We start from the raw sequence: 70,796 nt of genomic DNA, 5'->3' as shown, positions 1-70,796 counted from the left end.
TAAATATAAAGAGTGTGGAAAAGTGGTGGTAGGAGTTGTGGAATTGTCCCTAGGCAATTGACTATGTTACTAGACCGGTAATCACTATTGCAATTCTATTTGAGGGAGAGGCATAAGCTAACATACTTTCTCTACTTGGATCATATGCACTTATGATTGAAACTCTAGCAAGCAGCCGCAAATACTAAAGATTCATTAAGGTAAAACCCAAGCATAGCATTAAAGCATCAAGTCCCCTTTATCCCATACGCAAACAACCTACTTACTCGGGTCTGTGCTTCTGTCACTCACGCCACCCACCATAAGCAAATCATAAACATATTGCAAACCCTAAAGTGGGGATCCCTCACGCTTGCGCGACACGGAGAGCACTATAGGACAACACCAATAATAAAACATGCAACTCAAACCAATCATAGCAATTCATCAATCACCGATAGGACAACGGAAGTCTACTCAGACATCATAGGATGGCAACACATCATTGGATAATAATATGAAGCATAAAGCACCATGTTCAAGTAGAGGGTACAGCGGGATGCGGGAGAGTGGACCACTGAATATAGATGGGGGAAGGTGATGGAGACGTTGGTGAAGATGATGGAGGTGTTGGTGAAGATCGCGGTGATGATGATGGCACCCGGCAGTGCTCCGACGCCATCGGAAGCAAGGGGGAGAGAGGTCCCCTTCTTCTTCTTCTTCCTTGACCTCCTCCCTAGATGGGACAAGGGCTTCCCCTCTGGTCCTTGGCTCCCATGGCTTGGGAGGGGCGAGAGCCCCTCCGATATTTGATCTATCTCTCTATTTCTTCTTTCTTAGATTCTACCCCTTCACCGTTTCTTTAATATCCGGAGATCCGTAACTCCGATTGGGGTGAATCTTTCGCCCAGATTTTTCTCATAAAATTAGCTTTCTTGCGGCAAAAGAAGGGCATCAGCCGCCTTACGGGTGGCCCACGAGAGTGCCAGGCGCGCCCAGGGGGTGTGGGCGCGCCCCCCTGTCTCGTGGCCACCTCGGACACCGTTTCGCATTGATTCTTCCTCCAGAAAATCCCAAATATTCCAAAATAATTCTCCGACCATTTTTATCCCATTTGTACTCCGTTTGATATTGGTTTTTTGCGAAACATAAAACATGCAACAAACAGGAACTGGCACTAGGCACTGGATCAATATGTTAGTCCCAAAAATAGTATAAAAAGTTTCCAAAAGTATATGAAAGTTGAAGAATATTGGCATGGAACAATCAAAAATTATAGATACAATGGAGTCGTATCAGAGCACTGATGTCATGCTGATGCATTGTGTATAGGTAATGTTGGGTGCATCATGACTGGATCTTTTCTACCATGAATTACAATGTTTAGTCACTGCTTGAAGTTTGGGGGTGCTCTGCATTTATGTTTTGCGGTCTCAGAAAGGGCTAGTGAGATACCATTATTGCCATATTATATCATGGTTGTTTTGACAACGTGTTGCTATTTGAGATATCTTATTATTGCTCTCTAGTTGTTTATGTCATTGATATGAGTTAATATAATTTTTACGAGTTATTGTTCACATGGTTAGTTATAATCTTTGCTGAGAACCTGGGCTCTATTTAAGCTTATTTATGAAACAAGAGCAAAAGAGTTTGTAAAAGTTTTTATTTTTCACTTTCGGTTTATCAACTGAATTGCTTGAGGACAAGCAAAGGTTTAAGCTTGGGGGAGTTGATATGTATCCAATATATCTACTTTTCCTAACGCTTTTCCTCTTGTTTTGGACTCAAATTTGCATTATTTGAATGAAACTAACCCCGGACTAACGTTGTTTCCAGCAGAACTACCATGTTGTGGTTTTTGTGCAGAAATAAAAGTTATCGGAATGGAACGGAACTTTGTGAGGATTTTTTATATCAAATAAGAGAATTTCTAGAGCCTGGAGGTACCTGAGGGGGGCACCTGGGTGGGCACAACACACCAGGGCGCCCCCCCCCCCCCCATGCGCTGCCCACCTGGTGGCCCTGCTGACACTCAAACCGATGCTATAAAATCCCATATTTCTAGAAAAAATCAGGGAGAAAGAATTATCGCATTTCACGAGACGGAGCCGCCGCCGTCTCCTGTTCTTCATCAGGAGGCCAAATCTGGAGTCCGTTTGGGGCTCCGGAGAGGGGGATCTTCAATCTTCGTCATCACTAACGCATCTCCATCACCAATTCCATGATGCTCCCCACCGGGAGTGAGTAATTCATTTGTTGGCTCGCTGGTCGGTGAGGAGTTGGATGAGATTCATCATGTAATCGAGTTAGTTTTGTTAGGGCCTGATCCCTAGTATCCAGTATGTTCTGAGATTGATGTTGCTATGACTTTGCCATGCTTAATGCTTGTCACTTTGGGCCCGGCTGTCATGATTTCAGATTTGTACCATTTATGTTATCACCATTATATCCATGTTCTAGATCCAATCTTGCAAGTTATAGTCACCTACTACGTGTTATGATCCGGCAACCCCGGAGTGACAATAGTCGGGACCACTCCCGGTGATGACAGTAGTTTCAGGAGTTCATGTATTCACCATGTGTTAATGCATTGTTCCGGTTCTCTATTAAAAGGAGGCCTCAATATCCCTTAGTTTCCAATAGGACCCCGCTGCCATGGGAGGGTAGGACAAAATATGCCATGCAAGTTCTTTCGATAAGCACGTATGACTATTTACGGAATACATGCCTACATTATATTTATGAAGTGGAGCTAGTGACATATGCCCTAGGTTATAACTGTCTCATGATGAATATCATCCAACGAGTCACCAATCCAATGCCTACAAATTTATCTTATGTTGTTCTTGCTAAGTTACTACTGTCGCTACTGTTATCGTTACTACTACTTCTATCATTAAAACTATTATACTATTGTGCTATTAATCACTTTGTTGCAGATAATTAATCTCCAGGTGTGGTTGAATTGACAACTCAACTGCTAATACCTTAAAATATTCTTTGGCTCCCCTTGTGTCGAATCTATAAATTTGGGTTGAATAGTCTACCCTCGAAAACTATTGATATCCCCTATACTTGTGGGTTATCATCTCTATACATTCAAATACGATCATGGTGACTGTCGTCTACGGAAGATAGCAATTTGTCGAGTTCCCAACCGCTCTTGGGATTACAAGAACTATGAATTTGTTGCTATCTTCGACAAGCTTGTTGTCGTCCTTACTTCAACGCCTCGATGGATAATGCTAAAAAATAATTGCTATTTTTTTGATATTTTGAAAGACATGATTGTTTGTTGGGATGCCTGAGTATTGATGTCTTTATGTCAAATTATAGACTATTGCTTTGAATCACTCGTGTCTTAATATTCATGCCATGATTAGATATATGATCAAGATTATGCTAGGTAGCATTCCACATCAAAAACTATCTTTTTTATCATTTACCTACTCGAGGACGAGCAGGAATTAAGCTTGGTTGATACGTCTTCGTCGTATCTATAATTTTTTATTGTTTCATGCAGATATTATACAACTTTCACATATTTTTGGCAATATTTTATATGATTTATCGGACTAACATATTGATCCAGTGCCCAGTGCCAGCTCCTGTTTGTCGCTTGTTTTTTGTTTTGCAGAATATCCATACCAAATGAAGCCCAGACGTGATTAAAATTTACGTAGAATTATTTTGGAATATATGTGATTTTTGGGAGGTAGAATCAACGCAAACGGAGGCCCACCTCCACTACCCACTAGGGCGCGCGATGGTGCCTTGTGGGTACCCATAAGTCGTTTGGGGCTCTACTTCGGGCGTAAATAATCTTATATCCGGGAAAATCATGTTAAAGTTTCAGCGCAATTGGAGTTACGGATCTCCGGATATTTAAGAAACGATTTTCGACCAGAAAACAGGAACGCAAAACAGAAGAGAACAGAGAGATAGATCCAATCTAGGAGGGGCTACTGCCCCTCCGCCGCCATGGAGGCCATGGAGTAGAGGGGGAACCCTCCTCCCATCTAGGGGGAGGCCAAGGAAGAAGAAGAAGAAGGAGGGGCTCTCTCCCCCTCTCTCCTAGTGGCGCCGGAGTGCCGCCGGGGCAAGGATCATGACGGCGATCTACATCAACAACCTTGCTACTGTCAACACCAACTTTCTCCCCTTCTATGCAACGGTGTAACCTCTCTATTCCCGCTACAACTCTCTACTTAAACATGGTGCTCAACACTATATATTATTATCCAATGATATGTGGTTATCCTATGATGTTTGACTAGATCCATTTTGTCCTATGGGTAGATTGATGATCGTGATTCGTTTGAGTTGTATATTTTATTTTAGTTTTGTCCTACGGTGCCCTCTGTGTCGCGCAATGTCGGTGGGAAACGACACCTATGGGATCACAAGAATCCCTACTATGGTTGCGGGGCGCGGGATCGTGAGAAGAGCGGGACTAGCAATCAGCACAAGGATGATTCACCCAGGTTCGGGCCGCAAAGATGCGTAAAACCCTACAGTCCTGCTTTGGTGGATGTATTCAATGAACTTGAGCTCTCGAACTAGCTATGGTCCTGTCTGGTTCCAAAGAGCCGAATCCTTTTCAAGTGCACCATGGGCCTCCTTTTATAGGCGAAGGGGCTGCCACAGTGGCACACAGGAGGTGGAAAGTTCTACAGTGCTACGAGCTTATCGCTGGTATTACAGGACAAGGTGCATTTAATGCGAGGCTTAGGTGTCCCTTCACTTTATCGGGGACAGGGGCGAGGCCGGTCCCGTCCGTCACCGCTCCTCCTTGCTTCGACACGCGCCCTGGCCAGCGATGCATGCCGTGCCATGTAGGCAGGCAAGCAGCTGAGGTGGTGCAGTGGTGGAGCCTCCACGAAGGGCTGCATGCTGCCACGCAGGTGCCTGCCCAGCTGGTTGGGTCGGTAGTTGCATGTGAACGACGGCGGAGGCTTGGCTGGTGTGGGCCTGGCAGTGGCCCCGCTGGCGCCCTTGGCGAGGGCCTTGTCGGGTGGCCCGGCAAGGGTCTTGCCGTGGCACGCTGTTGTCTCTGGCAAGAACCTTGCCGGGGGTCTTGTGGGCTTCCTCGGCAAGAACCCTGCCGAGGATCTTTGCTTTCCAATCGTCATTTGATCTTGAATATTCTTTGTCTTCACAAAGATCTGTATGCCACCACGGAGGTGCCTCCCGAGCCCTGCCCCAACGCGTTTGTTAGCATTGGCGGGCTCGAAGGTGGCTTGCTCCGTTGGTGTGGGCGAGCTGCCCAGGTAAGGGTCTTGCCGGGGCTGCTGAGGCTGCCCCGGCAAGGGTCCTTGCCGGGGAAACCTGCTTCGTCCATCCGATCTCCGTGGCCTTGGTCCTTGTCATTGCTTTGTTTGTCTTGTGCCTTCAGCTTCTCTCTGGCTTCCCTCCCTTGCCCTACTATGTGTGGCCGTGGCGGGTGGCTCCGATTGCCCGTGCACAAATAAAGGGGTCAAAAGCAAAGCCCCTACTTTTGTACACCGACATGAGCCCCCGGGCCTGGGCCATACATAAGTGCGACACGTTGTTGGGCCAGGCCCAGAATGGTGCGCGGGCAGGCGGGGCAGATCTTACCGTGGTAACTACTCTGTCTGCTGCGCTTCCCCACGTCATGTGTTGGATGCGCGTCGTGGGGGAGCGTGCGTGACGTGCGAGGCATGCGTGGGACGGTTCCTGCACGCATGCGTCGTATCGTAGTTAATGGGAAAGGAGGCAGCCCGCGCCTTCCCCATAAAAAGGAATAACCGCGGGCGCGCTGCTCACTTTACCCCTTCTCTGCGTCTTCTCCAATCTTGGAACCACCGCCCCCTTTCTTACTTCTCGAGCCCCCTGCTCTCGTCCATCGTCGACGTGCTTCCGCCATTCCCCGCCCTCTTGCTTCTCGCAGCCGCCATGGCGCCCAAATCCACCAAAGGCAAGGGAGTGGCCAAAGACGTTGGGGCGACGGAGCCATCGGAGAGCGAGCTGGTGGCGCGACGGGCGCAGTTCGCCCTCTTCTCCTCGACGGTCGATGTGTCCATGCTCTGAAAGTTCTACAAGCTTTTGTGGGGGGTGAAGACGGGGGGACAAACGACGGGGCATCCAGCCACACGCGTCGTCCCTGCCTGCGCCGGGCATGCCCCAAATCGGTACCCCTTCTTCGTCGACTACTTCTCCTTCTCTAATTTTTTTCAAGGACATTATGCACACCTTTGGCTTCCACCTTCTGGATTTCACTCCGAATGTCGTGGCGTGCATGGCTCTTTTCGTGCATCTCTGTGAGGGCTTTGCCAGAGTGCACCCCAACACGGTGCTCTTTCGCCACTACTTCTCCCCTCGGATCCAAAAGGAGGGCGCCATCACCGGCAGCGTCGCCTGGATCCCGAGGGCCAAGGGGGCATACCCGGAGGGTGCCATGAAGGAGAGGTGGGAAGAGTGGCGGGGCCGGTGTTGGATCAAGGAGGAGAACCCGCCAGCATTCTGCAAGGTTCGCCGGGTGGCGCCGGTCCGTGGAAAGGACTGGGGCAACGTCGACACTGACGACGAGAAGCTCACGATTACCACCACCAGGATCCTTAGGCTCACCCAGGCCGGGCTCACCCTCGAAATGATCGGGGCGGACTTCATCCGCCATCAAATCACTCCTCTGCATGACAAGGGGAGGTCGGCCTGGCTCTTCGTGAATGCTGCTGAAATCATGAGGCTCCGCCCCGGCCTTGACCAAAATCTAACGATGCTGAGGCACGCCCATCTCTGCCAACGGATCTTCTAGCTCGAGGTTAATGAAGAAGGCGAGGTTGAGCGGTCCGGCAAGGTCATGAGAGTTGCCGCGAAGGCCGGCAAGGTGGACAAGGAGCCCGTTTTCAAGTTGTCGGCGGGGGTGGTCCCGTTTTGCAACAATTCTCGCCGGTTGAAGATTATTGCCATGATGCCGCTCTTTAACGCACATGGCCTTGACCCGAGCTGGGTTGAGCCGGACGAGCTTAAGGTGCACGCATTCTTCGACACTTTGCACGAGGGGTACGTCACCGCCGAGTTGCGGCTTGTCCAGGACACCTCTCAGGAGGAGTTGGACTACATCACCGCCAGGGTGAGGGAGGCGAGGCTTGTCACGGAGGAGGCAAAGCTTGCCGAGGAGGTCGGCAGCGCCGGCAGCGTGAAGGACACAGCCGCGGCGGAGGCAGAGGAAGAAGAGCTTGCCAAGTGGGCGGCGGCCGCTGGGTAGGCTAGCGGCACTGGCGCCGGGGCCCCCCTCATCAAGGATGTGGTCGACGGGTCGTCGTTGGAGGAGGATGAGGGGGAGGAGACCGTGGCTGCCAACCCTCCAGTCTCTGGAAGGGGGCGAGTCCTGCGGCGGGCCGCCTGCGGTGAGCCGGTTCGTCCTGGCCGGGCCGCGCAGCTGCGATTGGCCCAGGGGGCGTCGGTGTGCCAGACGAGGGCTGCAATGACGAAGAAGGTAGTGGAGGCCGTGGCGGCAAAGAAAAGGGCGTCCGCTTCCTCGTCTTCCAAGCGTGCCTAGACGCCACCGCCTCCCCCTTTGTCGGTAGGTGCTGGCGCGGGGATTGCCTTTGACCTGGGGCCCCTCAGCCCGAAGAGGAAGAAGAAGGGAGCAGAGGAGGAGGAGGAGGATGAAGAGTAAGCTCTGCTTCCCCCGCCCCCCCCCCTTTTTTTTTGTTTTGTTTTCTCCATTTCCTCGAATGGTGCGGCTCACTCTGAGTCATCTTCATCCCGCAGGGATGTGGAGACGCTGGCCCAAAGGGTAAAGAGGGCCAGGATTTCGATGAGCGGCCAGCCCCCGGCAGGCACCTCCGGCACGCCACTGGTGGTATCGAGCAGCCCGGACAGCAGCCCACAGCCCAGCCCCTAGCGTGAGTTCATTACCCGTCCTTCATCAAACATGCGCCATGCGCAGTGCATCGGTACTGACCATGCCATGGGTGTAGGAAGGGAGCAGCACCAAGGGGATCTGCAGAGGGCTTCCCCAAATGCGCCATCCCCGTCAACCACGCCGCCTCGAGGGGCATCCCCGACAAGGGCACCGAGCACCGAGGACATGCACACGGAGGAGGCGGAAGAGAACACAGGCGCCGGTGGCTTTGCCTCGACGCCAAACCTTGGCGGGGAAGGGACTTCCGCCTCTCATCCTGGCACGGGTAAGCCGCTCGCCTTCTATTTCCGCTTGCGTTCTTCTCTCCTTTTTCTTTACTCGCTTTGGTCTTGGCTCCGTCCTGTCCTCTTCTTGGCATTCAGACCCCTCCTTGATGGATCCAGAGGATGTTGATACCATCATCAAGGACGTTGCCGAGGATGCCGCAGCGCAGGCCGAGAAGATTGCCTCCGACGAGAGTGCCGAGGGTGCTTCCGAGGACGCCGCCAAGGGGCCCGCCGAGGAGCCCGGCAAGGGGCCTGCCGAGGAGGCTGGCAAGGCCGCTGCCGAGGAGGTGGTGGTCGACAACTAGCCCTCCTCCTCCGCTGCCTCCGGCTCCGGCAGGTACCTGAGGGTGAGTGAGGACCTCTTTGTCCATCTCCCAGGCGCGTCGAGCTCCAGGGCTCCCATCGAGGGGGAGGTGTTCGACGGCGAGGTGCTTGTCGCCACCGGGCTCGCGGTCATCGACGAGCCGAGCATTGGTGGCCATGGCTCCCAGGAGGAGCGGCTGCTCCAAGCCATGGGCGCCAGCTTCCGGGAGCTCCGGGCTCTCCACCGCGCTCGTCTGGACAAAGCCAAGTCTAGGGCAGCGGTGGTGGAGAAAGCGGAGGCGGACTTCGAGGGGGTGCGTCGTCAAGGCGCAAGATTGGTTCCGCCAGGCTTAGTACGAGCTGAAGGCCGCCCAGAGCGAGCTAGCCAGGTGCGACGTAGAGCTCACCATGAAGCTGGCCGACATCGAGAAAGCCCAAGAAACAGCGAAGAACTTGGCCGCCGAAGCCGAAGCCGCCCGGACCCAGCGCGAGGCTGCACTGAACTCCCAGGAGGAGGATCTTGCCGCGCGCGAGGAGAAGCTTGACGCCACGCTCCATCGCAAGGATGAAGAAGTGTACAAACTTGTCGTGCAGCGGACCCAAGAGCTGGAGCATAGGCATCAGGAGGCACTCAATGCCCAGGCTCAGGTCTACGCCAGCAAGGTGAAGGAGCTAGAGGAGCAAGCTTTGAAGCTGTCCAAGGAGAAGGACACGCTTAACGGTGCCCTGGTGGAGGCACAGGGCGCGGTCGTCAGCAAGGCTGGAGAACTCTCCGAAGCCAACGACTCCATCAGAGACCTCAAGCTGAAGCTGGGGGATCTCGAGAAGGTGTTGTCGGAGGCTAGGGCCCGAGAAGGGATCCTGACCAAGGACCTCGCGACCGAGAAGCAGTTGCGGATGAACGAGACCGCCAACCTCAACAACCAAGTGGAGGGCGAGAAGCGTTGGCTCGAACACCTTGCTGCCGTCGCGAATTCGACCGCCATGCAGCTAGGCACCATGGGGATGCCGGACATGAGTTATGCCCCGGAGACGAGCCTGAGCCCCAACGCCAACCTGACCCTGTACTTTGAAAGGGTCGTTCGCGCCCTGGAGCGGCTCCACTCCAACCGGGCGGTCTCCCTGGTCGAGGAGTCCCGGATGCTCTGCCGGGACGTCATGACCAAGGTGCTTGCCAAGATAGTGCATTGGCACCCCGACCTCGACTTCGAAGTTGTGCTGAGGAGCTTGCTAGAGGATGCTGACATTGCGGCGCTCAATGAGCGTATCAAGCCCATCCTCAGCCGCATCGACAGAATCAAGAGGTTGGAAGGCTAGCGCTGGGACTAGGCACCCTTTTCCTTATCGCCGCTGCAGGTTCATGACCAAGATAATTGCTATCTTTAGTTAGAACCGTGGCAACAATTTATGTAATAGAACTCTGCAGTATTCCAGAAATTATGCATATTATCTTCCTGTTCGATTTTCCTTTGTATGTCCACCCTACATCGACTGGATAGGCTTGCCGACGCGTAAACCCAAGGCGGCATCTTGAAGACGGATCCCCATTAGCCTGCCGGGTGCGCTTGCTACTGGGCGAAGCACCTTGCCGCCCTTAGCGCGGCCGCTCGATCTGTCGAGCTTGACTCGAGTCAGAGCCGAGAGTGTTGCTGATGGCGAAAGGCTACCCTGCCGCTCTCGACGCGGCCGCTCAAACTATTGAGTGGACTTGAAACAGAACAAGGGCATTGCCAATCGCAGGAGGGCCCCTCTGCGTACAGGTTTTCCATACATAGCCAGAACCGTCGAGGATAATAACCTTATATTTAAGGACAAAAATTTAAAGTTCAGCATGACTTAGCTCTCTCGTCGCCGCCCCGGCGTCCTTCGTGCTAACAGGTAGTGCCATTCTCTTGGCCGCCTTCTCCGCAGGAGTTGTGGCGATGATGAATTGCTGGGCTAGCTACTAGACCAGATTCTCACAATTTGCGCCCCTACCTGGCGTGCCAAAGATGTCGGTGGGAAACGACACCTATGGGATCACAAGAATCCTTACTACGGTTGTGGGGCGTGGGATCGTGAGAAGAGCAGGACTAGCAATCAGCACAAGGAGGATTTACCCAGGTTCGGGCTGCAAAGATGCGTAAAACCCTACAATCCTGCTTTGGTGGATGTATTTAGTGTTCTTGAGCTCTCGAACTAGCTATGGTCCTGTCTGGTTCCAAAGAGCCGAATCCTTTTCCAGTGCACCATGGGCCTCCTTTCATAGGCGAAAGGGGCTGCCACAGTGGCACACAGGAGGTGGAAAGTTCTACAGTGTTGCGAGCTTATCGCTGGTATTACAGGACAAGGTGCATTTAATGCGAGGCTTAGGTGTCCCTTCGCTTTATCGGGGACGGGGGCGAGGCCGGTCCCGTCCGTCGCCGATCCTCCTCGCTTCGACACGCGCCCTGGCCAGCGATGCATGCGGTTCCATGTAGGCAGGCAAGCAGTTGAAGTGGCGCAGTGGTGGAGCCTCCACGAAGGGTTGCATGCTGACACGCAGGTGCCTGCCTAGCTGGTTGGGTCGGCAGCTGCATGTGAACGGCAGCGGAGGCTTGGCTGGTGTGGGCCTGGCAGTGGCCCCGTTGGCGCCCTTGGCGAGGGCCTTGCCGGGTGGCCCGGCAAGGGTCTTGCCGTGGCGCGCTATTGTCCCCGACAAGAACCTTGCCAGGGGTCTTGTGGGCTTCCTCGGCAAGAACCCTGCCGAGGATTGTTGCTTTCCAATCCTCATCGGATCTTGAATATTCTTTGTCTTCACAAAGATCTGTATGCCACCACGGAGGTGCCTCCCGAGCCCTGCCCCAACGCATTTGTTAGCATTGGCGGGCTCGAAGGTGGCTCGCTTCGTTGGTGTGGGTGAGTTGCCCCGGCAAGGGTCCTTGCCAGGGAAACTTGCTTCGTCCATCTGATCTCTGTGGCCTTGGTCCTTGTCGTTGCTTTGTTTGTCTTGTGCCTTCGGCTTCTCTCCATCTTCCCTCCCTTGCCCAACTATGCGTGGCCGTGGCGGGTGGCTCCGACTGCCCGTGCACAAGTGAAGGGGTCAAAAGCAGAGCCCCTACTTTTGTACACCAACACGCAAACGTGAGGGATCCCTGCTATAGGGTGTTGTAATACGTTCATGATTCTTTTATGGTGGGTGGCGTGAGTGACAGAAGCACAGACCCGAGTAAGGGGGTTGTTGCGTATGGGATAAAGAGGACTTGATACTTAATGTTATGGTTAGTTTTACCTTAATGATCTTTGGTAATTGTGGATGCTTGCTAGAGTTTCAATCATAAGTGCATATGATCCAAGTACGGAAAGTATGTTAGCTCATGCTTCTCCCTCATATAAAAAATTCAATAATGATCACTGGTCTAGTTATCGATCACCTAGGGACAAATAACTTTCTTATGTGACAAAGAGCTATTTACTAAACAACTAAATTTTGTTATCTCGCAAAGTACTCCTAGTTTTATTCTTGCGAAGTAGGTCTAGCATCACACCTACAAAATAGTTGCATACTTGTTTTAGGTAAAGCAAATGTCAAGTGTGCGTAGAGTCGTGTCGGTGGTCGATAGAACTTGAGGGAATATTTGTTCTACCTTTAGCTCCTCATTGGGTTCGACACTCTTATTTATCGAGAAAGGCTACAAACGATCCCCCATACTTGTGGGTTATCAAGATACATCAAGATTCGTGTGCTTTTTTGCTGTGTAATGGCGCGAAGCGTTTTTATGTGGGAATATATTGCAATGCGGACTAACAGGACATTGGCATGTACCTTTATACAAAAGGGTAGGACCAGTTGTTATTCAGACATGGGTGACATATAAATATCTTTTCTCCTCTTCCTACCTCTCTGTCCTTCACTGGTGTCTTCTTCCCCGTGAGATTTTGTCGGTCGAGCCGCCATTGTTATTTCTTAAGAGCTCGATTCTTCCATTGTTCCTCTAAGCAATTCTTATATATCATCTTCAATCTACGCACCCACCTAGAAAAATTCGACCTAGACCCCTCAGTCATTCAAATCTTAGTCATGAATCTCAATTCATAGAAATGGGGCACTATCTTTGATGATGCGGTACGACCATCGGTACAGGTATCACCACTCATACCATACGTCATCTTCTCCTCTGACTCCCAAACGCTTTTCTTGTGCGTAAAAAAATCTTTCTCACGGGTGTTGGAACCCTAGTATGACCACCGGCACGAGCACCTTCTCTTGTACTAGAGGTCACCTTCCCCTCTGGAGAGGTGATTGTCTTCGTCGAAACCTAGTACGATCATGGGTATGAGCACTGGCGCTCATGTCCAACCCCGTCTTCTTCTCTAGTTCCGTGATACCTTGTAGATTCCATCCAAAATTGTCTGGTTTGTATCCTAATCCTTTTCAATTATCTTTATCTTGTGAAACTTGTGCCCATACCTCTTTATATACTTCTCAAAGGCTATCTTTCTTTGCACAATAACAAAATCAATCTCTCCTAGATGTGAACCAAGTTTGTTTGCAGAAGAAGAAACCTGAGGATCATGTCATGCTCATGGGGTGAGAGGCAAACATCCTCTTAGGAGGTGGAAGATCATCTCGCTGAAGGTGGAAGCCCTTATCATGGGTCAAGTCCATAAAATGAGGAAGACTTTGAGCTTGAAGATGAGTCTCTTCCCCGCGAGGTGAGGCGTAATCGAGAGGATCCATCATCTGAGGAGGAGGACCCCGAGGAGAAGATCATGGAGGATAAAGGAGGATGAAGAGGAAGCTGATAAGTATTCAGTTATTCCAATTGAATCAATTAAAATTATAAGCATTGGTGATCAAATATTTCTTGTTGATGGTACTTCAACTGTCACAGATGGTTGCACCATCTATGGACCACTAAAGGAAATAGATTAAGAGAACCTCACGAGACACGATGCAGTGAACAAATTCACCATGGGTGCCCGTATCACTGTACAACCACAAACAAGGATGAAGAAAAAGTTTCGTGTGGATGCCAACTACACTCCAAACCCACATCCTCTCATCCTTGAGGAACGCATCTGCCAATTTGAGGTATATGCTAACGGTTTACTAGAACATCGTGAAATTTTATGTGAATGTGTGAGGGATATGGAAAAGAAGATTGTTTGGAGTACCTCGAGGGCCCTTGCTTCTGCTCTTCAAATAATCGCCCAGCTTGAGGAGAAGGTGGACGTGCTCCAAACTCGCATCATCGTGTTGGGGGCAACCAACGAACAACTCTGCCAATCACATGCTCATCATCTTGCACCTGTTAAAGAAGAAAACCTTAGTACCACCAACTAGAGCGATGAACAAATCTAGTCGAGTTAGAGTGTTAAGCTTGGAGATATTTTGAATCCCTTGTATCTTTATTATTGTCTTTGTTGTCTACTTTCTAGTTGAACTTAAACTCATTTGCATAATAAGTTGAACAGTTGAGTTCCTTTTTGAATAAAGGGGGAATCTTTCCCCGATGATTATCAAATATTTATGATGAGTAGTTTTCATTGCATTCTTGATATAACCGTACTAGGTGCAAGATTTATTTTGAGCATTATATATCTTCACCTCCAGATAGTTATAAGTCTTCCACCTTGGGTGTCGATTACTAGCAGAAGTTATCATCTACAGTGATAGATTATTTTTCACTTTGGTTGTCTTATGAAATTATTGAGCAAATAAAAATAGTTCTAGGGTACTTGTCCAAGAAAAGTAAATTAGTAGAGTAAGGAGCGGGAAAAGGCAAGGTCTCCAAGTGTTGATGATAACAATAAACGATTAACATGGAAAAAATAAGTCTGCTACCCAAGAGAACGTAAAAGGGATAAAACATCAAGTCTCAAAATGAGTCAAGACGCTTAAAATAGTAATGAGAGCCCCTCGCAACTTGGTTGACCAAAGCAAAGATGACTTATTACATAGAGTTGTTATACCTTTGCTAATGATAGGTGACGATATGATAGGCCTCATTATTATCATGTATCTTATACGACCATTTGGTTCAATGCAATAGACTCATTCATTTATGTTCACACGCGCTTCATGAACCAGATGGCTTTGTTCTTGCAAGCTATGGTATTTTCTCGGGGACGAGAAAGACTCTAAGCTTGGGGGTGACGAGTCCAAAATTGCATCATGTTTTACTTGTAGTTTTGTGTTGTAGGTGTAGGTTACTCGAATGTGGAGGGGTTTTTGAAGCATAAGGAAGGAAGCAAAAGAAATATGGGATGAAAATCATGTTAATTTACGTTATATGAATCTATCATGAAAAGCACAAGTCAAAAGGGTCAGAAACCAGCCACACCAGGGGTTCCAGAGGATAAGACAACATCTGGTATGAGCGTGACCGCTCCTACCAACCGTCGTTGCCGCCTGGTCAATTATATCAGTTCCCTACCTTCGGATATGAAAACAAGCCACACAGAGATTAGAAACTTCGCCAGAATCAAGAACCCTAGCCTCTGGAAGGGACCCTAAGGGGGATCGATATAAGGGCTCTGCAACATCATCTTCTCAATCAAGGGGACTACGACGGCAACCATCTCTATCACCATCATCCCCCTTTCATCTATCTATAATAAAAAATTCATAGTGGCATCATACTTGTATTACTTTGATCATTCATCTATGTTTACCATGATTTACTCTTTGATGCTTGATGTCCTCATGTCTGAGTAAACCCCCTAGTTCTTTGGTATATGGAGGAACCCTAGTATCTTTAGGCGTTGAACACCGATAGGATGTTGCATCTTATGTTTATGTTAATAATCTTCTCGATGTTGAGTGAAGTCGACTGCTCAACATTTGCCTTTATGTTAATAATCTATGTTTAACATTTGCCTCAACATTTGCAAAGGTACCACGGTGACAGAAGTTATCTCCCTCCTTCCCTGACTCGATAGGAGATTACGAGAGGCCACCTTAAGCTATGTCCATGGGAAGACCCTTAATCACTATTACTGAAACCTGAATGCATGGAGGAATGGTGGTGGTGTATGTGATACGTGGTTGTTGCATGCATGTATGCACATATTTGTACTTGGCTACGTCCACTTGTAGAAGCATACAAAGTGGATTAGAGATTTGAACCTAGAATTATGCTTTAGCATACATTACGTTAGACACATACTAGTGGGGAATCTAGAATCCTTGGGAATGTCTTCGCCCTATTGATTCCAAAACCCTTCATCGATCTTTGTCCCTTTTATTTTAATGTTGCATTTATATTTTTTTTGTCACCTTTCACATGCAATATTGTAACCTCCATATTCACTTTGCTTCAGACCATCATTAACTTGCAGGAACATCATAACAATTATCTACAAGAAACTAAGACCATTTTTCGATGCTCCCTGTGGGGTCGATACTCTTACTTCAAAAAGGCTACAACTTAACCTCGTGGACTTGCAGGCTATCACCTTCCAACTCTAGGAATAATGTCTTCCCCACCTTATATTTAGTGTGCTTATCACTATCATAGACTCATAGGACGTGTGATTATGTGTCTCCGACGGGTCTTTCGGGACCCGCTCAATTTAGGTTTTCGGTGGATTTATTTGGATTCAAAAGGCTGTCCTGGACTTATAGAGTTTTTATAGGCCCTTATCGGCGTTTTCTTCTCGAGCTCAGCATTTTTTCCTGAAGTGCATCAACGACTTTTTGGCCGGTGCTTCTACAAGCTCATGTGTGTCAAAAAGTTTGCTTCAGAGGGGCGAGGCCCCGAGACGGCATCGAGCTATGCTCATGGTGCGCCGCCGGTGGATGCAGAAAGAAGAAGACTTCTGCAAGCCTAAGGCTTTGTGTGTAATTTTCTTTTTCTGTATGAGTGTGTTTGTAAGGTCATGTGAAGCTTAATATATAGTCTTAGGCTTTTCGCAAAAAGTAAAATAAAATAAGTTGTACTAGTATGTAAGTTGTCCAATGAAAAATAAATTAATAAATACCTTCCTCTTTACACTTGTCAAGGGTTGTTGGTTTAAATACACTAGAAGTGAACACGCGCTTTGCCGCGCCATCTTGCATTGACATTGTTATGCTGAACCGGACATATAAATGCCGAACCCGACATATAAAAAAAATAGCTCATTTGTATCCACATCAGCGCCTCACTCTGCTATGACATAGAGTTTGCAAAGAAAAAAAGATGGATCAGCCACATAAGATAGTCGAGAGTTTATCCATCCATGGAAACATCATCTTGCCGGTGCTAAACATGTTTTAAAAGGACATTACATGCGAACCAACCTGCGGTTGGATGGTTAGAGGGACTGTGGTATCCCCAGCCCACTGGGGTTCAAATCCTGATGCTCGCATTTATTTCTGGATTTATTTCAGAATTTCCGGCTATGCGCATTCAGTGGGAGGAGACGTTCCCGTCGAAGACGAGACGCCTATGATGACTTCGTAAATCTCAAGATTATATGCCGGCTTAGTCTTTCGGAGGTGTTCATAGGGGTAGGGTGTGCATGTGTGCGTTCATAGGGGTGAGTGTATGCGCGTGTATATGAGCGCTTGTGTCTGTACTGATGTTAGAAAAAGGAAATTACATTTTTTTCCTTGACAAATAAACAACCATGCACCCATAATAATCGGTTTCCGCAAATAGTGTCATTCTTTTAGGGATGCAATCAGTATAAATTGTCACTGCACTAACCCAACATAGTTCGCTAGGTATCATTTCTTACCCAGCTTTTTTAAGGCAAATTTCTTACCCAGCTAAGATCAACTCTAACGCGGCGACCCAAACGGACCCGCGCATTGTTTATTTTTAGTCCGTTTGGGTTGGCCAGGTGGATGTGCGTGTCCGCTTTTTCAAACAGGTCGGGTTGAGCGTCCAACGGAAGGCCGACCCAAATTTACACCCGAAGAAAAAAATAAAATGAACCACACGTGGTACAGATAACAAAAATAAAAACTTAATTTACAATAACTGGTCGGTCAACCGCCGGCCAAAGTCCACTTAAACTTAATTAAACATTCATAAAAAACATTGGCTCCCTCACGCATCCCTAGACGTCCGCCTTACCCTTGCCCTTGCCGTCATCATCGCCACTGGTGAGGTTTGTGAAGGAGGGAGGCGGGCCAGCCCAACCGAAGGCGGCTTCATAGGTCGTCGGGGCTGCCTCCTCCGGCGTCTGCTGCGGCAGAGGTAATGCGGCGACGCGGGCGCGCTCCTCCTCTTCCTCCTGCTCCCTCTACATGTGCTACTCGGTGTCTACATGCTCCTCCGCCAGCTGGCGCTGCCGCCAATGCTCGAGGTACATGGCCTCCTGCGTCGGCTTAGCACCAAGCCAAATGGGGGGAGGGGCGCTGACGAACTCCTCCACCTGGCCGGTCCAGACATGTCCAGACGTACCTCTTAGCCGGCTCGGGCGCAGGCATCGTCAGGGTTAGCCGCGGCGGTGACAGCGGCACCACGCAGTCCCCTGCTCTGGAGAGGGCCATGGCCTCCGCCATCTCCACCTGGTACGCGGCCTCCTTTGCTGCTGTCGCTTCGGCTTTCCGTCGCTCCTCCTTGATGGAGTTGGCGAAAGCCTCCGCCAATGCCTCCTGGTAGGTCGCCTTGGCTTCCTACTCTGGTTGGATGCCCAACCATTGTTGATCCTCGTGTTTGAGGGAAAACCAGGCCTCCCAATTGGGAGAGTCTGGGGCGTACTCGGGCATGCACTACTGCATCGGCATAAGTTGCGCCCGGCGCTTATGCACCTCCTCATCGTGCGTCCGTTGTGTCCGTGGCACCGCCGGCACCGGGATCTGCTGCGGATCGAGGTGTCAATAGTGTGGTAGCATGACATCCGGGTACGGCAGCGACTGCCTGAACTCCCAGTTTTGGGCCAGAAATGGGTCCGCGCGGACACGAAGCGGATGCGTTTCGGGTTTGGGTCGACGCATTAGGCCACCACTTTTGTCTGTGCCAACCCAAACGGATGTAGGCAGACAATTTGGGTCGCCATGTTGGAGTTGCTCTAGCAGTGCAAGACTGCAAACAAAACAATCAATAAAAAACAAATTTAGTAAATAAGTAATTGGGCCTTGACCTCAGCCCAATCCATCTCATGAGCTCCTGTATCCATAAATTCCAGGCTAGGCAAGCCAGCCGCAACGCACGCACTAGCCACCGCCAGCTAGCCTCCACTCTGCGTATGCCTTCTCCCGCCCAACGCACCCCCACATGGCCGCTTCCGTCCTCGCCATATTTCGCCAAAGCCGCCGACCACCATAGCATGCGGCCCGGTGTCTCCTCTCATCTTGCGTTGTTGCACGCCTTCACGTAGAGGAGGAGGCCTGCACCCAGCCACCAGAGCCGGCACCTTCTCACCACACACCTCGCAGCATCGCTAAGAGTAACTCTAACGAGGCGACCCAACAGGACACCGATTTTATCCGCTTTTTGTTTGTTTAGGTAGCCTGTCTGTGCGTCCGTGTCCGCTTTTTCATTTGGGTCTGTGTAGGATCGAAAGTATGTCTAGAGGGGGGTGATTAGACTACTTGACCAAATAAAAATCTAGCCTTTTCCCAGTTTTTAAGTCTTGGCAGATTTTAGCAACTTTACACAAGTCAAGCAATCAACCTACACATGCAATTCTAAGAGTATAGCAGCGGAATGTAAAACATTGCACATGAAGGTAAAGGGAGGAGTTTGGAGGAAGCAAACGCAATGTAGACACAGAGATTTTTGGCGTGGTTCCGATAGGTGGTGCTATCGTACATCCACATTGATGGAGACTTCAACCCACGAAGGGTAACGGCTGGGCGAGTCCACGGAGGGATCCACCCACGAAGGGTCCACGAAGAAGCAACCTTGTCTATCCCACCATGGCCATCGCCCACGAAGGACTTGCCTCACTAGGGTAGATCTTCATGAAGTAGGCAATCTCCTTGCCCTTACAAACTCCTTGGTTCAACTCCACAATCTTAACAGAGGCTTCCAAGTGACACCTAACCAATCTAAGAGACACCACTCTCCAAAAGGTAATAGATGGTGTGTTGATGATGAACTCCTTGCTCTTGTGCTTCAAATGATAGTATTCCCAACACTCAACTCTCTCTCATAGGATTGGATTTGGTGAAAAGATGATTTGAGTGGAAAGCAACTTGGGGAAGGCTAGAGATCAAGATTTATGTGGTTGGAATGGAATATCTTGACCTCAACACATGAGTAGGTGGTTCTCTCTCAGAAAATGAATTCTAGAAGTGTAGGCACATTCTGATGACTTTCTCCTCGAATGAAGAAAGGGTGGAGGGGTATATATAGCCTCCACACAAAATCTAACTGTTACACACAATTTACCAAACTCGATGAGACCAAATCAGAAAACTTGGCCAGACCGATTTATCTCATAATGTGACTGTTAGGCATTTCGGTGGGACCGACATGTCAACTCGGTGGGACCAATTTCTTTAGGGTTAGGGCATAACGTAATCTCACTGAGACCGATTACACAAACTCGGTGGGACCGACTTTGGTAATAAGCTAACCAGAGAGTTGGTCAGGCAAACTCGGTGGGACCGATTCGCTCATCTCGGTGAGACCAAAATGTTACGAAGGGGAAACAGAGAGTTTGCATTGTGAACTTGGTGGGGGATCGCTCATCTCGGTTAGACCGAAACATTACGAGGGGAAACCGAGAGTTTGCAATCCCATCTCGGTGAGACCGAGATCCCTATCAATGAGACCAAAGTGACTAGGGTTTCTGGCAGTGGCTATGTCAAATGAACTCGGTGGCGTCGGATAGATCAAATCGGTGGGGCTGAGTTTGACTTTTGGTTTGGGACATATGTGGATATGAGAAAGTGGTTGAGGATTTTGGAGCATATCACTAAGCTTTTTGAGCAAGCAAGCCATTAAGCAACACCTCATCCCCTTTTAATAGTATTGGCTTTTCCTATAGACTCAATGTGATCTTGGATCACTGAAATAGAAAATGTAGAGTCTTGTGCTTTAGAGCTTGAGCCAATCCTTTGTCCTTCGCATTTTGAGGGGTCCACATTCCTAATCCATGCCATGCCAATCATTGAACTTTCCTAAAATATTCATCTTGAAATAGCATTAGTTCAATGAGCTATATGTTGTTAACAATTGCCAAAACCACCCAGGGATAGTTGCACTTTCAATCTCCCCCTTTTTGGTAATTGATGACAATATATAGATCAAAGCTTCGACAAATGATAATAGGATTGAAATACATCGTCACTTTGAGAAGTATGTGATAAGCAAGAGCTCCCCCTAAATTTGTGCATTATTTAAGATTTGCTTTTGAATGCAAATGCACAATCGATTAGTATCATGGGTTACTTTTCCATGTCACATACATCCTGGTGGAGCGCTCAAAATTATAGCAATTATAAGCATGCACTCATCACCAAGCAAAGTGAATGATCATATATGGATATAAGAGATAATATCATCCAAGAAAGCATTAAAGTAGCATATGATCAAACTATTGATCATACAAGTATCTCACACAAGCACACAATAAAGTTCAACCAAACAAATAGCAAGAGAGACAAAAAACAACACTCTCTCTTGAAGCCTATGATATATACATATTTCTCCCCCTTCGGCAACAAGTTACCAAAAAGTTCAAATATGCATAGTGCTATGCGTCTCTCAGGCTTGATCTTCGGGAGGTGGTGTAGAGATAACTCCAAGGACGAGGCATCAGTCGATGTAGATGGAGCTGGTGGAGTGGCTGCTGGAGGTGGCACTGAAGCTGGTGCTGATGTGGTCGCTCTAGTATCTGGTACTAGCTCTGCAACTGACCTCTGGCCTCTTGGCACTCTGTTAAATGCATCTGTAGTTGCCTTCCCTTTCTTCTCCTATGCTTCCTCCTGGAGCTGCTCAACTGCTAACTGCATCTCAGTCACTTTCAGATCAAGATCATAGAATTTTTGTTCAATGATCCTCTCCAAGCTCTCCTGATTCTTAGTCAGGGTGGCCAAGCCCTTCTCAATCCTCAAAGTTGATTGGATCAGAAATCCAAGTTGATCTTGTTTGCTCTTCAAGAACACTTGAGATGCCTCTTCAGCACTTGGCATCTTTGTAGCTTTTTCCGCCTTTGCTTTAGATCTCTTCTCTTGTGCTTGCACTAATGAAGGTTCATTCTCATCCATTACAACTGTGTTGTCTTCAAATTCTGGATAGAGAGGTAAATGCTACTTGTCCAACAAGTAAGTGCATGTGCCCATCTTTGAGTTGATGAGCACCTAAATGTGTGGAGCATACCCACAAGATCTTTTCTGGTCAGCAGATGTCCTCTTGGTTGTCTCTACAATCAGACTCATGACCTTGAATTTTTGAGGAACATAAAAAATGTGCAACAAGTTGATTGAATGTCCTCTTATCATCCTATGATCTCCAGATTTGGGTAACAGAGTATGCCTTAAGATGGTGTTGATAGTAGGCAGACTAGACAACAAATATTTCACTAAGCCCAACTTATGAGTTTCAAGGGCTTCATGAGGAATTTCCTTATACATACTTGCCATGGAGTTGTGGTCTTTCTTCTTCTTGGCATACACATCCAAATCATCCTCATGGTCTTCTGGAGCATTGATCAACTTTGCCCATTCTTCAACAGTTAACCGATACCTTGTACCTTCAGACATTCACACTATCCTTCCATCTGGATAGAAATGAGCAGTAGAGTAGAATTGCATGATTAGCTCGTCATTCCATTTGGTGAGCTTCTGTCCAAAAACTTGTCAACTCCACAAGATTTGAAGCTTTCATGTACACCTGGAAAGTGATCTTCATTCTCTTTGATATATTCCCAGTCAACCCATCTCATATCACAGACAATTGGCTTCTTGTCAAGCAGAATGGTCTCATAGAAATCTTGTTGTTCTTTGGTGTTGAACCTATAGTCCACAGCAGTTCTCCTTCTCACAACATATGGATCGGACTATCTCCAAAGTCTCAATCATGCATCCTTTCTGATGTTCATGTCCTCTGCCACAGGATGAGTGTTATTGTGATCTGGAATTTTTGGTTTAAGCTTTCCGAGCACTTGGGCTTCAGCATCTTCTTCATCCATCTCAGGCACTGGGGCCTTGTTCTTCTCTTCAGTAGGAATGTTTCTGGTGCTTCTCTTGGGTGCAGACTTGGTGGTTTGGGCAGCAGCTTTGGGAGCAGGTTTGGGCTTAGAAGTTGTATCCCCTGACTTGATTGCATCTCCCATAAACTTTTGTGACTTGGGTGCTAGTGCAGCATCCTCTTCCTCTTCCTCTTCAGATGGATCTCTCATCATGGAGGGCTTGCCAATGACTCTGGCAATGGTCTTCCTGACCCTCTCCTTTATCTTCTTGCCATCTCCAGTCTCTTTGGGTTCAAGAGTGAATTCCATGGTTTCTCCTGTTGGAACTTTCCTTGGCTTTGACATTGGGACTCTCCTTGCTAGTGCCTTCCTATTCATACCAGGCTTTGTTGCAGCAGCAGTGCCATACTCTTTCTTAAGCACTTTCTTCTTTGAGGTGGCCTCATCCTCAATAGCCACATAATCCTCATCCTCGGAATCTGAGGTTCTCTTCTTCCTTGTTCTGGTGGCTTCCTTTGGCAAGTTACTTGGTGTGCTCATGATGCCCTCATCATAGCTGCTTGAGGGACTAGTGCCCTCACTCATTTGCACTTGCTCTTCAGATTTATTCTGGCTATCACTCTTGTCAGACATTCTGGCAAGCAAACTGACAGCAGACCCTGTGAATAGATATAGATGAGGTAGAGTAGATGAGCATCATGAAGTGTAGATATTTTTGCAAAACAAATGAGTCAAAAACTTAGTTTTAGTTCTCTACTGAAATGATTTCGGAGCTACCAAATTCATAAACTCGATGATACTGAAGCAACATTTGGAACCTAAACTAGTGAACTCGGTCAGACCGAGTCACAGTTCGATGGCACCGAGATTGCTAGGGTTTCATAGAGAATTGAACTCAGTCACACCGATTTGCAGTTTTCGGTCAAACTGAAAAGCGCATGTGCAATGGCCTAAGCCAAATCGGTGAGACCGATTTCTGCAATTCGGTCGGTCCGAGATGAGTTCAGCGGAGACCTAACCCTAAATTTTCGAATCAAACTTAACCTAAAGGAAGTTTTCTATGGATAGATTGATTTCATACGTGGCAAAGATCATGGCATTGACCTCGTGTTTAGAATCGGAGGTAAAATTAGAGCACAAGGGATCTAACTCATACCCTAGTTCAGCGGGAGTTCGCTATGGCGGCAAAGGCGAAGCAGATTCCCGTTGACGGTGATAGAAACCAGCGGCGGGAGGTCGCTGGCGGCGAAGAGACGATCCGGAGACCCGAGGAGGCAGAGCAGGATATGCACAGGCTGAGGGCTTTTGAAGAAATTTCCAAAATCTCACCTGTGGGTATATATATCCTGACCCTGGCGGTGTGACCGAGTGGAACAACTCAGTGGCACCGAGATGTAGAATCGCAAGCGGTTACTACAACTCGGTGTGACCGAAATGTTCAAATCGGTTGCACCGAGATGAAAACCTAGATCAACTTAGTGAACTCGGTGTGACCAAAATGGATGACTCGGTCATACCGAATTGCACAAAGAGGTTTTGGAAGTTTAAGTCTATGACGAATCGGGGACTCCGAGTGCTCCTCACACAGAGTGGTTCGAATCTGACTTGATCAAACTTTGTGATGTATCATGAATAGAGTTTGAGATGAGAAAATCATAGATAGCTAGAGAAGGTTCTTAGGCATTCTTGTCCATCCACTTGGCAAAAGAGGAAGAGCCAAACAACCAAAGCAACAAGTGGATGTCCTCGAATGAGTAAAATATGCAACCAACATGCTCACACAATAAAATGGCAAATGAAATATGTGGCAAAGCATGCATAAACACTCTAGCATCTATCAAGCAATTTGTGATGACTTGGTCATCTATATATGAGTATATTGACTTAGGAGTCAAATGAGAATATTTGATCATAGGTCATACTCATCGTTTAAGCACAAGTGGGGTTACCACTTTTACATAAAGCATTATTGTGTTCACATTGTTAGAGTTGCTTTAGCTCAATTCTTAGAGTAAAGCTCCCCCTAGATGTGATATCCCCCCTAAGAGGGATGAACTAACCTTGGGTTTTGTCGATGATGACTTCATGTATGTGTTGAAGATGTGGACGCACAATGTTGATGTAGATCATTCAGAGAAATCCATTAGAGTGAGTTGCACTTTCAATACCTACACGGGTTAGTCCCACAAGGAACAAGCAAGGATATCAATAGACATAGAGTGATGTACACACAAGATGATGTCCATGAAAGCATTAGGTTACCTTGTCCCTTGTCTTACCAACAAGAGAGTTTGTGACTCCTTGAACTAGTGCAAGATATGGAAGTTGTTTGCACTTGTTCTCGCCAAAATGATATGAGTGAAGTATGTTGGCGGAGTCACCCTCAAGAACTCTCTAGTCCTTCTTCTTCGGGATCCACATCATCTTGATGGGAATCCTTGGGGTTGTAGTCATACTTGATGAAGTAGAACTTGATGTAGTCTTGGGAACCCACTTGACCAAGGCCTTAGGAGCTTCTTCAAATGCATCAATCTCCTCTTGAAGCTTATCCTTGCCTTTTTGCTTGTGGTCTTGTGGTGGAAGATCATCTTGAGCTTGTGTCCCTTGGAAAGAAGTAGGATCATACTTCTCTTGTTGAGTAACAAACTTCGTCTTGGGGTATTGATCTTCTTCCCACTCAACTCCATTGGCATTGAACTTTCGTTCAAAACCAACACCTTGATTCTTCCGGTGCCTTCCTTGCTTGCGTACAATTTCCTCAAATTGCTTACTTCCGGCAAGGCTCTTGTAAACACCTTTCTCTATAATTCCCTTCAATAAGCTATTTTCTTGCTCAAGTGTAACTTGGCTAAGAGAATCATTAGTGGAATCAAGAGAACTACTAGAAGCAACAACATTGGATTTAGCATGATTATTGTTACTACTAGAGGAAGAATCTTTCTTACTTTTGTTACTAGATTTAGCTTGTGGCATATAAGTAGACAAGAGTAAACACTTGGCAATGTAAGAAGAACTTTTCAGGCGAAGATCATCATTGATTGCCTTTAAAAACTCATGCTCTTGCTCAAGGTTGATCTTTTCAGAGCGTAACTTTTCATGAGTCTTTAAAAGTTCTCGATGATCTTCCAAGGTAGTTTCATGAGCTAACTTAAGAGTGTTTAGTTCTTTAGTTACACGCTCAATCTCCTTCATATCATCATCATTTGTTTTATCTTGATTAGCATGATTAATAGCAAGTTCACCATAGTTTTCATCACTAGAGTTATCAACAAGTAAATCATCATCACCTAACAAATTGTCTTCATCACTATTGAAATCAACATACTCGGGGTGTGATACCTTTGGGCCTCTAGCCATGAAGCATCTTCCAATTCCTTCATTTGGTGAGTCAAATATGTCATAGGAGTTGGTTGACACAAGTGCTAGACCGGAAACACCTTCATCTTGAGTATATTTAGAGTCGGAGTGATAACTTCTCTCGGAGTAGTTGTCGGAGTCGGAGCCAGATACCCATTCACCAACGTGAGATTGATGTATTTGTTTTGTGTAGCTCTTTGATGATTTGTCCTTCCTTTCCGAATCCTTGCTCCTCCGGGAGGTTCTTCGTTCATAACGATCATCTCTACTCCTTCTCTCTCTTGGTGGTGATTCTTCTCTTCTACTTCTTCTTTTAGGTGAATCTTCTCTTATTTTGTAGGGAGTTGTACACTCATTGGAGTAGTGTCCGGGTCTTCCACAATTGTAGCAATTACGTTCACAACTCGAAGATCTTTTGTCATTGTAGGACCTTGACTTGGAACTTCTTTCCTTGCTTCTACTCTTGTAGAACTTGTTGAAGTTCTTCACCATTAGGCTCAATTCTTCATTAAAGGTTTGTTTCTCACTTGATGATGTAGGAGCATCACATGAGGCTTTGTAAGCACCGCTTGAATTGTTGTGAAGCTCTTCTTTGTCATTGAGTGACATCTCATGAGAAACAATTTTTCCAATGACTTCCGTTGGCTTGAGATCTTTGTAATTTGGCATCATTTGGATCAGTGTGCACACGGTATAATATTTTCTATTCAAGGCTCTTAAAATTTTCTTGATGATGAATCTATCGGTCATCTCTTCACTTCCTAAGCCGGCAATCTCATTTGTGATGAGAGAAAACCTAGAGTACATTTCAGCGACACCTTCACCATCCTTCATTTTGAACTTGTCAAGCTAACTTTGAAGCACATCCAATTTGGGTTCCTTTACAGAGTCGGTACCTTCGTGCATATCAATCAAGGTATCCCAAATTTCCTTTGCATTCTCAAGATGGTTGATTTTGTTGAATTCTTCGGGGCACAATCCGTTGAAGAGAAGATCACAAGCTTGAGCGTTGTATTGCAACATCTTCAACTCTTTCGCGGTAGCTTCACGGTTCGGTTCTCTCCCATCAAAGAATTCACCTTGCAAGCCAATACACACAATAGCCCAAATGGTGGGGTTATGTCCAAGAATATGCATTTTCATCTTATGCTTCCAACTAGCAAATTAGTACCATCAAAGTAAGGACCTCTACGGTGGTAATTTCCCTCGCTAGACGCCATACTCTCCTAGGTTGTGAAACTAAGGCTATGATCACCAAAAGCTATGGAAATCAAGGCAAATGGAGACCGTAGCTCTGATACCACTTGTAGGATCGAAAGTATGTCTAGAGGGGGGTTAATAAACTACTCGACCAAATAAAAATCTAGCCTTTTCCCAATTTTGAAGTCTTGGCAGATTTTAGCAACTTTACACAAGTCAAGCAATCAACCTACACATGCAATTCTAAGAGTATAGCAGCAGAATGTAAAACATTGCACATGAAGGTAAAGGAAGGAGTTTGGAGGGAGCAAACGCAATGTGGACACGGAGATTTTTGGCGTGGTTCCGATAGGTGGTGCTATCGTAAATCCATGTTGATGGAGACTTCAACCCACGAAGGGCAACGGCTGCGCGAGTCCATAGAGGGCTCCACCCATGAAGGGTCCATGAAGAAGCAACCTTGTCTATCCCACCATGGCCATCGCCCATGAAGGACTTGCCTCACTAGGGTAGATCTTCACGAAGTAGGCGATCTCCTTGCCTTTACAAACTCCTTGGTTCAACTCCACAATCTTGACGGAGGCTCCCAAGTGACACCTAACCAATCTAGGAGACACCACTCTCGAACAGGTAATAGATGGTGTGTTGATGATGAACTCCTTGCTCTTGTGCTTCACATGATAGTCTCCCCAACACTCAACTCTCTCTCTCTCTCATAGGATTGGATTTGGTGGAAAGATGATTTGAGTGGAAAGCAACTTGGGGAAGGATAGAGATCAAGATTTATGTGGTTGGAATGGAATATCTTGACCTCAACACATGAGTAGGTGGTTCTCTCTCAGAAAATGAAAGCTGGAAGTGTAGGCACGTTCTGATGGCTTTCTCCTTGAATGAAGAAAGGGTAGAGGGGTATATATCGCTGACGGTGTCCTGGACTACGGGGTACTCACCACGTCGTCTCCCGATCAGTTGGATTGGGCCGAGGACCCCCATGGTCGTTTACTCATGGGCCAGTTCGAACAGTCGAAGTATACACAAGGAAGATTCTACAAGACTTGGTGATCAAGACAAGGACTCCTCTCCACCGGCGTATTCGACTAGGACTCTTGTTATCCTAGGCCTCTGGTACATTATATAAACCGAGGCTAGGCTAGTCGATAGTTTATGACATTACTCATCATATCTCTAGGGTTTAGAACACAACATATGATCTCGAGGTAGATCAACTCTTGTAACCCCTATACTCATTAAAGTCAATCAAGCAGCATGTAGGGTATTATCTCATCAAGAGAGCCCGAAGTTGGGTAAAATCCCATGTTCATGTTACCATCGATCCTAAGACACACAACTTGGGACCCCCTACCCGAGATCTGCCGGTTTTGACACCGACAATGGTGCTTTCATTGAGAATTCCGCTGTGTGATCGGCAAAAGGATCAATGGCTCGACTGCAGATCAACTGCGATATCGGCTTCTTCGTCACCGGCTCAACTGGTCACCTTGGCTTGACTGAGGACTGCACCCTACCTCCGATCGTCATGTTCAGACGAGGGCCTTAATCAACATCAACTCCGATCTCTATGAAGGTCATGGAGGAATCATCCATGGAGCTCGGGGGCTCGACGTCAACATTGCCCTCGGACGACCGTGCTGTTTTTTCAGACAGCAAACTTGTATTCGCCACCACCTCCTTGAGCATCGCTTTGACGATTCCTTTAGTGGAATTGAGTCTACGACGACCCTGTAAAATTTCGTCGCATTTTGATGGAGCAATCTCCGCCAATCTCCGATATACCGGAGCCCTGTCGAATCTGGATGAGTTTGGAGCGTGGTGTCCAGCTTCTAGCTCGAACGTCCTTTGGAAGATCCAACCGTTGATCGGCTCCGGAATTCCTATATTTACCACCTGTCAAAATTGCAGCTCAATCCGACCGTCCAAACTCCGGGAACCTCCCAATTAGTGCATCACTATTCAGATTTGTTTTCTGCGTGAGAATGAATCCGACCCGAGTTCATCTTCTTTATGAACAGGATTTCGGACATCCTTTTTGAAGGAAGTTTTTGTATGGGATATTGTGTTTTATTCTCAAACACGCCCCACTAATATTAAAAGTATTTTTCCAATATAATCTTCACCATCACGCCGGTGTCAAACCAGCCCGACAACATTGCTCCATGAAGGCCGACCTACGCTAGATACGCCGTCGCTTTGTTGAGCCGAGCTCAACTTCTTCAGATCATCATCTCGGCAAGCCGAACAAGAGTTCGGCATCGCGAACGATAAATCGTCACCAACATCGCCACCCCATGGATTACACAGAGCGGGCACACCGGCATCGCCGCATGGTCACTTCACCAAACCGGCTTTGATCGCGTCACAAGCTACGACCCGTGTCGGCATGGCGGAACCGTTGCCTTATCGAGCCGATGTCCATCACGCTGAACTACTTCAACACCTCGGCTGACATGGCAGCTGCAACATCTCCTCACCGACCTACTCCGTCTCCTCTCTGGACCGGGGGCTTCGTCATCCCTTCATCAACTTACTTCGAAGACTTCGGCGTCACTAGCCGACCAACTTCATCACGTTAGCTGGACCACGGGCTTTGCCTCGGCGAGCCAACCTTTGCCAGCATCGCCATGCCTTTGCTTCATCACCCATCATGCAATGGATGTGCGGATCGAGTCCAAATTTTGGGAGTAACCTTTCTTCGGACCGCTACAACAAATAAACCAGGTGCTATTAATCCTAGCAATTTTTGCTTGTTTGGGTTTATTTTTCTCAAGGAATTATTACTCTGCTTTGTTCTATCATCTATACACAGGTCTATCAAATGGTGGCCGCATTAACGATGGTCACGTGGTGGTTCGGTCAGTTTTCGTACATAGCTTGGCGAACGTCGTATCCGGAACTCAGACCGACCTGTGAATTCGGGCTTTGCCATGCCTTTACCGCATCACGCCAACGCCCTGCATCGGCATTGACTTTAAATAAAATATTTTTACGAAAAGTAATTATGCAAGGATTATATATATATATATATATTATTTTCTGGACTGCACGGTTTTATGTGTGCAGGTAATCAATTTTGACCGTGTTACGCAGCCACTACTCCGGAGTACCGAGCTCCTTGCTCGGACACCTCGGGCTTGGGGGCTGGAACCTCAGCCATGCCGAGGACTGCGAACCTTGTCAGATCTGTCACATATCAATGGGCGTCTTCGTCCCGCCACAAGCCCGAACCGCATCGTCAATGCCGAACACATTAGCCAGCTAAGTGGCTTTTATGCTAAAAAACTTTCAGTTTTATATTTTGCTTGGTTCGACCAAGCATTATACTTTTCTGGCAAAAAGTCATTTGTGAAAAAAAATCCTTGTCATAACTTTGTTTGTGACACACAAATTCAAATACCTCGTTTACTTGGGGGCTTCCTTTATGAAGCCTTTCCTCTTGCATATGATTATACTTGTACGGCTTCGTTCCTTGTTCGTGTATTATGCCACAATATGCACCATATTGACTTAAGTGTTCCGCAAGCTGTGTTGCCTTGCTCATGTGCTTACCCCTACGTTCCCGATTGTCCGGCTAGGGAGTAAAGGGAGCACCTCTGTGATAGTCATGACCGGGTCATCCGAGCTCGGACCTCAGACTGGGTGAAGCCAAAAGCTAGTGCTCTTATTGTTTTAATCATGGTCGGCACACAACGGAACTCATGAGTACAAAAAATATATTACACAAGTCTCATAGTAACAATGAGCAACCGAAGAAAGGTATCGGTGGAGGTACTATTTTCTTCGAAGATGCTTCTTACACTTCGCCAGTAATACAGCATAAGTTCCCTGAGCACGCTTTGTCTATTGCAGCCTTATGGCCTGATTGCCTGATTATTGGAAACAATGTTGATATTCTTGACAGGCGGAGTACATAACACTTTTCGGTCCTTGACCGAAGAGGGAGAAGCCGACGATCGGTTAAGACGCGTTTAAAGTTCGGGTGAACACAGATATGATATAAGTACTTCGGTACATACAAATCATTATACATAAATTTCTTTCACCCAAGTCACTTGGGGGGCTATTAAAATTTCTATGAGCTGTTTTATAGTAAATGTGTTTTCTTCTTGGTCGTTGCAAAGTCTTTTTCCACCGCTCCTTTTTCAACTCGAGTGTATGGTCAATAGCCGAATAGCATGTCTTCTCTCTAAAAGCCACTCAAGTTTGTTTCGCTAAACTGACCTCAGAGAAGTACTCTGCCTTTGGGGTAAGGAGCTTGAAGCCGTAGGCTGACCCGCATGAAGTCTTGAGATCAGATGTGTCATGTTAAAGCACGACAAAAGCACAATTTTTTTCCAATTTCCGGATTGGCACCGAACACTTGATCTTGTTCGTACGTCAAGTTTTTACTGATGTTTTTTGGTTTTCCAAGCTTATGGCACTTTTAAACTATTTGTGTGTTTCCAGCACAAGTCTCGCAGTGCAACGCCGGAAACCTTTAGGGATTCGGCAAAAACATTCTCAGATATTGCTATATATGCATCGGTTTCAAATTGTGTCTTCGGTCCATAGTTGGGTTGCCCGGCTCCTGTGCTTGCCTCCTACGTTCCGGTTTGTTCGGCTAGGTGTGCAAAGGGAGAACCACTGCGATTGTGCTTCCAGCTCGCATGGTTAAGCACCTTAGTGGAGAAAGCCAAAAACCGACTGTTACAATAAGCGTAAACTAGTCAGTGATCCAATGACTATGTTAAATGAAGGGCCATTCACAACATTGGCCGAAGTGTTTACGGCTTGACCTCGGATGTCGCCAAACACTAACCGGGGGCTCATAGCTAGCTTCCCTAGTTTAAAGCTCCTATGGCTAAGTGAAAGTTATAAAGCCCGCATATCTGATTGCCTTGTTTCCGCTAACACAACCGCCTTCGGGCACTGAGACATCGGCTAAGGGTTGTCTTGTTATTGCGGAAACACCCTGCATAGTATCTACAAAGGGGTAGAAGCCGAAGATGGGCCACTTTCAACTGATAAACGGTTGCAACGGAGTCAAAATAAACATATCATCGGCATTTGTATTTAATATACAAGGGCCACCTTCCGTAATCATCGTTATAAAGCCATAAATATGCATCAATTTGACTTAAGATTTTGGCTAAGCTGGGTTGCCTGGCTCCTGTGCTTACCCCTATGTTCCCGATTGTTCGGCTAGGTGGTAAAGGGAGCACCTCTATGATTGTTACTACCGGGTCATCTGAGTAAGTACCTTAGACTGGGTGAAGCCGAAAGCTAGCAATATTAAAGGATCACATTGGTCGGCAACGACGGAAGTGAAAATTTTGGTTCATTAATAACATAGAATTTGGGAACTTTCCCCGAACTAAATTCTCAATATTTTCCTCCCACATTGACCAGAGGTGAGGTTTCATGATCATGATAAGCATGACGACCCAAAGAAAGGAACCGATAGCGGGACTATTTTCGTTGGAAGATGTTTCTTACATAACGTAATATAACATATCTCTATGCGTACCTTTGTTTATAAAACCATGACTGGATTGCCTTGTTTGCCATAAATCTTTGCCCTCATAAAGGCTTTATAAAGTAGGACAAACACTCCTTGGCTGCTGGCCGAGGAGGTTGAAGCCGATGGTCGGTCAACAAAGTTTTGTACAATGTGGATCCGAGCATTAATGATGTAAAGTACTTGGATACATAGAGTCATTACACATAATTGTGATTTTACTATGGATATCGATCCTTAATTCGGCCACCCGTGCCCGCATTAAGGCTCGGGGGCTACTGGGCTTCGGGCTTATTATATAAAAATATTAAAGGGGCACATCGATCCCCTGATCTGGTGTTGCCACCCAACCAGTGTCTCGGGGGCTACTGCATTGCCTGTTCAATGCAGAAAATTCAAAGTGCTTAGGGTTCTGCTTGACCGAACTATGTGCAAACGCATCTTCGGACAACAATAGGTACCATATGGACCTATCCGGCATCAAGCTAGTATATTACGGCGACTTCTCAAAACCCTCTCTCAAGGGTCCATTCACCGATCACTATCTCCTGTAAAGTGCATCTCGGAATTTTAGGCCGACACACACACCTTGAGGGCTACTGGCTACATATCTCGTCAGTAAGTAAATTGCATCAATCGGAAATAAAATCCGCAAACAATCAGCCCGCAGTCGGGGTGGTGCACCACCTTGGAAGCAGTCCGACATAAAGCTCGGGCGCCAGTGGCTAGCTCCATAGAGGGCATTTCCGGCATTAAGCTTGGCTAAACTCCTTCAACTTTTTTTGAACCAAGGTGATCTATGACACCTCAAATACAGTCCGGCGATGGAGCTCGGATATAGTCCGGCATTGGTGCTCGGCTGCAAAAGATACCTCGAATACAGTCCGGTGTTGGAGCTCAGATGCAAGAGGACACCGCCGCCCGGGAACAACTTCAAACCCGAGGTGGGCGTAAAAATAGCAAGGCATTGATAAAAGTCGATAACTTAAAGGGGCTCTTCGGATACCCGACATGTAAACTCTTCGGATTTGCTTCGACAATCCTCAAGATTGAAGATAAGAAGATTTGTTGAACCAGTTTTCAAGACCGACGATCGAAGATGAAGAACAGTTCGGAAGAATCAAGGAGCGTCCCCAACTTGAAGACCGATTCAGGGGGCTACTAACAGTGTCCTGGACTACGGGGTACTCACCATGTCGTCTCCCGATTAGTTGGATTGGGCTGAGGACCCCCATGGCCATTTACTCATGGGCCAGTTCGGACAGCTGAAGTATACACAAGGAAGATTCTACAAGACTTGGTGATCAAGACAAGGACTCCTCTCCACCGGCGTATTCGACTAGGACTCTTGTTATCCTAGGCCTCTGGTACATTATATAAACCGAGGCTAGGCTAGTCGATAGTTTATGTCATTACTCATCATATCTCTAGAGTTTAGACCACAACATATGATCTTGAAGTAGATCAACTCTTGTAACCCCTATACTCATTAAAGTCAATCAAGCAGCATGTAGGGTATTATCTCATCAAGAGAGCCCGAAGTTGGGTAAAATCATGTGTTCATGTTACCATCGATCCTAAGACACATAGCTTGGGACCCCCTACCCGAGATCTGCCGGTTTTGACACCCACAATAGCCTCCACACAAAATCTAACCATTACACACAATTTACCAAACTCGATGAGACCAAATCAGAAAACTCGGTCAGATTGATTTAGTTCATAATGTGACTGTTAGGCATTTCGGTGGGACCGACATGTCAACTCGGTGGGACCGATTTCTTTAGGGTTAGGGCATAACGTAATCTCACTGAGACCAATTACACAAACTCGGTGGGACTGACTTTGGTAATAAGCTAACCAGAGAGTTGGTAAGGCAAACTCGGTGGGACCGATTCACTCATCTCGGTGAGACCGAAACGTTACGAAGGGGAAATAGAGAGTTTGCATTGCGAACTCGGTGGGACCGATTGCTCATCTTGGTTAGACTGAAACGTTACGAAGGGAAACAGAGAGTTTGCAATCCCATCTCGGTGAGACCGAGATCCCCATCGGTGAGACTGGAGTGACTAGGGTTTCTGGCAGTGGCTATGTCAAATGAACTTGGTGGCGCCGGATAGATCAAATCGGTGGGGCCGAGTTTGACTTTTTGGTTTGGGACATATGTGGATATGAGAAAGTGGTTGAGGGTTTTGGAGCATATCACTAAGCATTTTGAGCAAGCAAGCTATTAAGCAACACCTCACCCCATTTTAATAGTATTGACTTTTCCTATAGACTCAATGCGATCTTGGGTCACTGAAATAGAAAATGTAGAGTCTTGTGCTTTAAAGCTTGAGTCAATCCTTTGTCCTTAGCATTTTGAGGGGTCCACATTCCTAATCTATGCCATACGCCAATCATTGAACTTTCCTGAAGTATTCATCTTGAAATAGCATTAGTTTAATGAGCTTAAACCACCCAGGGATAGTCGCATTTTCAGTCTGCGAGTGCGCCCAACGATAGCCAGACCCATTTTTGACAAGTCCGCCCTGACATTTTCTCAAACACGTAGCAGGTAGGGCAGGGGAACTCGCAGTGCGCGAGGAGGCTGATGGGCGAGCTCGAACCCCACGGCGGGGGCGGCACGGCGAGTGCCACGAGCATGGTGCGGTGAGAGTGAGGGTGCGGCAGGGCGAGGCCAGGCCAGGCACCGCCGGGCGTGGCGAGATCGGGGTCGGGCGCGGCGAGGCCTGACACTGCCGGGCGCGCGACTAGGTGGGGCGGGGACGGTGGTGGTGGTGGTAGTGGTGGTGGTGGTGACCAACAGCGGTGCAGGGGACGAGGTCGGGCCAGGCACGCGATCTGCGACGCGGGGGAGGCCAGGCCGGCGTCGTCTCTATGCAGTCACAGCGTCGTCCTATGCAACGAGGGCATGCGTCCTCGGCACCGGCCCCTCGCGCCAAATCGGGGAGCAGCGAGAAGTGGAGGAGGAGGGGCGCGTCGCTCACCTTCGCGCGGATCCAGCCCGCAGCCTGGCGCACGACCAGGGGCGGCGGCGGCGGTGGCCGGGCATGTGACCAGTGGCGAGCGCTGGGAGAGCGGCGAGCGGCGCGGCGCGACGCGATGAGGGGCGAGCGACATGGTGCAACGAGAGCGAGCCACGCGACGAGGGTGAGCAGCGAGCGGCGCGGCGCGGCTAGGGTGAGCGACGCGGCGTGGGCGGCGAGCGGGGCGGAGCAGGGTCGGTCGAGCTCGACGGCGAGCGAGGCGGAGAAGGGGAGCTCGTGCTCGATTGCGAGTGAGGCGGAGCAGGGGCGCATCGAGCAGAGTGCGCGCCGAGCGGTGGGGTGGGCCAGCTAATAAAAATACAAAGAGAGAGGGATGGGTTGGTGACAAGCGGGCCAGGCCTAGACGCACACGGACGAGAGAGACAGAGAAAGCGTCCGCTTTCTGTACGCCCGCGATCCAAATGTGGCTCAAATTTGGGACGAAAATGGGTCCGCACAGACACAAAGCAGACAATAAAAATGGGTCGCTGCATTTGGCCACCGTTTTTGTCCGCGGCGACCGAAACGAACGCAGCCGGACGAAATGGATCACCTCATTGGAGTTGCTCTAAAATACCGAAGTGCCTCTATGCCTCATCTAACCGAGTCCACCAAACCGACGCCCTCACTTGACCTCCCGAGCCCGATGCGGCGAAGCAGCCGCTGTCCCTCCGGCCGACGCCGCTGTCCCACCCACCCATCGAGGCATCGAGCAGACCACGACACTCATCCGTCCTCTCCTGTGGCACGACGAGACAGAGAAAGAGCAGGCCACGACGTACCTAGTCTTCATGATAGACTGTAAAGAGGCTGACAAGGGGTCCCACCCGTTCACTGTAGCCTCGATGAACGAGAGCGCTTTATTTCGTGGGAGCTTGGTAACTTAAAAAGATAGACTGTAAAGAGGCTGACAAGGGGTCCCATCCGTTCACTGTAGCCTTGATGAACGGGAGCGCTTCATTTCGTGGGAGCTTGGTAACTTAAAAGATACAACACCCCTCTCTCCTCGTTTATTCTCAGCCACATCATAACGCAATTCATACGGTGAATTTTACAAACGGCTTGCCATACAAGAATCGGAGATGGCCTTGTAGCCGTAAACGGGCCATGCGTACCAGGCCCGTTTACTGCTATGCTGGGCCGGGCCTGCAACCACCATCAGCGCGGCCAGGCCCCAGGCCAGCCGAAACCGACCCAATAACCCCCCAGGCCCCGTCTCCTGTCTTCTTCGTCATGCTCTGGCGACACTATCTTCGGGAGGGTGTATGTCTCCAAAAAAAAAAAACTTCGGGAGGGTGGTACTGGCGGGGATTCTGCTGGATCATCGACGACCATCTTCGGGAGCCGGCGCGACCGGCTGCAGGTTCACCAATCCCCACTCCTCGCTCTAATCTCGCCTAGCTAGTCTTTCAATCGTCGCATAATTGATAGAGACAACGCCCAATCCCGAACAAGGTTCACAGTTTTGTGGGATATCCGTGAGATTAGGGCTTGGGGGCGTGGGGCGATCAAGTTACTACCCAAATCTAGAAGAAATACCAAGACTGATAAGAAAACCGAGGTGTGTTGGATCTCTCTTCGACTTGCCTCATTCCATGGCCATGTACATAGTTCGAGTTTCCCCCTCTTGAATACTGATAATGCGGCATATGCTTTAATGAGTTACTTTGAGTTGGTAATTCATTTATTTCATGTAGTATAATACAAGGTACTTAACTATCGATACCGTGCTCAGGGATTTCTATCCAGACATATGCGAACCCTGCTCATTGAAGCTAGTACTTATCTGACACTCCACAACACTGAATCTCAAATGCGCATCATTATTGAGTAACATATCTGCCAGGATTCAGAAGAATCAGGCTTTAGACAGAGGAGTGAATCCGTGCTTAATAGCTGCCGACCAGACCTTCTCGATGTCCATCATATCATCTCCGCACTCATGGATGTCCCAACCTTGTAGTGCGTGTACCATTCCAGCAACACGCCATGCGCTCATCACCCTTCTTGGAAGCCAATTCTATCCATTAAGCGAGTAGCAGCACAAGTCAGTGTCAATCACATTATCTATTTCAATCTTGGATAGGAAGTTGTGTATGTCAAATTACAGAACCAGGTAATGAGAACATATCATTAGTACCTCACAGGTGTGGACGTTCTGCATTGCCTCTGGGATCTTCATTGCAGGGTTGCTCAAGTAAGTGCAATCCTGGCGTGTCCTTTTAAGGGGAAACTGTGATGTGGGAATAAATGTTGCTCCTTTTGGTGCCCTGATTTGTTGCTTATCATCTATAATATCTCCTATCCAGATCTGTATAGTAGTGAAGAAGTAGTCACTGAATATATTGCTTCTCAGAGTGTTTGTTCCTATTTTGCTAGCTACATATATTTACAGTGTAATTTCTTGTGATTTGCTGGTAGATGATACTACAGCATAATGTGTGCTACTGTTTTCCGTCAAAAAAACATTAGGTGAATTAGTTTGACAAGGTTTATAGAAGCTTTCACGGTCCTGTCTAATATTTCTACTAGTTATACCCCACTTATGATATATCCACTCTAGAAAGCTTCTTGACGATTTTCATCCCTTTTTCCAGATAACTTTTACCTGCGGTGTTTCGTCACTGGAGAATTTCAGATAGGCAACACTGCTCTCTGGAACTCGCAACTTGAGCATGTCATATTCTTTCTTTTGATTCATGATTACCTACACAAAATTGCACATATTTATAGTTATTCTTGTATACAGTGAGATCAATTCATACAAAATGTGCTGCTAAACGAAATCAACAAAAATAGCTGGCTGATAGGTACCTGGACACCTCTTTCGCATAAAGCTGTAGCTACTGCGTGTTCTACCTTAGAATTGCCTCCACAGAGAAAAACTCTCTTTGTATCTGAAGGAATGCTCTTGAGAACAACTGCTGTTGCTAAGCCACTTCCATCAACAAGTCGAACTCCTAATTCTGGATATTTATTTGTAAATAGTTCACCACTTCCATTGAGTTGTTTTGCCTGGGACCAAGAATATGAGGGTTAATATCTTTGCGCTGACCATTTGTGTGAAATTAGCATGCATTTGACTTTTTGCAACATGTCAATTAACATGCATCAGAAGCTAAGTGTCATGTGGAAGCAAGTATAAAGAGGGAGTTATGCAAGAAAAGTTTCGGTCATTATGCCTGATTTAGGAGTCCAAGACTGAGCACTTTGACCCCTCTTCCATCCGCATCTAATATTGCCTTCTCAATTAACTTGTTGATGGATTCCCTCTCCCTAATCAGGCCATACTGCAAATGGAGAAAATCCTATCAATTTGCACCTATTAAGGCATAAGATTCATACAACGCGGAAATCCAATTACTTGGAAGTTGTATCTTGGTATCACCCATGTTTGCATCTTGAACTTCTTCAGTTTGAGACTTTCGACGACAAACGCAGAGGATCCATAAACCCATGCCAGTACCATTGACAGCCATGCCATTGGCCATATCATCCACATATACCATACAGGGTTATCTGAGGGTTTAGAAGCTATAGAGGCAATCCCAACCCTTAGATGATAAGTCGATTGCAAGGTGGTGATATGCGTCAAGTGAACGACATCTGGTGTTTCCTCTTTTCCAATCAGTGTTCTCTCATACAGCTCGTCAGTTGACTTGTCCATGGTGTTGTATATGTAGTCATAGAATGGCATAAACAATGAGTAGTTTGTACGAAACTGTGTATGATGGAGAGAATGATACCTGTGGAGATGTGAAAAATACCTTTGAATAATTAGGTTTGTGGTTTTATGAAGCTATGACTAACCATTTTAACTTTTTGTGCATTGTTTGTAGAATCGACTGGTAAATTTTGTTAAGAATATAAGGGACCCAAAGTCTCATCGCCTAATTGCATGTTAACATGATTGTAAGGTTGAGCTTAAAATGTTATACTTACGATGGAGTGTACATGAGATACTTGAGAGGAGGGACAACTTGGAATATCCACTTTGGGAGCATCTCAAAGTTGCAGTGTCCCATATTATTCATGAAGTCGATGTAAGCCAGGTATAGGACAACGCCCAGGATAGAACCATATCCCATAAAAATTGGTATCAGCATGGGGATCGAAAATAACACGAAGTAAGCTAAGATTTCAGCAAATGGATGGATGACAGCTGCCAATCATATGGTAAAATTTCATTAGGTTAAAAGAGAGTTGTGCATTAGCTTCACAAATACCACATCAACATGCTTTCTGCAAAATGGAACACTAATTGTTAACGTACCAAGCACTTGGAGATTCATTAAGCAATAGAACATGTAGAGAAATCTAAACTGGGTTGTTTTTTGGAAAGACCAAGATGGTAACACCTTATTTCTGAACAATATATTTAGTCTCAGAATGTCGTCCATGAGACTTCTATTGTTTTCTTTGGACATATCTATGCTTTGAATTCCTTATGCTCCTGGAATCAGAATGGATATTGTAACTCCAACACACGAGACTTTGATGCATGTGCAGATGCTTTCAGATGTCATTTATCTTAAAAAAATAGTGGTTTTGTCAGTTTTTAGATCACAAATTCGCCAAATTGTTTGCTATGCATAATCTAGACACTTGTGAACTTAATTCCACTAGTGATGAAATGTTTTTTTTTGTGTGTGTGGTCCACTGTTTGTTCTTAAAGATGGTGAAACTATTCATCATCATGTTAACCCTCAGTTCTGAATGCTACTACTTACAGGTTATGGGCTCTGTGACGATGGAGGCATGGTGGTGTGAGTGGTAGCGAGAGTAAAGGAAATGGTGGTGCAGCGCCCTGTGGAACCAGTAATAGAGAAATTCAACAGGTCCTATGTGAAGCAACGCCATGATGATGGCTCCCTTTGTTTCCCACATTGGCATGAGCCTGACGCTCGGGATGGTTGCATAGGCCAAGTAGAAAAACAGCGTCATGAGGATGATCTGGTCATCCCTGTACAGAATGGTAAGGACAGCTTAGCATTACACACAAGATAGCATATTTTAGCATTTGATTGTGATGGACCATTGTATTTCAGGTATGTGCCAGTTAATTTGAGTGTGATAGAAGTGAATAGCAGGACGTGTGCATATATGGCTTACCAGGAGCTCTCCCGGTCCACCTGCTCGAATTCAAGACCGCGGTCAACGATGATGTGCTTCCTGCGTGCGGTTTGGTGGCGAGACAAGCTGATCCAGATCTGGTTGTGGATCATCCTCAGAAGCAGAGCTGGTAGCATGGTGGTGTATGCTGTATCCATGTCTCCCCACCCACTGGTGACCACCCTGTGCGCAGTGTGCAATGCCGCAGGTGCTAAGACCAGGTACTGCTTGCAGTGCATGGTTAGAATATCATGTGACATTGATGGATGGGAATTAATCAGCGGTGTATAGCAGGTGGTAATCAGATCTTTGATTGTTCGGAAGCTATTGCCGTGGCTTCAAGCTTGCAAACTTCTACGTATTGAAGAGAAAAGGAGGTTTGTTTATGTCCATTCAGTTGGTTATTGTGTGTGAACTGTGTGAAAAGTAAAGCTATTGTCGGCGGTTCATATTAGATCACAAAGGCCAATGAATGCAAACGGTCCAAGGTTTCATGAGAATGGCATGATCTGCCCAGCAATACATCTTTATGATTTGGTTGCTGCTATCAGGGATTTTACCGGTGCCTATATTATCGTACCCTGGTCGTTATCCACCGTGCAAGAAGCATGCAAAGGAATTTGTCAAAGGTCCCTATCCTCTTATCTTTCTTGTGTTTCTTAAATTGAGACAGAGCATAATAGAATGATAATATAATTTGGTTCCATCGTTTTTCTTGAAGCAGTTTTTCTGGATCATGTGAAAAACTGAAAAGTACTCAGGGAATCAGCAACATGGGACTGAAACGCTTATGCTAGAATATACTATTTACAATTCAAAATACAGGTAGTTTTATTTAATTGATAACAGAATAGTCTTGAGTGTTCACTACGACATGCAAGTTTTGCTGCAATTCCTGTTCCACCTGACTTCAGTACTGGGACATTATGATGCGTATAAAACTTTATTTAATGCATACTTTTTGAAGGAAATATATGAATATCCTCATTGAAGTAGTTAGTTTATTTTTTTGGTCGCTCAATCATATGATGTTCCTAAATTTGCAAACATGAATTTAGCTAGATAAAATAAAACATTATGTCCTACATTTCTGAACCAAAAACAAATATCAGAAAGGAACACTCCAAACAGACAGTAGCACGTAAAGTGCAGACAAGATGTAACATACCTTGAAGCTGCCCATCCAGTGCCATGGCCATTCGGTCAAAGGACCCGGCCGTGTTGCCATGGTAATGGATGAGCGACCACTTTTCTCTCTTCCAAGGTAAGCAGCTCCCTCAGCAAGCGAGCTCTGCTAAGAACTTCAAGCTCTGGTTGCATTTTTATATGCATGGACGGTTGCACAATATGCTCTTGCAATATTGTGTAAAGAAGTCATTTTTTTCATGTGCCCATGCATGTTTCCGTTCCCATTACCAGTCTTTATTCCTTCACAGTATCCACTTCCCCAACTGTATTTTTCTCTGGCTTGCCTTCCAAGGCACATTCTAGGCAGAAGTACTCAAATCCAAGTCATAAAACATGCTTTTTTAGTGTGTTTGATCACACAAAACATGTTGTTGCTTGCTATTGGCATTTGTGTTGCTTAGGTGAAGGTATTGTTGTGGAAGGGGATAAACATAAATGGTTAAAATAACAGAAACAGGAAATGTTGTAGTCAGCTGGGAACTAACATAATAATTACTCCCTCCGTTACAAAATTATTGTTGTGGAAGGGGATAAACATGCGTGTGTGAAATGACTTGGATAATTTGGAACAGAAGGAGTAATAAGCATGCGCGTGTGACATGAGCTGCAGTTTGTGTAAGCAAGTTAGTCAAGTCAAACTGTGAATGTACAGAAAGTTATCAAATATCCAATTCGGTGCCCAGGTCTAGATGAACCTGGTGAACAGTAGCACGATAAAAAAATAGAAAAAAATTTGAATGGAAGATGTTCGAGTGCATGATGTGCGTGCAAATTTTAATTTTTATCCCATTTGAACATATGTGGAGCTCGTGGCAAAAAAGAGAAAATCGGCCAGAACATTGCATGAACAGTAACCTTACTCACATAGCCGAATTTTGTCTTTTTTATCGCGTGCTCCTTGAATGTCAAGACTCTACCAAAATTTGCATGAAGATCACGCACACAGGCATCTGGCTTGCAACAAAAATTCGGAATTTTTTGAATTTATTTGCTATTTTTGGCGAAATTTTTATTTTGCCGGAGCTGAAACGCCGCTCCTGAAAGTTATATAGTACTTTCTTTTTGCGAGCAATATAGTACTCTACTACTCCCTTTATAAAGAAATACGAGAACATTTAGATCACTACTTTAATGATCTAAACGCTTTTATATTACTTTATGAATGTAGTATTCGATAATATTAAGGACAGATAGACAAATCTTAAATGGAAACCGTGTTCAGTAGAATGTCCGAGGGAGCTGCACTGAATATGACACAGCCCTCAGATAACTAAATGACATCTGGTGTTTCCTCCTTGATTGGTATTGGCACGTCCTTGCTTGGCATGCGAGTCTAGTACATGGTTCTCCTTGACATATGAGCTAAGGCCAACTCCAACGCGCGATCCCATCTTGTCCGCGCGCGTCCGTTTGAACCAAAACGGACATATGACACAGCCCAACGCGTGGCTGCGTCCTCAAATTTGTCCGTTTGGCGTCCGGCCCGCTGCATTTTCGACGCAAATATGCGCTCGGTTTGCGTCGACACGGACGCCGAACAGACGGGCACGCGCTTGCGGGTCACCCGCCTCGGGGACGCGTGGCGGCCGCCAACCTACCTCCACCGCCCAAACTAAATGTGCACGTGCGGCGGGCCCCTACTGTCAGCCACACATCATGCGGTCGTCGTCCTTCTTAAATTGGAAGCCTTGGATCAGGCAATCAACAGCTTCCACTTCCCCGCCGGCCTGCCTCCTCGAGCCCCGACACGAACGAGCAAACCGTAGCCAGCGCCACCGCACCCCCACTCGCCAACCTTCCCACCGGCGCCATGGGCTGGCATTGGATCAGCGGCGAGGAGAAGCACGACAACGAGGCCGCCTCCTCGTCTGGCCGGCGCAGCTCCAGCAGATCCGCGCCGCCCGCACCGCCGGCCTTTCAGCTCGCGCCGCCGGTGGCCGGCCAGCGCAATAGGATGTACGTCCACGTCGATGTCTGCCGCCGGTACTGGGAGACGTCCATGCCGCTCCCGCGGGGAGATGTTCATTTGCCAAACAACTGGCGTCTCTCCACGGACCACGCGCTAATCCCGGCGGTGCCGGTGAGCGGTCGCGCCCGCCGCAAAGAGATCAACCGTTGCCATCGGATCTGCTGTGGGACTCCAGGTATGGCATTGACTCGCCTCTATGGGACACGTGGTTCCGCGACGAGCACAAACTGCGTCGACAGTCCTACTTTGTTGGCCAGCGCCCACTGTGTCCGGCTCATGCAGACAGCCTGCTCCAAGTGTGCGGCCGTAGGCGTGTGCGCGACATCTCGCTGACGCCGTCGCCATCTCTGTCCCCTCCACTGGCGCCACGCATGACGAGGAGGCCCGGCTCATGAGGCGTGTCATGGAGGATTCCATGAACACGCACGACGAGCGGCAATGGGAATGGCCTGGAAACCGCGTTGTCCCTCTCTGCGGCCGGCGACGTGGCCATCCCGGAGCTAGACGTTTTCGTCAAGGAGGAGGTTCACGAGGAGCAGCCCCTTGCCGTGTGGGACCCTCGTCTGGTGGGCCAGCGGTGGAGCTGGTCCTGCATGGCGCCGGAGATGGCCGACTCGGTGGGAGTCGGCCCATGGTCAGCAACGCCACCACGGTCGCCGGAGCAGGAGCAGGAGCCACTGGAGGAGGTGGTGCAGGCGCCACCGGCGCCTCTGGTCTGGTAGAGGCCGTCAGCCCACCTGTGGCAGCCACCGCCCTACGTCGAACTCACCGGCGACGACGAGTAGGACGACGACTCCTAAAGATGACGACGGCCACCGGCGACGGGCCTTTATCTACTTTTTTATGCTTTTTATTAAGTTTTAGTTTAATTAAGACCTGCGTTGAACTTTGGTACTATGGATATATGGATGTTTTATGTTTATAATCATGTTTTCGTATTATTTGCTAGTTTATTTTCTTTCTTTGGGGGGTGCAAAAAATTGAAGTCCACGAACCCAGACGGTTTGGGACGGGGCGTGCCCGTTGGATGCACGACCGCAAACGGACGGTCGTGTTCGTTTTCCTGGCTCAAAAGGACGAAAAGCGGATGAACCGGATGTCCGTTTGGGATCGCGCGTTGGAGTTGGCCTAAGGATATTTTGGCCACCTGCGGGCCATATGCCGTCACCTTGAGGTGCGGGTCAAGACCAGAAACCCCACTCCACACACATATTCTCTATTTGTTGCCACCAACTGGCGACAAGATACGGAATTGAAGGATCATATCACAGAATATTTTAAAAAGTTTTTTACCTCAGAGATCGAGCAACCTAATCAGGATGTGTTATCACTGGTAAAGAGGAGAGTATCTACTGAGATGAACAATGCCCTCCTTTCTCCGTATACAGCTGATGATGTTCGTAAAGCCTTGTTCGACATTGGGGATTTGAAAGCCCCAGGGCCTGATGGGCTCCATGCTATTTTCTATAAAAGGTTTTGGCCAATGTTAGGAGATTATCTGATCGAGGAGGTTTTGAAAGCAATAAACACTTGCACTATCCCATCTGGCTGGAATGATACTGCGATTGTGATGATACCAAAAGTCAATTCTCTGGAGAAGGTAACCCTGTTTAGACCAATTAGTCTGTGCAATGTGGTGTATAAAATTATTGCAAAAATGATTGCCTCTCGCCTAAAGGTGTTCCTACCAGATATTATTAGCCCAACTCAAAGCGCATTCGTTCCTGGAAGACTTATTACGGACAACGTATTGGTGGCATACGAATGCTTCCACACCATCAAGAAAAAGAGAGCAGGCAAAGAAGTGTGCGATAAAATTGGATATGCATAAAGCTTATGACCGGGTTGAATGGCCTTTTCTCAAGGAGATTATGCTCAAACTTGGATTTCGTGAGGTGTGGGTAAATTTTATTATGGAGTGTGTTTCTACTGTTAAATATCGTATTCGGTTTAATGCGGAGGAGAGTGAAAGCTTTAAACCTACTAGGGGTCTGAGGCAAGGAGACCCGCTGTCTCCTTACCTGTTCCTGTTATGCACGGAGGGTCTCACAACTTTACTAACGCATGCGGAAGAAAATGGGAATATTTCAGGAGTAAAGGTTTGCAGAGATGCCCCATCTGTCACGAACCTTCTTTTTGCTGATGACTCTTTAATCCTTATGAAAGCAAATTTGCAAAGTGCGAAAACATTAAAATCAGTTCTAGATTCGTATTGCGCAGCTTCAGGGCAGATGGTTAGTGTTGACAAATCCAGCATCTTTTTTAGCCCTAATACGGGAGTGGACACTAGAGAACAAATGTGTACAATTCTCAATATAATGACTGGGGCCTTGAATGACAAATATTTAGGACTGCCGGCCAATGTGGGTTTAGATAAAACCGATTGTTTTCAATACTTAATTGATCGTATTGTTCAGAGAATTAGTGGCTGGAAGGAAAAACTTCTGTCGGCTGGAGGAAAGGAGATCTTACTTAAAGCGGTTGTTCAAGCTATTCCCACCTATGCAATGTCGGTCTTTAAAATTCCTAAAAAAATTGCAAAGGAATTATTGACGCGATGGCGCATTTCTGGTGGGGAGATGAGGACAACCAAAGGAGGATGCATTGGATGGCTTGGTGGAAAATGTGTGTACCCAAGAACCAAGGAGGAATGGGTTTTCGGGATATCCATTGTTTCAATTTGGCTATGCTGGCTAAACAGGCTTGGCGTCTTCTCGAGAATCCGGATTCTCTATGTGCTACTATTTTGAGAGTCAAATACTATTCTGACGGTGACTTGTTGAACACTGACCTGAAGAAGGGATCTTCCTTCACCTGGCAAAGTATTATGGCGGGTGTGAGCTGCCTGAAGCGTGGTCATATTTGGCGAGTGGAAAACGGGCAGAATATTGGCATTTGGGAGGACGCATGGATTCCAAATTGTGCAAACCGTAAAATTGTTACCCCTAAGGGAGGCCATTGTTACGAAGGTAGCAGATTTGATTGATCCAATCCTAAATAGTTGGGATGAAGATCTTCTCACGCAGACTCTATGGCCTATTGATGTTCAGCGAGTGCTTACGACCCCGATATTGCAACATGATATGCCAGATTTCATAGCTTGGAATTTCACAAAAAAGGGACTTTTTCAGTTCGGTCTGCTTATTTTGTGGAATGGGACCACCAATATGGGAACAAGTTACGATATACCAATGGGATGGGACGTACCACGGTCAATCCTATTTGGGCGAGGATTTGGAAGCTTGCTTGTCCAGCAAAGGTTAAAATATTTATTTGGCGTACACTTCACGGCACTATTCCGTGTCGTGTTAACTTAGCTAATAGACATGTGAAAGTCTCGCCTAAGTGTCCTGCCTGCTCATCTGGGCCAGAAGACACAAAACACTTGTTGTTTCTATATGACAGAGCAAAAGAAGTGTGGAGAAGACTAGGGATGGACGATATTATCGACAGAGCTTGTAAAATAGACTATGCGGGTGAGGCAATCTTGGAATATTTACTTTCATTACCAGATCAGGAACTATGTATTATGGGCACTCGTAATGTGCGAGACATGATTGCCATATCAGCCTGGTACTTGTGGTGGGAAAGGCGCAAATTGATACACAATGAGACTACTCAGAATGCACAACAGATATCCATGGGGATACGCGCTCTCGCTGCCAATTTTGTTAATGCCTCCTCGTCGAAGGCTTCCATTAAAAGAGGAGGATGGTCTAATCCCCCGACGGGATTTGTTAAACTTAATGTTGATGCTTCTTTTGATCACGACCTTCTCAGGGATACGATCGGGGCTGTCTTAAGAGATGACAAAGGTAGGTTCATCGGTGGGGGAAATGGTAAGATTGACTGGTGTGTAGATGTGTTGATGGCTGAAGCTTTGGCGTTAAAATTTGGCCTATCGCTTGCGCAAAGAACGGGTTGTAATCGCATAATTGTTAAATCGGATAATATGGAGGTGATCGAGACCATGAACGAAGGAGGACGATCGTCGGGGGCAGCAGCTGCAATTTTTGATGATTGTTTTCACTTAGCTTGTGATTTTCCTATTTCTAGATTCGAGCATTGTAATAGAGAAGCAAATAAAGTTGCTCATGAACTTGCCAAGTTGGCTAGATTTTCTTTCATTTCTGATTGGTTTGAGGAACCACATAATGCAATTTACTAATCCTCATAAACGATGTAATGATTATTTCAAATGAATAAAGCTCGAACTTTCTTTCAAAAAACTGGAAGGGCTAGGATGATAGCACATGAAAAGCTCAAAGTTGCAGCAAATTTGACAATTTTGACATGTAGATGAAATCATTTCACAAAATGAACTGCCCCTAAAAAATTTCACTCAGCTGACATTTTTGAGTGGTGCCCGACACAAAGGCGCCACACTACACTGTGTAATGTCTCACTGACAGGCGCTACACGCCTGCCAGCGTCGCACCCCGGACTGCCTAAAAATTACTAAGTCAATGTGCGGCGCCTAAGAGCTAGGCGCCACACTATACAGTGTGGCGCCTAGCCTCTAGGCGTTGCACTAGTGGTTGCATTATTTACCACTACAAAATGAAGCAACCACTAGTGCAACGCCTAGACGCTAGGCGCTACACTGTATAGGCGTCTAGCTCTCAGGCGCTCTGCACACTAATTTAGTAATTTTCGGATCATCCGGGTGCGACGCTGGCTAGGCGTGCAACGCCTGTCAGTCAGGCGCTACACAGTGTAGTGTGGCGCCTTCGTGTCGGGCGCCACTCAAAAATGTCAGTTGAGTGAATTTTTTTAGGCGCAGTTCATTTTGTAAAATGATTTCATCCATAGGTCAAAATTGTCAAATTTGCCCAAAGCTGGTGGCGACTGAGGCGGCCTCCAGCACCCCACAGGCACTAGCATTTGCATCACAACAGCGGGTTCGTGCACATAGAACAGATTTCTAGATAGAGGGACATAGAAAGAGGGTGAAAGGGAGAAAAAAGGAGAAGATATGGGGTACAAGAAAGCTGACAAAGAAAGGAGAAGATATGAGGTACAAGAAAGTTGACAGATGGGGTCCACTCATAGTCCTTTTGATAATTTGATGGACAATAGGATTGTCTGATTATTCACTTTGAAATGCAACTTATGCTGCAATCCATGGAAACCCTGAAAAAATTTGTTCTTTAATATTGCCATATACTCCTATGTAGAACCTCCTGGGTAAGGATACCCCGCAAACTAGCATATTATTGAAGTGGTTAGTTTGTTACCAAATAATATATTCTCTTCTCTTTGGCACTCAAACAAATGAAGTTCTTTGGCTTGTTCACTATGATCATGTCCTTAGTTTAAGATCAGAAAGATTATGGATATATTAATATATTATATTGGCACATGTATTGGTTGCTAGCCAAGTTTCGTAGGTCATGGACATGGAGATGTCGAATCAACAATGTGAATACATGTTAGAAACAAGGGGTTAGACGGACTCAACTTGACATATAGTCGGAATATTGTTGGTTTTCTTTTATTATAACAATGCTATGTTCTTGGACATGATATTGTCACATGTACTTGAGATGTGCAGTGAGTTACTTAGTGGTTGTCAAACACTACTCCGTAACTAGGTAGTTATAAGGTCGCTTTCTTTACTAGAATCATGGGGTCGGTACTAGAACTGGTGTGCACGCTACTGGACACTTGGAATATTCTAACAAGGATGGTTCGGAGGCTTCGACCAAGCAACAGAGGCTTGCACAATAATTTTGGAGGTTCCAACGTAGATGTGTCGAAGGCTCCGAATGGCACTTTGGCACAAGAGCTATCTCTTTGGAATGGAGTCGGGGCTCCAAGTGGATCTGAGTTGGTGGCTCCAAACAGTGTAAAATGTAAGATAAAGTCATGGAAAAATTCAAGGTTCAGTGATTTGGGGGTTTGATCTCTAAGCACTTTGAAAGAAAAGTATCACCTCACAAACTGGATCTCCTTTTGATAAGTTGTGCACACATATGGACTCAATGTAATCTTGGATCACTAAAAGCTATAGAAGATGTCCTTAACCTTGCCAAACGTTTGTGAAGAATTGAGGGTCAACAACCATCTTTCCAAATTGCTTCTTTTGGGACTTGTTCTCAAATATACTTGAACAAACATTGGTCCTTTAATCAAGTTGTCATATATCACCAAAAACCCACGAGGGGGCAATGGATGCACTTTCACCAATTGCAAAGAGACCTGGGGTCACCAACCCCCAACTGGATCGCCTTGATTGCTTGCTAGCAATGGAATTTATAGCTAACTGGAAAGGTCATGTCTGGTAGTGTCTACGGCTTCAACGGCTCTCGACTGATCTTGGTTCATGTGGTGCACCCACCTCGCTCTATGTGATGGTGTTGATCTTATTCAGATTGTCTATTATCCATATAAGAATAAGCTAACCAAGCATATGTGGCGTGGATGCATGGTTGATGTGCTTCCATCACTGACAACAACTATTCGTTTCCAATATGTCTCATGAGAGATTCAGGCATATTTCTTCATCAAGCGTTAGACTATAGAACAACATAGACTTTGTGTTCTCATATTCAATATTTTAGATCCATTTTGAGCTTGAAAGGGTGTTAAGAGTATTAGTTAGGGCATCTCTAGTTGAAGCTCAAAACTTAACTCGTAAAAAGCCACCCCCAAAACTTGAATCCCCCAAAAATCCGGCTTTTCTAGGTTGCATTCTAACCAATCCCCAAAACTTAACTTCCTAAACTTTCCTTTGATATATCCCACTTCCTTTTGCAAACTTCAAATCCATTTCAACTATCTTTTGACAGCATATTAATTCAAACATTGATTTGAACGATGTAAACATTTTAACATCATTTTAAACTTATTGTTGTTTTTAAAAATTCAAATTCAAACACAATAAATGTTCAAATGAAACAATTGTCTAAACAAATACAACAAATGATTTGCCCCTGTCTGTTCAGAGAAAGGGGCTTTTTTTTGTGAGGCCAAAATGGTTATTGAGACTACCTCTTTTGGGGATGGGTTAGAGACCCTTAAATCCTAAGAGGGTGTTCAACTAGAGATGCTCTTAGATGCATATTTTTTATGTAGAAGAAAGTATATTATGGCCATTTAGCTTTGCGTATCCTCTTGCTGTGCGACAGAGAAAATTGATTTGGCCATTTCTGTTTTATTAATAGGTACTACATGAAAACACCATGAATCCCTTGCACGACATCGATCCTTGAAATTATCTAAGTGTCCTTCCTCTGGTCAGTAAGTTACATCATTATCATGTACGGCGATGCTGTCTAGCTTTTAGCATGTAGTATGTAGTACCACTGTACTTGATAATGCCAAATTGCCAGGTTGCACATGCACGAAAACAACCTGCAAAAGCTCTTTGTCCTGAAGAAAGCTAGCCTGAAACTCATATTCTGAATGTCTATGCTTGAGGGCGTGTCCTGACATCAGAATGGGATCCTTGTTCATGCTCCTAGTCTGAGGTAATCATGCTTCTTCGTAGCGAGCTTGGGCATGACAAAGCACCGCCTGAACCGGTCCAGAGCCTTCACTCTGATCCTCAGCCGGAGCCGTCGGAGCCCGTCAATGACGGACCTAAAACCCTTCTGCAGTTTCTTGGCCTTGCCAAGGCTGAACAGCCTTCTCTTGCTCTTCTTCCTCACTGCAAGGCAAAAGGAAAAGGCTTGATGATCTTCTTCCTGGAACTACCCGCAGTTTAACCGCTCGGCTGTGGTTAATTAACTAATTAATGTTACCGGGGCACGTGAATTCAGCCGCGGATCTAATCACAGCCGACATTCTCTTTGTAACAACAAATGAGTAGGTGAGGTTGCGGTATCTGCAGCTTTTCGGAATTCTGCTTGCTTAAAGAGCTGGAGTTTGCATGTAAAGTTACCTTGTAGTTTCTTCTTATCCTGGCCACCCCTTAGCCTCGCATTTTGGATTACCTGCAGCTCAATGAACAAACGGTAATCACTACAAACTTGGTTTTAGCTACGGGAACGTCGAAATTCCAAACTCTTTCAGTAGTCTGCGAGAGTTGTCAAAGGTAGGCAAGTACAAATGACAGCGTGTTTACATCCATTCTTCTCATTCTTTCCGTTTATTGGTTTTAATGTCCGATAAACCCATAAACACGTACCCTTTTTTCCTGCAAAACTGTACGCTTTTCTTTATGAAGTACGTATATATAGAATAGAAGTATTCCGCGTATGATGTAAAGTAAAATTTTCCCTACACTTTTCTTGGTTTCTATCTATGCCTTGTTATTTTGTAAATTTGGGGGGAAGTCTGTACCTCTGCCAAGCTCTCCTGCCGCTTTCTCATCCTGCTCTGAATGTAGTTTCGGGTGCACTGCGTCCACGGACACGCATGATACAACCAGCGTTAACTGGGACCCGGTCGAGCTACTTTCAAAAACAAAATTGGGAGCCGATGGAGCTAACCTTGATGTGGTACTTGACGTAGGCCTGGAAGTTGAGCAGGATCCACGCCGTTTTGGCGGCCCTCTTCCGCTTCACGTGCCGCTCGAAGATGTCTGCAAATCATATACATCCAGCACGTCGGAGAACTCCAACTCCAGGCGACACAAGACAAGAGGGAGCAACGCAACGTACCGAAGGAGACGAAGCCGCCGTTGGTGGTGAGGTGCTGCACGGACTCCCCCCGCAGCTCCGGTGGTGGGATGGCCGACCAGCTGCACTTGGGCGCCTTCGCGTACGAGCTCCCTGCGTCCTGCAGCTCCTGCATCCGTACACCTCACTCAGGTCTAGGGGCACGGGAAAAAGCAGGTGGGTGGGTACTGAACTACTACTGCTGGCTGGTGTCGAGCACCCACCTGGAAGAAGGAGGTGGCGACGGCTACGTCCGTGTCGTCCCGGAAACGCATGGGGAAAATGGCGTTGATCTTCCCCGGCTGCAGGGCCAAGAGCCACGCCATTAGCACTACAATTGAACTTCGTCTCCACGGGACTCGCAAGCAAGACAGTAGTGGCGTACCGTTCTGCTGACGAAGAAGGGGTCGCGGTGGTTGTACACGAGCTTGGTGGCACCGGAGGAGCCGAGGCTCCCCAGCAGGTGCTTCAGCTGCGACCCGAGGACGATGGACTGCAGCAGCGACACCTGCCGGACAGCCCTGGCGCGATCCTTCGGCCTGGTGAGGCCGGAGAAGTTGAGCTTCAGCGTCAGTGCGTACCCCTCTCTGGCCGGCTCCACGATCTCCGCGAACTTGTGGTACATCTTCCTCACCTCCTGCAGCGTGAACTCCGGCAGGCAGGTCGACGTCGACGCCTCGTGGGAGAGGGACGGCGTCGATATCGACAGGTACACGTTCTCGGGGTCCGACGCCGAGGCCTGCACATAGTTCATTCGATCAGCTGGCAGTTTCTGAGAGCACCGCTGACAACAAATATACACATGGTTTGTGGCTGATTCGAAGATGGGATCATTCACCTGTACATGGTATCGCACTGATCCCAACTCGAAGAAGGTGTGGTCCACCGGCATTGGCCTCTCAGAGCTGCAAGCATCCAAGCATGAGCAAAAGACATCAAGTCAAACTCTGCTTCAGTCGGAACGAAATGCGAACTGGAAAGATGAGCTAGCACCTCTGGAACCTCGTCAGGATTTCGACGAGCGCCCGCGACCCGCCGTTGAAGAACGCCATGGCTTTGCTGCCGGGGATCCACGGGCGCCGTCCCTTTATAATGGCCCTGGTGATGATGGTGGGAAAACGAAGAGGTTCAGGAGTTGTTTTGGCATGAGGCAACACCACACCAACAATTAAAGGACAAGGGTGACTATCTGACTGGTGAGACTGGAGAGCCTGAAGGGGACCTCTCCATGTTATTGGTGGACTGCTTCAGAAGCAACCTACCTAGACACCCAGTGACCTCAGCCTCCCTTCACCCTTGCTTTGTTTCCAATTCACTCCACAATCATCCCATGCTTTTCTCCCACTGCTCTAGCACTGAATGATCAGCTGCGTAGCCAAATTCAGAAATTTTTGGAACGGCACCCAAAGGTGTCGAACAAAATTTCCAGTTTAAAATCGGCCCAAGATGGGTCTTTTAGAGCAAACCTAATCCTACAAGTTTCACCTCTTGTTTATTTTTCCAGAAGAAATAGCAGACCAGCTGCACCAGTCGCGGTCGGTAGGTGAAACATAAGATTTTCTTTTATTTGGCAAGAAAGGTAAGAGTGTGACAACACAAAGTCACCGACAATGAAAAGAGAAGATCTTTCTTTCATTTGATTCGGTGCTCATGTTACAGCATTTCAAATGTACTCTCGATCAAAAAAGGTAGATACAATGTCAGATAGGTTGAAGAGTGCAGGATGCTATGCTATCCAAAACCCATGTATGAGGAATAACCCTGCAGCCAAATGTTGTTGCCAGGTCTAGAGCCTCAGCTCCCTCTTACTGAAAACCTCATCAACAGCATCTTCGTTACATCCATTCAGAACTTCCTTGTTGTAAACAATCAGGGATGTGCTAGAGAGATCAGCCTTGCCCAAAATTGATCCCCCTGCCGCGGCAATCAATTCATCAAGCTCAACCTTGAATGTCAGAGGATGGCCAATGAAGTAGAAGGTCAACCCTGAAAACAGACTTGGTGCCTACAGAAAGAAAGATGTGCACTCAATAGCCTGTTCAGATTTTATTTTACATTTTGCTAATTTTCTCAATGAATTCCTATATAAACCTTTTGCATTGCTCGTAGTCTTCCTATACGGGGGCCATCAATGGCGCCATGGACATCAGAGCAAATCTCATAGGGCTCTTCTGGGACTGGTTTTTTAGCCTCCAGGCAAGCACTCAGCCCTAAATATCAGAACAATGCTGTATAAGAACTTCCTTCCAAAAAGGGTGCAACAAGGGAAACCAAAGTAAATTCACGCACAATGTCCACACAGCAAGTAATGTTCTGCTAAGCTTAATAGCCAGGATAAATACAAAACAAAGTGACCACATGTAAGCAAACTATTGTGTCTAACATGTGCAGTGGTCAAGGAAAAGTGGGACCAATCAAGAGAACTTGGTCATCAGAGGACATGTACTTACAATTCACATTGACAACCCATTTCCCAGCAAGTATGGCCAGGAGAACCTTTCGTGTCCTGCCACATGCTCCATGTTCGTTGGTATTGGCAAGCACATGAGTTACGTTTGAACTCCAGTTATTGGTTGTTGTGACGCCTGAGTGGTACTCAAACTGATCCAAGATTTCCTGTTAAGTTTCCAGAGACACCAAGACAACTTTGTTATCGGAGCAGTCACACAAGGTAATAGTATGTGAATGGTATAATCAAACAAGCAAGAATTACCTTGTCTTGATCAGAGAGGGCAGATCCACATATCACCCATTCACTTGTCGGACAAAGTGAGGTCCAAAGTTCATTCATCTCCATCGGGAATGGTGAGTTCGAATCACCAAGCACTGTTTCAGAAGATGGTCTGGCAAATTGAGGAAAGGTGAAGTCCATCAAGAGACGGATGCAGATATAGCAAAATGCAGCATAAATAACATGCGCAGAGAACGCACTGTTGCGGCTGGGCGGCCTTCTTGTTTTTTGACTTCGATCTCTCACATGGCAGCCTCTTTGATGAATGGGTAGGACACAGCATAACAAACTCTCCCTAAAGCACATCACATTTATTTGATTATAGGACTTGAGAAAATGTTTACCAGAAAAAGGAACTGCATTTTAACATAATGCAGATCAAAAAAAGGATGCAGGACTTACTTCGTCCCATCTGCAGCCTGAGACCCCACGGGCACATGGTAAATGGTAGCTCTTGCGGCAGCTCTTAAAAAGACAGCCCAGTGCCGCACCTTTTAATCCACAAATACCACACTTCATCTTCGAAGAGCGGGCCAACTCAGACTCCAACTTTTTAACCATATCACCTTCAAAGTATGCCTGAGGAGCCCTGTATTGGTATTGTAACTTAGTAATCACAACACAGATACTAGAAACAAGCCATATAAGACAAACAAAACCACAAAAATGCAAAGTGAAATGGATGTTTTCAGTCAGAGAAGTAAGCTCTTTTGTAAATACAGAAAGATAAGCTCAAATCTTGCATGGAACATACCATTCAGCACATTTCTCGTGGACATGGAGAACATTAGATTTCCATGCTTGATCATCCTTCACTAGTGCTTCATCCAAACAATGCAACAAAGGGCCAGTACACTGAGTTTTAAAAAGTACATTAGATTATGCAGTATACAAACAGTCAGTGGCATCGCTAGTCAAACAGCGGTGGGTGAATAAAGCACACAGATCAAATTTTGCCCATTGTCTGACCTCACTGATTTCGGAAGAGTGACAAAACTCGCATTTCCATGCAGCATTCATACTTGGTTGTTCTGCATTGATGTTTGCAATCACATTAGTGTCTTCCATTTCTGGAAATTCAGAAAGGTAACTAGTTAGAAACTAAATAGTACTTACTTTCACTCTGATCTGAGGATTTTTGCCTCTTCAGTCCTCTAGTACTGTCATCTGTTACATTTGGCCCTCTTTTCAAAGTACTCTGAGGAGGTGATCCGCTTGTTATCTGACAGAATGACCGGTTTCAGGAGTGAGATTTTTCATTATAAAGAGGATATACCAGATGCAAAGAGAGGGAAAAGCAAATTTGCTTGTAGAAACAAGTTATTACTCTGCAAAAGATAGAATATTACCAACTCTCCTTCAAGGTCATTGCTATCACATTCCAGATCCCCAGAGCCAACAGGAGTTTGAGACCCACACGGTCCTGTCTGTACAATAACCGTTGGCTCAACTGCCACATCATTAGTTCTGTTTCCTGGTGCAGGATCCATTGCTTGCACACCATCAGCATTTTCATTTGCAGGTCCAGATGCTTGGTTACATGGCAGCTTTGAAGCATCCAGGTTGTAAGAACTTGTCGTTCCTGATTCTGGAGTTCCTTGAGATGTAGCCTTTGCAACTGACCAAAAGAAGAATTTTTCAAATCAACCAACATACTAGTATGGTCTCGCAACTAGAAGAAACCTTGTGCTTATTGTTCTGAGAGCACAAAAACAGGAATTGGTCAACAGTGTACCATGAATGTCTGCTTGAGTCCCGAGCTGCAGAGACATGCTGCTGACCGTAGAGCTTATGCTCCTCTGAATGTTCACTAACGCCTCAATTTGAGAAGCAGGTCTTAAATCTGCAAGTGGTTTCGATATCAGGCGAGCAATTAGTGAAAACTCCGTAACCAAACGCCACGGTTTACCACGATGTGTACCTTGAGGATGGTAGACTAGTTTGCAAATGGCGCAGCTGTGGCCATTCATAGCCTGCGGAGTGGCACATTTGCTGGAAAAATTCAAGAAATTCGTCACAAGGCGATGTGAGTAGAGAGAATGGCACATCGGTTAGGTTGTAAGAGTAGTAACCTGCAGCATGTGTGGCAACACGGCAGCATCGTAGGCGCGCTGAGCAACTTCAGGCTGCAAAAAAAAAAAAATGAGATCGTCAGTCGTTACAAATCAAGGAGGCAAAGCTTTACCCGGACCCAGATCTAGGAAAGTCCACTTTTTTGTATGCAAGTATTATCGGTGCTCATATTGTATGGGATCCTCGCGAGAAGCATACAAAGTTGTAGCCTCAGTCCGCATCTGGATCCAGAGAACTAAGATGCGGGGTGGGGGGGGGGGGGGGGGGAAGGGAAGGGAGGGCGAGGCGGCGTACCAGACGGGGCAGGTGAGCTCCAGCTCCATCTTCTGCACGTTGAGCTTCAGCGGGTTGACGAACCTCCTCATGCCCTCCATCTCCGCCGCTCCTGACTAACAACACTCCAGACGAAGAAGGGTTGTGCTGTGATGGCGCGAGGAGGCTAGCTCTGGAGGCGGTGATGGTGAAATACCCGGGGCGGCTCTGGAAATGGGGGGGGGGGGGGGGGGGGGGGAGAAGTGGCGCCAGCGGGAAGGAGGAAATGTTTCGAGGGCGCGTGGACGCGGCTCGGAATCGGGCGCCATCCGCGCGAAATTTTCGGGCAGGGCGGCGGGGGGAGCTTCTGTGGGAAAACTGGCTGCTTTGCAGGAAGGGTGCGTAGGATTGGCGGCGACAGCAGGAAGACCTAGCAAACCCCGGTCCACCTCCGGCGGCAGCTGATGGATACCTTTTTTTTTTCGAGGAAAGCTGATGGATACCTCCTATTCATTGACCTGCACGGCGGGTAGCACGCAAACGCGAACCCCCGCACGCTTTTGGGCCAGCCCAAGCGCGGGGCGGGCGCCCTGTTTTATTTTGTAAAACAAAATGCTTCATTATTAAAAAATGTTCAGGGTTTCAACCAACAATCGAATTTAAAAATATTCACCAATTTTAGAAATGTAGTAGGATTTTAAAAATGTGGAAAATAATGTTCTTGACAACATAAATTGTTTCCAATTTTCAAAAATGTCCGTGAATCCAAAAAAGTTCCCAAATTTGAAAAAATATGTGAATTTGAAAACAAATCATGAACTCAGAAAATATTCATGAGTTTTAAAAATATGTTCATGGATTTCAGAAAATTTTCATGAATTCAAAATATGTGCACAATTTCGAAAAATGTTCCCGGATTTGGAAAAGGAATGTTTCTTTTTTTTGAAAAATCGTGTTTTCAAAAAATATTCATGAGTTTTAGAAAAATGTTTGTGGATTCTAGAAAATGTTCGCAATTTTGAAACTAATCACAATTTCAAAAACAAATTCATGACTTGTAAAAATGTACATGAATTCAAAAATATCCGCATTTCAAAGTTGTTGAGAATTCTAAAAAAGTTCATGATTTGAAAAATGTTTGTGAATATGTAAAAAAGTTCATAATTTCAAAAAATAACATGGATTTGTAAATACATGTTCATGATTTAAAAAAATGTTCAAGATTTCAGAAAAATCACAATTAAAATAATGTCCGTAATTTAAAAATTGTTCATAATTTCAAAAGGCATTCGCGAAATTGAAAGATGTTCACAACATGAAAAACAACAAGACAAATAAAAAAGGAAAAGAAACAAAAAAGAACATGAAATAAAAAAGAAAAAAGAAAAAATGTATGCACTACTTTGGATCGGCCCAAATTCATGTAGCCATCACGGTCGGGTGTGTGTTTGGTCGACAACCTTCAACCTACGCGATAAATAGGAACCACCCAACTGATGTGTCACCAGAGCTGGCTACTTGGGTCGTGCCAGGCATACCCAGCATGTGATGGGCCCACACGATTCAGCGGGAAATGCCAGACGGGGCAGGTGAGCTCCAGCCCCATCTTCTACACGTTGAGCTTCAGCGGGTTGACGAAACTCCTCATGCCCTCCATCTCCGCCGCTCACGCCCGCGCTCCTGGCTAGCACTCTCCACACGAAGAAGGGGTGTGCTACGATGGTGCGAGAACGCTAGCTCTGGAGGCGGTGAAATACCCGGGCCAGCTCTGGAAATGGCGGGGAGGAAGTGGCGCCATCGGGAAGGAGGAAATGTTTCGAAGGCACGTGGACGCGGCTCGGAATCGGGTGCCATCCGCGGGAAATTTTCGGGCAGGGCGGGGGGAGATTCCGTGGGAAAACTGGCTGCTTTGAAGTTGAAGGAAGGGTGGCGACCTAGCCACCAATCGTGGAGCGCGGCCTAGCAAAGCCCACCTTCGGCAGCAGCGACAACTGGAGACCTCCTTTTCATTGACCTGTGCGGCGGGAAACACGCAAACGCGCACCCCCGCACGCTTTTGGGCCAGCCCAAGCGCGGAGCAGGCGCCTGGTTCTTTTTTCCCGTTTTTGTAAAACAAAATGCTTCATTATTAAAAAATGTTCAGGGTTTCAACAAACAATCGAATTTAAAAATATTAACCAAATTTAGAAATGTTGTCAGATTTTAAAAATGTGGAAACAAAAAATGTTTCCAATTTTCAAAAATGTCTGTGAATTAAAAAAAGTCCCACATTTGAAAAAATAAGTGAATTTGAAAACAAATCATGAATTCAGAAAATATTCATGAGTTTTAAAAATATGTTCATGGATTTCAGAAAATTTACATGAATACAAAACACGTGCACAATTTCGAAAAATGTTCCCGGATATGGAAAAGGAATGTGATTTTTTTTTGAAAATCATGATTTCAAAAAATATTCAGGAGTTTTAGAAAAATGTTTGTTGATTTAGAAAATGTTCGCATTTCTAGAACAAAATCATGACTTGTAATAATATACATGAATTCAAAAATATCCGCATTTAAAAAATGTTGAGAATTCTAAAAAATGATTTGAAAAATGTTTGTAAATGTGTAAAAAAGTTCACAATTTTTTAAAAAATAACATGGATTTGTAAATACATGTTCAAGATTTCAAAAAAATGTTCAAGATTTCAGAAAAAACACAATTAAAATAATGTTCATAATTTAAAAATTGTTCATGATTTCAAAAGGCATTCGCAAATTTGAAGATGTTCACAACATAAAAAAGAACAAGAGAAATAGAAAAGGAAAAGAAACAAAAAAGAACATGAAATAAAAAATAAAAAAGAAAAAATGGTATGCACAACTTGGATCGACCCAAATTCATGTAGCCATCACCGTTGGGGGCGTGTTTGGTTGACAACCTTCAACCTACGTGATAAATAGGAACCACCCAACTGATGTGTCACCAGAGCTGGCTACCTGGGTCGTGCCAGGCATACCCCGCATGTGATGGGCCCACACGACACGTGGCTATGTGGGTCGTGCTTGGGCCTCCATGCGAGGCCCATGTGACGGCATCACGTGACCAGTTTAGTATGTTTATTTTTCCTAATATTTATAGCAAAAAGTAGGCCCAACCGACCAAAAATGGCATAAGAACAGCCTAGCCGACCCGAAAAGCAAGTGACTACTAAACGTGTCGCGAGCTGGCCTGTTTAATACACGTGTCATGTCTGGGCCTGGGGGCGAGACACGTGTTGTTGGCACAACACGACTCACTTATAAACGTGCCTACGCGGACCTTGTCATGCGTGACGCATTTAAGCATGGGCTCGATTGTGTCATGCCGGCCCACTTGGGCAAGTTGTGTGTCACTCGTGTCATGTCTTTCTCAACAAATTTAGTGTCATGTTTTTTGTTTTAGATCTCAACAAAATGTCATTATTATTCATGGAATAACTAATTTGGAATGAATTTGGTGAAAAATGAAAATGTTGGGTCTTTTCTTGTTTGCTGGAAAGACACAATGTCAAATATATTGTATAAACAATCCCATACAAAAATAAGAAATTACATTCAAATCCTTGAAATAAACAACACTATATTCCTTCTACATCTCTTGTAGCCGCCTCTTCGCCCCCGCCTTACTGGAGCAACCTTATTGAAACTCGGGAGGTCGCCAATGTAGACCAGAAGACGTCGGCAACTGTGATATGAACATATCACCGTCCTAGAGAAGTTGGTGCCGAGAAGGGACATAGGAAAAAATGTTACCAAAAAAGATTATATCATAGATGTCCTTGCATTGCACCCAATTCTTCAAGTCATACTTTAGTTCCGTACAAAGTTTTAGTATGCATGCATTTGAAACATTTTCCTATGTTTTCTCTATATGAGGCTATTAGGGGGGAGGGGGCGACTGCTCGTCCCCTCAAACCGTCAGCTTCGCTGCGGGTTCCCTAGCCTCTATCGGCCATTGCGGTTGTGGAAGGAGAGGGACCCTCTATTTCAGTGTTTAGGGCTAGTGGCGGAGCTAGAGAGGAAGTTCAAGGGGGCAAAGGTAAAACTTGTGGACTTGAGGGGGCTAAATACTTCTTCGTCGCTTGTGAAGTTTGGGCAGCGACGCCATGAAGATGAGAATAATGGGTCCTCGATTTTCCCATGTAGATGTCCTTCCTCGGAGTGGCTTCGACGAGTCATGGTGTCGATCGTATGGTACTTGGCCTGGCGTGATTATCTACTGATCACGATGGTGGCATCGAGCAAAGGGCACTCGTCTTCGTCGGCAAACATGTGGGGTTTGTGTCCCCCTTCTCTGTCTAGCTAGATGTAACGACCCGAGACCGACGGTCCATATGTCTTCCATGTTTTTCGTGATAACCATGTTAATTGTTTGTTTGTTGCGTTGCATCATGTCATCATGCCATTAAATTTTAAACTCAACCAAATAAATTGCATGGATCTTTGATCCATTTAAGTCAAGGGATTTTACATGGTGAATTCTCTTTATAACATATACCTTATCCTCCCAATATTATTAGGGAGCTAATAAATATTTCACTAATTTGGAATCAACCATAAACACACTTGCAAAATAATCTCGTGCAATGTTATTATCCGGTGATTCTCATGAAGATGCTAAGGAAGTTTCAAGTTTATCATTCTTTGTCTTCTTTTCTTTTCTGGTGGACTAAATTCAAGCTTCGATATTGGTCATATCCCTTTATTTTGTTCCACATGTTTTCCCATCTTGGAATTTCTTATCCAAGGCTCTCTTATTTATTCAACTTTGTCTATTCATATCCAGATTGTAGAAGATATCTTAGAAGACTCGTGTTTCCATCCAAGATCTGCTCAAGCTAATTCGAGGTTGTTACCTTATTCAAGCCATTTAAATTAACTGGTGCAATCTCTCTTTAAAAAAATTGTTCAACGGTGTATCTTTAAGTGGGCCCTAACCCACAGGTCTTTCCCATGATCGTACATGTCTCTTCTATTTTTTCTGGAGTTATACTAAAAAAAATCAAAGTTTGACGTAAGAATATGAATTTCATCAGTCAGCTGCATTTTTCAAGATCGCTTCCAAATTCTTTTCATCTTTGGTTTAACCTTTATCTTCAATTTGTTCTAAATTGTCTAAACCATTTGGTGGTGTTCCTCGTTGTCACTCTTAGCATTAAGGACCCAAGAAGAGTTTTTCTTAAATCTTGTTCATTCTCTCGAAGATTCGTAGTTCAAGCTTGATGCTATCCTTTCAAATTGTTTGGGTTGTGAGAAATTCTTGTCATACCCATTCAAAGCATTTTAGATCTACTTTTGTTTTGATTCTCCGAAAGCCATCATTTCAGAATACTTATTCGTTCTCAATTTTCACTTCTTGTTCTCCAATTATTTCGATGTATCATTCAAGTATTCTTTAGTCAGCTCGTTATATCTTGGTTTTCTGATATCTAAATTCCCTCAAGTAACTTCATCGTTTTCTAATTCTTCCGGTGTTGCGTTCAGTATTCCTCTTCATTTATTATCGTATCAGTCCATTTGTTCTTTCCAAAATCCTACCCGTGGTTCGTTTAAGACCTTCCCAAGTATGTGCTATATCTCTCTTCAATCCTTGCAAAAGAATAAGTAGTATGTCAAATCCATTGATTGTCATCAATTTAATTTGATGAAGGATAGACATATAATAACTCTTATTCTTGTTTCATGGAGGTGATCTTATTCCTTCTTCTGGGCTTCATTCATGATATCAATTTCTTGGTACTAAGTTGTTCATATTTTCTTTTATGGAGTTCCAAGTTTAAGCATGATCTCCTCATGAAGCTCCATCTAAATCATGCAAGGCTTCATCTTATTCTTCTGATTTTCCTTTCGTTTTGATCATCTTGTTACCTATTCGGAGTCCTTCGAGTTTTTCCCTTCATGGTGGTTAGTTAAGGATTTAATTCATTCTCAGAGTGTTTGTCCAGATTCCGATTGGAGGAGCACAAGTATTCTTCTTCTTGCATTTCTAAGTGCAATTCATTCTCCATTATCTTTTGAAGGGGAGTTCTTCATCTCTTTGTTAATCTCAAGCAATCAATTCTTTTCATTGGTGGCAGAATTTCATCTCAAGTTTTGAGATGTTTACATAAGCCCATGGGAATCATATCTTTTAGTTGTGGATCATCCAACAACTCTGTCCAACCCTTCTTTGTAAGCTTTCTATTTCAAGTTTAGTTGTGGTGGAAGAATTGTTTTCTTCTCCGTTTCATTCATTCAAACGATCTAGCTTCTATTCTTTATTCTGAAGGCATTGCGGTGTTGCTCTATGCTACTTGTGAGTTGCGTTGAGATTTCCCCTAAGAGGAGAGGATGATGCACTACCATAGAGACAAGTATTTCCCTTGGTTATGAAACCAAGGTTACAATCCAGTAGGATAACCCAGCAACACTATGTAAACAACATCTTCACACAAACAACAAATATTTGCAACCCAACACATAGAGGGGTTATCAATCCCTCAACGGTTAGAGCAAGATTAAATTGTATAGGTTTTGGTAGATAGAGTTGACAAAAGCACGAAATAAAATAAATAAAGAAAAATTGCATAAATGTATTTTTAGTTTTAATATATGATAAAAGATAGACCCCGGGCATAGTTTTCACTAGAGGCTTCTCTCGAGAAAATAACATACGGTGGGTAAACAAATTACTATGGGAAATTGATAGAAAAGCAATTAATTATGATGGAAATGGTCATACATAGGCAGCACATCCAAGATTAGTAGACCGAAACGATTCTGCATCTACTATTACTGCACACATCGACCGCTATCCAGCATGAATCTAGTCTATTAAGTTCATGGAAAACAGAGTAATGCTTTAAGCAAGATGACATGATGTAGAAAAGATAAACTCACATATGAATAAACCCCCATCTTTTTACCCTTAAGCAATGGTACATACATGTCATGTCCCTTTCTGTCACTGAGATTGAGCACCGCAAGATCAAATCCATTACAAAGCACCTCTTCCCATGGCAAGATAAATCAATCTAGTTGGCCAAACCAAACCAATAAATCGCAGAAGAAACACGAAGCTATAATAATCATGCATAAAAGAGTTTAGAGAAAACCCAAATAATATTCATGGATAGATCTGACCATAAACTCACAATTCATCGGATCCCAACAAACACACCGCAAAAAAGAATTACATCAGATAGAACTCCAAGAACATCAAGGAGAACATTGTATTGAAGAACATCGAGAGAGAAGAAGCCATCTAGATACTAACTATGGACCCCTAGGCCTGTGGTAAACTACTCACGCATCATCGAAGGGGCAACAAGGATGATGAAGAACCCCTCCGTGATTGTTTCCCCCTCCGGTAGAGTGCCAGAAAGGGTCCCCGGATGGGATCTCTCGAGAACAAAGGCTTGTGGTGGCGGAAAAAGTATTTCGTCGACTCCCTAGTAGGTTTTCTGGTTTTTGGTAATTTTTAGAGGCGGAGTTAGGTTAAACGTAGGCTTGTGGGACCCACTATGTACCAGGGCGCGCCAGAGGCCCTTGGCGTGCCCTGGTGCCTAGTGGGCCACTCCTTTATCTTCTTGTGGCCTCCCAAAGCTTCCAGGGTATCTTATCGCCAGAAAAAAAAAATCTCCAAAAAGTTTTGTGGCATTTGTACTTCGTTTGGTATTGATATTCTGCAAAGTAGAAAACAAGCAAAAAACAACAACTAGCACTAGGCACTAAGTTAGTAGGTTAGTCCCAAAAAATGATATAGAGTTGCTTGTAAATGTATATAAAACATCCCAGATTTATACTATAATAGCATGGAACAATAAAAAATTATAGATACATTGGAGACGTATTAAGCATCCCCAAGCTTAATTCCTGCTCGTCCTCGAGTAGGTAAATGATAAAAATAGAATTTTTGATGTGGAATGCTACCTATCATATTCATCATATAATCTTTTCTTTTATTGCATGGTCATTTGGACTTGAATGCACTACTGCAGGATGCTGCTAACGCGACACTACGATCAGAGACCCATTCGACAAAACTGTGTGCGATGCAATAATCGCAAATAGTGGTGTAAAAAACCCGTCAAAAAGGTGCAAAACGTTTGCGATAACGTATGCATCAAACACGGTTCAGATTTTGGTTGCGTGTGCAATGCAGGGCATATGATTCAGTTAAATTAACTATTTGTGATGAGGAGAAACAAAAGAAACGGGCTGCCAAATGAAGGTGTGTGCGATATACATCATACGCTTCACTCAGATGAACTGTTTGTGATTAGGCAACAGAAAAGAAATGGTCATCCTGATTAAGGTGTGTGCGATATACGGCATGCAGTTCACTCGGGTGAACTGTTTGTGTTGAACAAAAGAACAAAAACGGATCAATATAACAAGATCTGTGTGATACGCGGCAAACAGGTCTGTAATCAGAAATGTGTGCGAAGACCGATAATAACACATACGATTGCTTCTAATAAGACGTATGTGATATGCTCTGTGTACACAACATCTATTGGCCATTGGGGATGGGCAGTCACCCGGATGTGCCATAAGGATGCAAAGAGGCATCCTATATCAGCAAGGACTAGTTGTTCCACCAGTAGCTCATGTAAGAGAACTCTCAAGTTAAGTATGCTCAGGCTGGAGCAGCCATCAGATGGGTGATTGGATGGGAAGTTGTGTTGATGTTAAATTAAATGATAGGATGGGTCATATCGGTCAAATTAAATGACTGACATGACCCATCCCATGAGTTAATTTAACCTCGAGGTCCTTGTTTTTTAACACATGTTAAAGAAGGTCTACCGCATTACTTTTTGACAATGTGTATACGTGGCATACAGTTGATCCATCCAACCTGTTTGTGATGGAATAAACCGTGTGTGTTCTGGGCAAACGCTTGCTAGTGTACAACCGTTTGCGATTGATGAATTCATCACCGACGGGTTCCCTAGTGTGCTCCATGTTCATCTTGTCATCATCTACTTCTTGTGCTAGCTTGATGTTCCTTATATGCTAAGTTTCCAGTAATTGATGGTGTTTTATGAACACGCCACCATTTCCCGCCATTTCCTCACCTGTTTCTCACCACCCAGCGATATTGCACATAAACCTAGTCACGACACGATGCACGAAGGCAACAAGCGCAACTTGTAGCACATTGACCTTTTCCTAGCATGCCAACCCACCAAAGCGCCGCCTCTGCCATCAACATCGTCGACAAGGAAAACTAGAAGGCGCCACGGCCCGTCGAGGCCACGCACTCCCCGATAACATGATGGATGACGCCATGATGCACGGATCAAGATAGGCATGGCGCTCGATGCATAACATGATCGATGGCGCGCCACAGAGCAAGCTAGGCGCGTCCACGCTGATAGGCTGTGGCTCGCAGCACGGCGACACCATTGGAGCACCGCAGAGCGAGAGGCGCGGCGCGCCATACAGCAAGAGCGGATCCATCGACGCTTGCCTGCTGTCGACAGGGCGTCGCAGCTGGGTACACGTCCTGTCAGTACCCCCATTCCTCGCCAGGAGTGGGCACATGCCCTTTGTGCCGTACTTGCACCAAAGGTTGGCCGCACCGTACTTGCACCAGACGCCCACCGCGTTGTTCACATGGGTCACGCCAATCGCCTTGTCCGTGTTCCGCTCGATGCCAACACGCTGGTCGGTAGGCGCGACCGCCTCCTTGGCCCAGGTGTCCACCTGGGGGCAGTAGAGGAACATGGCCGTCACATCCTCGAGGTGGTGATCTCGGATGAAATAGCCAACTTGGAGCTCGAGATCGTGCTCCAGATGTACCGCGAGCATGTCGACTGCTTGGACGAATGCCTGCATGAGTTCAGGCAGAGCCAAGAGCTACCGCAGGCAAGGACTGCTGGTCATGGTCTCATGGACGCGTTTTATTTTGTTGAGTCATTTCGACGTGGATAGCTATGTATTCACAACAATCATAGTATTGCTCTATTTCAATGTGTGTACTTTGTTTTCCGGTTTTATATGTTCTGTTTCAATGTGTTTTATACGCTTTCCATTCTATATATGTGGATGATAATAGATAGATTCAAATTAGTATACAAAAACATATAGAAAGTGGAATTCATAATGTATATACTATTAATTTTTCATTAGTTCATCATAGAATATATATAATATCATCACATATACGTGATGATACTTAACTACTAGGTACAATGCATAAAATTGAAAACAAACAATACTAAAACTAATAGTCCCTCCTCGGGCCAGTATTCTGGCAACCCCTCACCAGCAGCTCCCTGGTGCGCGGCATCATCCCAGAGCGGAGGCAGTACTCCGCCTCCTCCGCCTCGCAGCGCTTGACGTGTCGATCTGCCTCTTGCAGGCGGACGAGCACGAACGATCTTGCCATTTCATTGGGCGCCCACCGGAGCTCCTCGTCGGTGGCACGCTGGAGCTTATCAGCCCAGCTCCACGCAGCGACGAGGCACCTAACGCCTTTCGCCTTCCTCGTGAAGTACCCATCTTCGTACACCTCCTCTGCATGACGACGCACCCGCCCCCGAAGCTCTGTCGCCTTCTTTTTCCAGGCGGCATCACGGGCTTCACATGCCGCCTGGTACCTGGCATCCTCCTCCGCCATATCCTTCTTGAAAGCCACTTGCCTAACTTCCTCAGCCGGCGGCAGCGACTTCCAAAGACAAAGATCGTACTGGCTCCAAAACCAATCCAAAGTTGGAGGGTCCGGTGCAACCTTGTCCGGCGGCGCGTAGGTGTCCTCGTCACTAATCTTCGAGTGACCAGGGGACGGAGACTCCTCGTCGGCGTGTGGGCAGACTGGCGACGCCATGGCAGAGATTTGAGAGAGAGAGGGAGAGAGGGCGAGCAAGGAGATGATGTAGATGAGAATGCAGGCAGGACGACGTGAGCAAGGTAGTATTTATTGGCGGCCGGAATCTAGATCAACGGGAACAGTACACACGCCGGTCGCCGGAATTTACGAGTACTATAGTGTGAATTACACATGATTCCCGCAGCAAAATCTGTCTATGAACATAATAGCTGACGGTTCCCAATGCAAAACCGTGTGTGATTAATAACGCCCGCCTTCCAAACCTCGAGGCACGAAATAGAGTGCCAATCGTGTGGGGCCGGTTGTCTTACCAGTTTTTACATTTTCTTTTTTGAACACCAGATATTTACATCATCTAATGATTTTTTAACTCGCACACAAGTACACAAATATGATTTTCAAACCGTTATGGTTAGCCGTTGCATGTAGATGTAGTTCAAATTTGAATTACGGTCATTAAATGGCTAGAAAATCACTTAAATGTCTTCAAAAGGTCAAGTGACCCCTGAAATTTTCCAAATTTTCGCATGACAGTTGTATTAGTGCATGTTACACGTAGAACAAATTTGAAGGCCGTAAGAGGAAGCTATCTCTCGTTCGTTATCAAACATGCATTGTTCCCTCTCGGAACCACAAGCCTTCTAGTGAGTTGATTCGGTTTGTGAGGGGTGTGTGTCCAAACTTTCGTCAAACAGGCCAATTTTTTTACCACATCAACTTGGTGGCATGACATTACATCAAGCAAGGTTTCATGTTTTTCTGATCATCTTTTAATTTTTTGAAATTAAAATGCGATGGCACTCCATGCATATGTCCATGCCGTGAGACCAATATGTTTGAAAATTCCTTCTAATTTACTGCACATGGAATTAACTCGCACACAAGTACACAAATATGATCTTTCAACCGTTATGGTTAGCCGTTGAATGTAGATGTAGTTCAAATTTGAATTACGGTCATTAAATGGCTAGAAAAACGCTTAAATGTCTTCAAAAGGTCAAACGACCCTTGGAATTTTCCAAATTTTGACATGACAGTTGTATTAGTGCATGTTACACATAGAAACTTTTTGAAGTCCGTAAGAGGAAGCTATGTCCCGTTCGTCATAAAACATGCATTGTTCCCTCTTGGAACCACGAGCCTTCTAGTGAGTTGCCCCCGTTTGTGAGTGGTGTGTGTCCAAACTTTCGTCAAACAGACCAATTTTTTTACCACATCATCTTGGAGGCATGACATTACATCAAGCAAGGCTTCATGTTTTTCTGATCATTTTTTTATTTTTGGAATTAAAATGCCATGCACTCCATGCATGTGTCCATGTCGTGAGACCAATATGTTTGAAAATTCCTTCTAATTTACTGCACATGGAATTAACTCACACACAAGCACACAAATATGATATTTCAAACCGTTATGCTTAGCCGTTGCATGTAGATGTAGTTCAAATTTGAATTACGGTCATTAAATGGCTAGAAAAACACTTAAATGTCTTCAAAAGGTCAAATAACCCTTGAAATTTTCCAAATTTTGACATGACAGTTGTATTAGTGCACATTACACGTAGAAATTTTTTGAAGTCCGTAAGAGGAAGCTATCTCCCGTTCGTCATCAAACAACATTGTTCCCTTTCGGAACCACGAGCCTTCTAGTGAGTTGCTCCGGTTTGTATGTGGTGGGTGTCCAAACTTTCGTCAAACAGGCCAATTTTTTACCACATCATCTTGGTGGCATGACATTACATCAAGCAAGGTTTCATGTTTTTTGATCATTTTTTAATTTTCTAGAATTAAAATGCCATGGCACTCCATGCATGTAGTGTCCATGCCGTGAGACCAATATGTTTGAAAATTCCTTCTAATTTACTGCACATGGAATTAAATCACACACAAGTACACAAATATAATTTTTCAAACCGTTATGGTTAGCCGTTGCATGTACATGTAGTTCTAATTTGAATTACGGTCATTAAATGGCTAGAAAATCAATTAAATGTCTTCAAAAGGTCAAATGACCCTTGAAATTTTCCAAATTTTGACATGACACCTGTATTAGTGCACGTTACACATAAAAAAATTGAAGGCCGTAAGAGGAAGCTATCTCCCATTCATCATCAAACATGCATTGTTCCCTCTCAAAACCACGAGCCTTCTAGTGAGTTGCTCCGGTTTGTGGGGTGTGTGTGTCCAAACTTTCGTCAAACAGGACAATTTTTTACCACATCATCTTGGTGGCATGACATTACATCAAGCAAGCTTTCATGTTTTTCTGATCATTTTTTATTTTTTTGGAATTAAAATGCCATGGCACTCCATTGTCACGCCCAATATGCGACCCTATCCAAAAGGAACTCAAAGGTCCCACCAAGGATAGACCCGCATATTGAAACGCTTTTGCAAGGTGGATATCATTACATCAACATTACATAATAGATGGGGATACATACAAGAG

General features: G+C 45.8%; 3 protein-coding genes and 1 long non-coding RNA gene across 9 annotated transcripts; 1 reads left to right on the top strand and 3 right to left on the bottom strand.

The window, feature by feature from the left end:
* The first annotated feature begins 36,817 nt into the window (after window positions 1-36,817).
* On the top strand, window positions 36,818-41,837 carry LOC123046138 (uncharacterized). Of its 4 annotated transcripts, XR_006421974.1 has the most exons (6): window positions 36,819-36,940; window positions 38,175-38,254; window positions 40,310-40,552; window positions 40,626-40,910; window positions 40,984-41,318; window positions 41,414-41,837. It is a non-coding gene; the product is annotated as an uncharacterized lncRNA (long non-coding RNA). The 4 variants fall into 4 exon arrangements; XR_006421972.1 differs by lacking the exon at window positions 41,414-41,837 and having other exon boundaries at window positions 40,984-41,412; XR_006421973.1 differs by lacking the exons at window positions 38,175-38,254; window positions 41,414-41,837 and having other exon boundaries at window positions 36,818-36,940; window positions 40,984-41,412.
* Window positions 37,344-42,001, bottom strand: LOC123046137 (very-long-chain aldehyde decarbonylase GL1-7). Its single transcript, XM_044469425.1, has 10 exons — window positions 41,858-42,001; window positions 40,690-40,913; window positions 40,308-40,540; window positions 39,520-39,739; window positions 38,942-39,323; window positions 38,760-38,867; window positions 38,392-38,592; window positions 38,186-38,284; window positions 37,718-37,888; window positions 37,344-37,597 (listed from the first exon to the last, which is right to left on the bottom strand). Exons 1-10 carry the CDS (start codon window positions 41,915-41,917, stop codon window positions 37,436-37,438), a joined length of 1,860 nt encoding a protein of 619 aa, XP_044325360.1. The 5' UTR covers window positions 41,918-42,001; the 3' UTR covers window positions 37,344-37,435.
* Window positions 42,002-50,982: 8,981 nt separating this feature from the next.
* Window positions 50,983-53,852, bottom strand: LOC123046136 (actin-related protein 2/3 complex subunit 2B). 3 transcript variants are annotated; one of them, XM_044469422.1, is made up of 10 exons: window positions 53,712-53,852; window positions 53,443-53,547; window positions 53,288-53,354; window positions 52,835-53,188; window positions 52,674-52,751; window positions 52,453-52,579; window positions 52,282-52,373; window positions 52,133-52,189; window positions 51,732-51,783; window positions 50,983-51,497 (listed from the first exon to the last, which is right to left on the bottom strand). In XM_044469422.1, the coding sequence occupies exons 2-10, from the start codon at window positions 53,499-53,501 to the stop codon at window positions 51,301-51,303; spliced, it is 1,083 nt and encodes a 360-aa protein (XP_044325357.1). In that variant the 5' UTR covers window positions 53,502-53,547; window positions 53,712-53,852; the 3' UTR covers window positions 50,983-51,300. The 3 variants fall into 3 exon arrangements, 2 of the variants coding, with proteins under 2 accessions (XP_044325357.1, XP_044325359.1); XR_006421971.1 differs by having other exon boundaries at window positions 51,300-51,497; window positions 51,732-51,994; window positions 53,443-53,803; XM_044469424.1 differs by lacking the exon at window positions 50,983-51,497 and having other exon boundaries at window positions 51,541-51,994; window positions 53,443-53,803.
* A 139-nt stretch (window positions 53,853-53,991) lies between these two features.
* On the bottom strand, window positions 53,992-57,760 carry LOC123046135 (protein BREAST CANCER SUSCEPTIBILITY 1 homolog). The gene is made up of 14 exons (XM_044469421.1): window positions 57,548-57,760; window positions 57,253-57,306; window positions 57,102-57,172; window positions 56,916-57,023; window positions 56,530-56,798; window positions 56,297-56,402; window positions 56,150-56,211; window positions 55,935-56,035; window positions 55,583-55,769; window positions 55,381-55,475; window positions 55,163-55,292; window positions 54,900-55,065; window positions 54,541-54,659; window positions 53,992-54,454 (listed from the first exon to the last, which is right to left on the bottom strand). The coding sequence occupies exons 1-14, from the start codon at window positions 57,625-57,627 to the stop codon at window positions 54,236-54,238; spliced, it is 1,767 nt and encodes a 588-aa protein (XP_044325356.1). The 5' UTR covers window positions 57,628-57,760; the 3' UTR covers window positions 53,992-54,235.
* Window positions 57,761-70,796: the final 13,036 nt, after the last annotated feature.

The sequence above is a fragment of the Triticum aestivum genome, chromosome 2B, assembly GCF_018294505.1.
Source record: "Triticum aestivum cultivar Chinese Spring chromosome 2B, IWGSC CS RefSeq v2.1, whole genome shotgun sequence".
Lineage (NCBI taxonomy): Eukaryota > Viridiplantae > Streptophyta > Magnoliopsida > Poales > Poaceae > Triticum > Triticum aestivum.
This window is presented reverse-complemented; position numbering and strand designations above follow the sequence as displayed.

Bases quoted from the DNA above. Each gene is read 5' to 3' on its own strand.
- LOC123046137 (XM_044469425.1), bottom strand. From the start codon at position 41,917: ATGGCAACACGGCCGGGTCCTTTGACCGAATGGCCATGGCACTGGATG. The intron at 39,740-40,307 runs GTAAGTAGTAGC...TATGATTGGCAG, and splicing joins CGTCACAGAGCCCATAACCT to CTGTCATCCATCCATTTGCT. The intron at 37,598-37,717 runs GTACTAATGATA...CTTAATGGATAG, and splicing joins AGAACGTCCACACCTGTGAG to AATTGGCTTCCAAGAAGGGT.
- LOC123046135 (XM_044469421.1), bottom strand. From the start codon at position 57,627: ATGGAGGGCATGAGGAGGTTCGTCAACCCGCTGAAGCTCAACGTGCAG. The intron at 57,307-57,547 runs GTACGCCGCCTC...TTTTTTTTGCAG, and splicing joins GAGCTCACCTGCCCCGTCTG to CCTGAAGTTGCTCAGCGCGC. The intron at 55,770-55,934 runs GTATGTTCCATG...ATACCAATACAG, and splicing joins CACGAGAAATGTGCTGAATG to GGCTCCTCAGGCATACTTTG.
- LOC123046136 (XM_044469422.1), bottom strand. From the start codon at position 53,501: ATGGCGTTCTTCAACGGCGGGTCGCGGGCGCTCGTCGAAATCCTGACG. The intron at 52,374-52,452 runs GTACGTTGCGTT...TATGATTTGCAG, and splicing joins CGGCGGCTTCGTCTCCTTCG to ACATCTTCGAGCGGCACGTG. The intron at 51,498-51,731 runs GTAACTTTACAT...TTTGCCTTGCAG, and splicing joins GGATAAGAAGAAACTACAAG to TGAGGAAGAAGAGCAAGAGA.